The 72,089-nt window shown below is 39.5% G+C and overlaps 1 protein-coding gene and 3 long non-coding RNA genes across 10 annotated transcripts; 2 read left to right on the top strand and 2 right to left on the bottom strand.

The window, feature by feature from the left end:
- The first annotated feature begins 19,749 nt into the window (after window positions 1–19,749).
- Window positions 19,750–24,497, top strand: MYCN (MYCN proto-oncogene, bHLH transcription factor). 6 transcript variants are annotated; one of them, XM_015859478.2, is made up of 3 exons: window positions 19,750–19,796; window positions 20,889–21,717; window positions 22,802–24,497. In XM_015859478.2, the coding sequence occupies exons 2-3, from the start codon at window positions 20,991–20,993 to the stop codon at window positions 23,398–23,400; spliced, it is 1,326 nt and encodes a 441-aa protein (XP_015714964.1). In that variant the 5' UTR covers window positions 19,750–19,796; window positions 20,889–20,990; the 3' UTR covers window positions 23,401–24,497. The 6 variants fall into 6 exon arrangements, with proteins under 6 accessions (XP_015714964.1, XP_015714961.1, XP_015714959.1 ...); XM_015859475.1 differs by lacking the exon at window positions 19,750–19,796 and adding an exon at window positions 19,803–20,003; XM_015859473.1 differs by lacking the exon at window positions 19,750–19,796 and adding an exon at window positions 19,803–19,999.
- Window positions 24,498–25,979: 1,482 nt separating this feature from the next.
- LOC107312231 lies at window positions 25,980–33,624 on the bottom strand. Of its 2 annotated transcripts, none has more exons than XR_004306672.1 (3): window positions 32,788–33,624; window positions 28,566–28,682; window positions 25,980–26,518 (listed from the first exon to the last, which is right to left on the bottom strand). It is a non-coding gene; the product is annotated as an uncharacterized LOC107312231 (long non-coding RNA). The 2 variants fall into 2 exon arrangements; XR_004306673.1 differs by lacking the exon at window positions 32,788–33,624 and adding an exon at window positions 31,971–32,057.
- Window positions 33,625–33,684: 60 nt separating this feature from the next.
- Window positions 33,685–36,573, bottom strand: LOC116653238. Its single transcript, XR_004306781.1, has 3 exons — window positions 36,262–36,573; window positions 34,655–34,750; window positions 33,685–34,414 (listed from the first exon to the last, which is right to left on the bottom strand). It is a non-coding gene; the product is annotated as an uncharacterized LOC116653238 (long non-coding RNA).
- On the top strand, window positions 35,339–52,640 carry LOC107312187. The gene is made up of 2 exons (XR_004306780.1): window positions 35,339–35,816; window positions 52,514–52,640. It is a non-coding gene; the product is annotated as an uncharacterized LOC107312187 (long non-coding RNA).
- Window positions 52,641–72,089: the final 19,449 nt, after the last annotated feature.

Below are 72,089 nucleotides of genomic sequence, written 5' to 3' on the forward strand. Positions count from 1 at the left end.
ATGCCGAAAAGGCTCCTGATCTTCTCTGGAAAGGGATACCCAAAACCAGCAGTAGAGAAATCCATCACTGTTAGGATTACATTTTTATCTGTTTGTTCCAGAATTCTACATGCAACACCAAATAACAAACCCAGTGTCAGAAAAAGTACATAAAAACCAACCCTAATTTTTCAGTAACATTGAGAATAATGTGGTACTTGGAAAATTTGTTAAAAGGTAAAGAACAGTGGAATGAAACTGAGCCTCAAGTAGACAAGAGGCTAATGTAAAATGATGTACAGCATTTCACTTCAAAATATTTCAAAGAGTTTATAGAACAATTAGAGAGATTTTATTAGTAATAACACAGAATCGCAGAATTGCACAGGTTGGAAGAGACCTCAAGAGATCATCAAGTCTAACCCCACTGCTAAAGCAGGTAACCTACAATAGATTGCACAAGTAGGCGTCCAGATGGGTCTTGAACATCTCCATAGGAGACTCCACAAGATCACCAAGTAACCTGTTCTAGTGCTCCTTCACCTTGTAAAGATGTTTTTCTACATGTTAGTACAGAACTTCCTGTGTAGAAGCTTTAGGCCATTGCTCCATGTCCTATTGCTATGCACCTCTAAGAAGAGCCTGGCCTTATCCATTTGCCTCCCACCTCCCTTTAGGCATTTATAAACACTAATCAGATCCTCCCTCAGTCTTCTTTACCTCAGGCTGAACAAACCAGGTTACTCAGCCTTTCCTCATGAGTGAGGTACTCCAGGCCCAACTAATCCAACTAATCAACTAAATTTGCAGCATGAATAATGCTTGCTATCATATCAGATTGTACAGGAAAATCACTGTTTGTTTGGGCTTTTTTTGGCTAATTATAAACTATCTCAGTCATTTTATTACTCATCACAAAACCTGGCATTTTTGTTTGTTTGTTTTCTGACCATGAGAAGCACAAATACTGGAATCTTAAGTTTACTATATTGTGGACCTTTATGAATTTACCTGCACATCATTTTCAGTTTATTAAGGTTTAGACTTAGACCTAATGATCCCAAAGAAGACAACAGCACTCATTGAATCCTGGTGCGTGAGTACCTTGTATGCTTTCAGAAGCAAGACTTAGAAGCTCACATACGTATTGACTTTTCAAAGACTAACTTCAGAAATCTAAAGCTGACTCGTGATGCTTAAATGTCTAGAAGCAGTAATTGTGATCTGGCAATTACTGTGCCACATTTATATCATATCAAATACATTAACTGGCTTTATTTAGATTCCACATTTGTAACTCATTGGCAATTAACAAGAGGTCTGCTGGTACTAGAGAAAGCCATTCTGATTTTTACAGAATACAGTGTCAAGTGATAGACAAAGCAATCTATATTCAAGGCATTATGTTTTCTGGATGTATTAAACATTTTGGATTAAAGAATACATATAGCAAATAGGGTCGTAAATAGTGAAAATTCTCATGATGAGGGCAATACTTAATTATTTCTACAGGAAATTTTTCTGTTAGAATGTCCTTGGAAAATGGTCTGGATGTGAACATGGGCCTTTAGGAAGTAATTTATCAGCATCCGTATTTAGTACTTTTTGAGCTGTCTTCTATAGAAGAAACATAAACTGAAATATATATGAAAACATATGCATATATATATATATATAAACTTTGCCAAAACAGATTTCACTGTACATGAATTTCCTTAGTGTAGAATTTCAGATCCCAAAGATAGTCATAAGCCATTTTAGAGAACGTAAAAACTCTATCACAGAACACTGTTTATCACGTTATTATGAAATCTATGGAGTTTAGTGATGCTTTGTAATCTGCTTAAAATTAATGCTTCTGATAACTTCTGGCTGTTTGAAAATTTCAGCATCAGTTTCTTGATCTCAATGGAAAACTCAAAGTGCAACTTTCTAATCAGTAAGCAAATAAAGTCCAAATACTTTAGGATACTTCAGGACTTTGCTGTGACTTGGCTCATATTTAAATGTCTGGCACTTCCAACAGTGACATTCCTTTACATGGCAGTTAAGATAATTGCTTTTATTTCCATTCAACTTTCCTAATCCAACGGTAAAGCACAATGGCATTCTTCCACATCTGGCATCTGGAAGCCTCATTGTTGGGACATACACCACTCAAAGAATTCTTCATTTTCCAAATCAAATGCTTCTTCTAAAGATTCAGAAGCTGCATTATTAATTTCCTGCTTTCTTTTTACTGAGCTCATAAAGAAAAGCCTCTATATGTCTACAAGTACTGATACAGGAAGAGGCCCTGAAACATGATAATGATAGCTAATAAAATATGGAAGCAAAGCTTTGCTTTGCTGTTGCTTTGCGTAGACAGTAATAAAACTGCTTCTCTGGTAGGATATAAAGTGAACATCTCTTTCCAAATTGCTTCATCACTTATCCTCACAAATGTCATAGTACTAAGCCTAAAGGAACATAAACATTTTATGGCCTAGTACACACTTAGTATAGAAATACTGTGCACTGTTAAAGAGAGAGGCTCACTTTTGAAGACAGTGGTTTCTACTTGACCGATGAGGGAGATGACAGTAAGTATGGTCACATACAAAAGGCAGGACTGATAAGTCTATGGGACTCACTCTTAAACCTTAGGAGAAAGAAAAAAAGAACAGAGCAATACTGAAATGCAAAAGGCGAGAAGCAGTTGGCTTTAAATCAATACCTGTTTAAATGGTACAGATGGAAATAGGCCAACTTTTAAAGCAATTCAGGGGAATCCTACTTTTACCATATCACTAATTACTGAACTTCATGAATTAGTTCTATACTTTTTAAAACTCCTTTTTAAAACTAGTCACATCTACTTAAAAGAAAGAAGTAACCATGCATTAGTTTTTCAACACAGCAAATCATACTACAGCTGTGTTTCAGGCTGGGGTGTCGTCATTATGAAGCTTATAAGCTAGAAAGCTCTACAAGGTACTTGTGAAAAAGAGCAACTGCTCTAAGAGAAGAGGAATTTAAATTTGAATGCACTAAGAGTGCAACTCAGCAAGAGTGCTGTTAATTATTACAGAATCTCCACATAGCACTGGAACTGTATTCCCTCTTTAAGTGCCTTTCTCAGCCCTCCTCTTCGAGGAAGGAGAAGGGTGGGTGTGAGTTGCATAGGATGCATAATAACATCCACACTAAACAAGTTCTAAATCAGTTTCCACTTTTAGCTGCAAACTATGCAAGGGGGTGCTAGTGCTAAGCAACTCACAAATCCTGCATGGTCCTCTAGGAAACGAAACAACTATTCAGATGGATATCACTGATATTTTCCACATTTGCGCTCCTTTGCTTGGGAAAATCAGAATCTGAATCATGCTGCTTGGCTGTGATGGCTTGCATACATACTGTGCCACCAGAAAACATGCTGGCTTGCCCAAGGTTTGCATGCATTTTCTATATTTGAAGCCACAGTTCTTCAACAGAAAAGTTAATGCAATTTAGCCCAAACCCCAAATAATTCCTATTTATTTAAACTTCAGCACTTCTTAGAAATTCCACCTGATATCAGCATCATACTGTGCCATGCACTTCACAGACACATCTGAGTCTATTAGCTGAGTACAGGGAAACTGAGACACAGAAGCAGTGAGCAAGTTGATCAAGGCTGTAGAACAAAGCTATAGCAAACTTTACAGGAGAAGGTAGAAGTCTTAATGTGATGCTTTAAATATTAGATCATGAACTATTATAAACACTTTTATTTATTTATTTATTTTTAAAAAAGGAAATGAAACCCACAAAACTTTCAGGCACAATAATTAAGGAACAAATATTCTTTTCAGAATAAAAGATTAAGTGTTTTCTTTTCCTGTGACAGAACCCAGAATCCTTTTAACTAATTTGTTGAGGAAATATGCCACAGTGGAATTTAGTATGACTGATTAAACTATGTTAATACATTTTCCAGCTTTGGGTCCCAAGTCCCATTGCCCTATCTATGACCTTTCTAACTCAGGAATTATGTTACTTGTTCTACTAACAAGCATCCATCCATGCCACAGGATATCATGGTTGAACAGAAATTATTTGAAGTGCAAGCACAAAACAAAGACTATAAGACACATGAAGCATAAGTGTGTGTGTATTTGCTAGACAGACTCTGATGGTATTAGTCACAATACAAAGTCACTACCGAAAGTGATTTTTAGATTGATTCCTCTCTTTTTGGCTAATTATAACCTGTAAATCAGCCCTGTGCACACAACAATCCCAGTGTCTTTTTGAGCTAGGCAATCCCATGCAAGGTGTTGGGTGTGGGAAAACAGCAGCTGAGAAAACCATTTGCTTTTATGAGTTACTTTCATGGAAAACTCAGTACTTCTCACCTTTGTTACTTCTCACATCTATCTCACTACCACAAAACCACACATGCATGACAAACATAACGTACATACATTCTGCTTGGTGAGTTTTTTCATGACTCCTTGGAACTGTTACTAACGGTCTGACCAAGCTTCAGTTCATCTGTTTGTCGGAGGATACCAAGCTGAACATTTGATCTTGAAAGCACTGGTGATCACCCATGCCTTTCTTCCCAGGTTGACACTCATAAGCTCTGATTTAAGTCTACTGCACAGAAGTGCATTGACAGGGCAGAAAATTAGGCAAGGAAACTACATCCTGAATCTTTTTTCCAGATTCATGCCTTAGGTACCAATCCAGCAAAACAGGTAAGAAGATAAAGTAGTGAAACCTATGAGTGACAGTGGGACAAAGCAATCTTAATACTAATCAGCAATACTGACAATACAGTTCAGGGTGTTTAAGTCTAATTCCCACTGAAGTCTGTTCATTCTTGTTGGTTGTACATAGCTTTCCTATAAATGAATGCTGAGAAACACATTTTTCTCTTCACAGCGTCCTGTTAACCCTTTCTCATTCCTTGAGCACTTGTCTTCCATTCACAAAACCCTGCAGAGCTGCACCACCTCTGCAGCACCACCCCAGCTGCCTGGGTATCTCACACAGCCAGACAAACAGAGCTAACCACCAACTCTTGATTCCCCCATGGGATTAATTACCAAAACTTGGAGGAAATTATTCTCATTCTCACTTCTTGTAAGGCCCTTTCAAGACTCCAGCAGTGTGAGTTGGCTCAGGCTAAGTACAGCTTAATACATTTAATGCAGCTGAGACCTGATGATGCCTGATGTCTGGCTCGTGTAAGGAAGTTTTGCTTGCTCTTTCAGTACTATTTCTACTGCAGTCTTTTTTTACTTCCTTCCTGTGGCTAAGGCAATTTTTGCAATTTATTGATAACTCATGCTGCCTTATCCTGGACCAGGAAGGAAGGTACATGAAAGATCTGCTGCCCCATCCATTCTTGTGCTTATTACTACAGGCAAGTTATTCTGAATGGGGAAAAAACACCTTCCACTTTTCTTTTTAACTACGTTTTTTATGTATTACATCAGACAAACTGTTCTGATAAAAGGGTAAAATTCCTACTGTAAAGTGTCTGTGGTAACAAGAGGCTTTTCCACTCGAAATGTAAATGCTAGTAGTATCAACATCTGGAGGACTGTAGCCTTAGGCACCATTACAAGAAGCAAGAGATCTGGACAGGATACATTCAATCTTACTTTATGGTATGATGTTCTGCCAAGATAAACTTCTAAGCTTTGACATATTTTATTTTGAAAAATGTTATCATCAGGTGTAAAGGAAATTCTTCTTCACTGAGGATAGTTTTGTAGCAGAGTATTTGATGACATAATTACTGTGTGACTATATATTTAATGAACAACTTTCCTGACCTGAGTAAACAAGAAGCACCATTTTTTTTTCCTCTGATGACATTCTTATGCATCAGAAGATTTAAGTAACAACAAAAGGACTCAAAATCTCACAGTTTCTCTCAATTACAGTAAGTCTGATGCTCAAATCCTTCTTACACTGAGCCCCTCTGCCTTCAAACTTACTCAAAATATCATCATGTCCTCACACCATCCTAAAGCCTTCACTTTTGCCAAGCTTTCCTTTCTGGCTAAAACATAGTTACATCCTCCTGCTGAGACTGCTCTGGCTTTATGGATGCTGTCTTTATCTCAAGGAATCTAATTAAACACAGTCTTCTGGACAGTTCAGGGCATCTGCTTGACACTTAGGCTTCTCTGATGGTCTATGTTCACCTGCTTCAGTCCCAGCTGCAATGGGACTCTGGGAAATCTAGAACAAAGATACACTCACAAAGATACCTCACACATATGCAGCACGGGGCTCTAGTGGCAGAATAAAAGGGAAACATATGGGAAAAGTGAACATTTAATATAGCCTTATATGTTTAGTTTCTGAGTCTTTAACCACTGTGCAGACATTTCTATGAATAAATGGGCAAAAAGGAGGATGTAATACTTAGGTAGAAGTATAGGAAGCATGAAAAAATGCCAACATTTCCAAAGGTGCCACAGAATTACAAGGGTGACTGAGGTCCTGCTAAATTCAGTTTGGCAGTGTTTACTTACTGCTCATCCTAAAATTAGAATCTATGTTGCTGAATACTGTTACTTAGGGGTGAACATCTGTGGCTGAATCTGTTTCCAAAGAGACCTGAAATCACTTTTCTTAGGACTTTGGAGCTCTGTCCCAAAGAGTTTACAGTACAGAAGCATACTTCAAAGCGAGTAATACCACAGTGATCGTGGAAAAGGCTGTCAGCTGGTTTAAATCAGGAGAAGTTTACTGAAATCAACCAGCTAAAAGTCAGCGACAAAGATGTGAATTAAAATCTAAGAATCATATTCGAGAAGCAGTGTTTTATAGTTAATCCATCAGAAGCACTAGTAAACTCCCCTTGTTTTGGAATATAGAAACATTTTCATGAAGAAAAATTGAGCTTTCCGCTGATAATCACACCAACACCCCCCCAAAGCTTGATGTACTCGACTGCAGCTGTTCTTGGAATGTCATTCCAAAACCTGTATTTCAGCAACTCAGACACATAGCTTCGACTTTGTTGGGTCATCTCTGCCTCCATGATCCACATGCTCTACAGATGTAAAAAGTTGTATCTTTTATATCTAACTCAATTTGTACTTTCCCACTGTAGCATTAATATAACACAACATGAGTATTTCCCAGGAGAAGTATTTGTCATTATAACACAGGGCTCAATTCATTCACTAAAGCAGAAGTTTGCAGAGCTCCTGGAAGTGGCCAGCTTCAGATAACGAGACCTTCGGATTAAATATAGGTTTAGACTTCTTTTTTTTTAATCTTTCCCTTTATCTCCATCCAAATCCCCTCTCCCTTTTGGCTGCTGTCACTACAGCACTTCAGATTCTGGCACAGAACCAGTAAAGGAGGTATTTCAAAAGATGGTAAATCAACTTATTCAACGCTCTTTCTGGCTTCCTTTCTCAGAGGTCAAATATGTTTTCAAACCAGTAAAAGAAGTGAAAGTTCTTTCAAGTCTCACTTCTCACAAGGCAGGACAAGCAGAGGGGGGTTTTCCAATACTCGCTGCTAACGACATGCAGTTCTCGGAAGAGCTTCTTTTCTTCTACCGATCCATAGGATATGCACAAAAGCTTACTCGTTATCTTTTCATATTTTCTCCAAAATGCCAGAGATCTATCGACTCTAACAATGGGATGAGGAATGCACATATACATCACATTTCATTATCCACCTTTATTTTTAACACAGATTCCCAAGCCAGCTCCAAGAAAAAACACCAACATCATTGCGTATGCGGGAACTCTCTCGGTGATAATTTCATGAGGACAACCTCACGTGAATAAAACCCTGTGAACACATAATTACTCTCTACTGTTGTTATATACATGTAGTATATAATAGCAGCACAGCTCCAAAGAGTTCAATACATATTTCTGTAAATATATTGAAAAATCTTGCATTCCTATGACCGCTAACACAGCAATGACTGCATAATTCACAGAGCTGGCAGAAATACCAGCAGATCTCAGATGGAGGCTTAGAAACAGCATGTATTTTTATAAACCTTGTTTAACAGTGACATATCTTTCTATGCAATTACGCTGACTTCTGATCAGATCCAAAAGTACTGCGTTCAGAGTAATACTGTAAAACATGTATACGACCATCCTGACAGTTGCACAAGCCAGACTAATCTATTTGTCAAAAGACTAATCACCACTTCAGCATTTCACTGCTGCCTGCCAAATTTACCTTTCATTTTTTACAGCAGTTGCTGACCAACACTCAGCACTTCATGTTTTCAAACACAATGATATTCTTTGAGAAGAGGTTTCAGCTACTATTTATATACTTAATTAATTATTTTTGAAGGTTAACATGAAATATGGGCAGGAAGAGAAAGGAAAATAATAGTATCACTGCTAAAAATATTGCATTGTTCGTCCAAGTTAGTATTAAAAAAACAAAAAACTTTATGAAAGTGATGCTTGAGTGAAATAAAAGTACCTGGAACCAGTACAGGGCATCTGGGGGTACTGCTATGGCAGGCCATAAGTTTAAATAACATAATAAATACATTATTCCTAAGGCATTAATGTAATAGCAGACATATAAAGCTTGACCATTTCTCCATTGACTAGAAAGGCAGACTATGATGACTAGCACAGATGTACATGTCTGCACCATGCCTTAAGGTGACATGAATTGTTCTCTGTTTCATTCCAGCATTTAGCCTTACTTTCTACATAGCTGAGCAATCCTACCTCATTGCTGAGTATTGTTCCACCGTGACATAAGTAGAAATACACTACAAACTGAGAACCTGGTAAGTATCTACTGGATTAGTAAGCAACATCCAGTTTACCAGAAGTTCTCAAAGCAGTTGCCAGAGGTGCTAACCATCATTATCCCTCATTTACAAGTGAGGAGAACTGAAAGTTAACATGGAAGTTAACATGACCTTGCTCATGATCTCCTACAGGACAAAAGCAAAACAAATGAAAAAACAGCTTTAAACATTTACTGAAGCCCTGGTTTTAGGCCCTGGTTAGGCCCTGGAACAGGCTGCCCAGGGAGGTTGTGGATGCCCCGTCCTTGGAGGTGTTCAAGGCCAGGTTTGATGGGGCCATGGGCAACCCGATCTAGTAAAGGTGTATGTTTGGTGGCCCTGCCAGGCAGGGGGGTTGGAACTACATGATCCTTGAGGTCCCTTCCAACCCGGGTCATTCTGTGATTCTGTGAAGCGTAAGTTGGAGTATAATAATGCACAGGAACATTTAAACTATATGTGAACATACGCATATAGACACGCCTCCACATGTGAAGGCTGCTCCAAAAGTAATGCCTCTGATTTTATTATGTTGGCCTATAATGTAAGAGGTGGATGTTGGTTATACAGCAGTTGAGGAAGAACCTTCCCACCATTACTCCTTTACATGCTGTTGCCATGTGACAGATGGCAGCAGAAGGGCAGTCTGATAACATGGTGTCTGACATAGAAGTGCAGATGAAGCAAGAGTATGTCACTGAATTCCCTGATGTGGAAAACTTTTGCACCCACTAACATTCATCAACACTTACTGAACGCTTACGGAGACCAAACAGCGGGTGCTGCATTTCAGCAATGGTGACAACAAGATGAAAGACAAGTCATGTTCCAGACGGCCATGCAGACTTTTATGAGCATAGCCTGCAGGCTCTTGTTCATGGCTGGTGAAAATGCACATGGTATAATGGTAGTGACCATATTGAAAAACAGTGTTTTGTATCTGAGAATTTGCTCCATCAAACAGTGTTACTACTTCTGGAGCTGCCTGTGTAAATAAAACACTATTCTTTATATTCACCTATATTCCCTTTGTTGATTTTTGCTGTAAGTACATTTTACTACAAAAGCACAATCTATTCCTAACTACATAAAAAGAATAAAAGAGGAATCTTTTTTTTCCAGAATAGGAAGAAAACTCATGCACCACAATGCGCTGTAAGGAGGATGCCTTCCAACCTTGTATCTGTAGAGCTATTCTGCCAAGAACAAGTCTGTACCAGCAGCCTGAAACATTGGCACACAAAAGTGATTTTTTGCACTCATTAATGCTGATCTAGTGCCTGTACCCAGAATACGAGTCAAAGGAGTGGAAAGCCAGCAGAGTACCAGTGTGTTTAAGGCAGTGATCTTGCCAAAACACCACATATTTAGCACTCATGAACTGATGCAGTGAAAATTGTTGGTAGAACGCTTGAGTAACATCAGGGCAAAAATAAAATATATTTTCACTGTCTGGTTATTTTGTGCCTTTAAAATTACCTTTGTGGATGTGAAGAACATTTCAGTAACTACCATGTTAAACAGAAAACATTCCTAGCAATAGAACTGCCAGTAGAAAACAAAATACATGCATCATTAGCACAGAAAACTGCTTGCTAAACCTCAGCACTGTAATGGTTCATAAATATTAGATAACTGATAAACAAAACATTTAACATGTAATCTATGTCACATAAATATAGCTGTACGCTACCAAACCAGAATTGCAGCTGTGGATATTCTGGCTTACAGTAGAAAAAAGGAAGTCTCTCCTAAACAACTATCAAAAGATAACTTAACAAACAAAAATATGCTGGTTTAATAGCAGAAACAATGATAAATGCATGGGGTTTTGTTTGTTTTCCTCATCTTAAAGATAAATAGCAACATTTTCAAACTATCTCAACTTCTGAGGGTTGCAAGGGCATTCTGTCTTTAATTGCTTCTTTCTGACTTGACAATTCAAATTACCCAAATAAAAGAATTCATTCTGATAAAACAAGTGAGCAGATTTAAGGGAAAATGGATTTATTTTAGTGCTTTATAATAGAATTCAGCCCAAACTGCATGAAACTTCATTTTCTCTCATTAATACTTTCTTCTGATTGGCTGCAAGACTGAAACACAGTCCTTTCTCCTGTCTTTAATTCTCCTTTTTTCTGACTGCACTTGGCTTCCACATACTGTTCAGGTTTTCTCTCCTTTCTCCCTGTCACTTTAGGTACTGAAGATTTAGGCAGCCAAACTGCTTTTATAATTCACGAGAGGCAGGTACAGAAGGAAACTGACAGGCCTACATCTTCTACTGTATGTTCAGATACATCAGTGAAATGTGACGGCATCTTAAGACAAATGAACAACTGAGGAGAAAGTTACAAGCTCTAAAACATTCAAAATGGAACATCCCAAGCAACAGGGATCCAATGTCAGATCTGATCAGTACAATAAGCAGTTCACTATTCACTGAAGAAAAATTGTGAATTCTGTGAAAAAAAAAAATCAAAAAAAAATCAAACCACGTTGGTTACAGCACTTGCTTCTAAAATTCTCTACTTCTGAAATTTTGCAATCTGTCAAACAATTTTACAATAATTATGTTCAGCAATCAGAACAAGACAACATTTTTGTAAAGCCTCTTTTGGCCTCCAATTGATTGTGGCTCACTTCAAAGCAATGACTTAGAGTAACTGTGGTTCACACAAAACCCTCTTGCATTTAGCTGGAAGAACTTACGAATGTGTTAAAAACGTGGATAGATTGTAGGAGTTGCTGAAACAGATCCAAACTTGTGAGTTTTGAGTCTAGTTGCTCACCTCAGCAATTACTTATTTGTTTAAGCAAGTGGTGAACACCTTTTCCAAAGCTCCTGTGTCCATAATTTGGCAAGGGGGATGAACGTTTCAAAGCGATCAATGAGAATTAGCCTCAGTGACATTAAGGATATGCCCATGTCTCTCCTGGAGAGACCATAAACGTGCAGAAGGACGAGGGAATGGTAAAACATCTTTAGACCGTGACATCACTGCTCGTACATTTCTGCTTACAGCCAGAAATTCAGCTTCTGTGACATGTAAATAAACAAAACTTTGACATACTGATTTCCTAAAGTGGGAATAGCAATAATAATAAAACCATCAATACTCCATAAAGGACTTTAACTTGTCTGAAGATATTTTCATTACTGCAATAAGCATTAAGCGTTTCCTTTGCTGTTAACAGATTTTATGGCAAAGCTTTGAAGGATGCCCCACAGGTTATCAGCAACAGCTCTATCTGTTGCATATAAAATAAGAACAAACTAAACATTGCAGACAACTACTTTCAAGTTGTGGCCCTAGACTAAAATTGGAATCATGACAGGACAGATCTTTTGCTGGTATAATCTGGCATAGCTCCAATGGAAGGAAGCCATATCAATTGACACCAGCTGAGAATGTAGTTTGATGCATCCCTTATTCACTCATTTAAGTCTGTACTATCTTTTTCTCCTCTTTTTTTTTTTTAATGTTCTAGTCTCCAACACCATTCTGGCCAGTCACTAATAGCCCTTCTCTAAGAACTAATCTTCCTGTTAGTTTGCTTTTAAATATGAATCTCAGATGCAGGAAATTAAAGCCTTCCTCCTAAACATAAAGCAGATTCCAACTGAAAACTAAATACATGCTTCAAAACACTCTCTGACTATGTCTTTCTTTATGAGTAAAATTTGGAAATGTTTGAAAGGGGGGTAATGAATCCAGGTTAATGTGACTGTTTATAATTTTACTTTCCCAACAGCGCATTTCATATTTGCCTCAGCATATTCTCTGGTAAAGTATTTCATAACAATGAATTATTTCAAAGGGTTTGTGATTAGTGAAATATTTTGAGCTAAAGTTTCAAAACCAGTCAGCAATGTGGGCTTGCATGTTAACATACAAATTGCCAATTGCTCAAAAAGAAGTTAGAACGCTTAAGTACATACAAACATAAGCTCTTTTTATGCTTCAAACAATGAAATGACTGAAAATATGATGACAACGCAAAGAGGAGCAGGTAGAAGGGGAACTGGGTAAGATTCAGGGACAAACCACATAAGCAGCACATTTACACACAGTGTGAGCTATTGCTATAGGCCTACCAGTGTTCACTGCCTGCTCTTTCTTACCGTGGCTTTAACAAAATTTTAAGTGAACTAAGCTCTTCAGAGAATTAAACAGAGATAAACAAGATTTCATTATATGCTGGCATTATGGCATTGCAATGGTCCACCGTGAGGAAACCACCAGCCCTCTTCCCACCTGCATATGACCTGCAACAGGCCAACAGAAGCAGTAAGCCACCGAGCAGTCTCCTACAAAACAAAGGCACAACTACCACCAGCGTGTCCAAATTCATTTCCTAAGGAGTTTTTCTCTAGCTCCAACAGTCAATGGCATGGGTACTGCCTGAATAGGCTAAGTCCCTCAACTTTCATCAAAAGAACAGTGATGAGATTATTTTATAAAGATAGCCAAGAAGCCAACAGCACTTTCTGTGACTGACAGTGTACAGTACAAGTTTGCATAGTTGATATCTCCAGAATTACTAATAGAGTATTAGATTTACAATATTTCTGTAACACAGTAATACTGATTGGTGTCAGACATTAATCACATTTTCCATATTTAAAAAGAGATCCTATTAATATTTCGATCAGGAAGAGTTAATAAGCTCACTCTTTATTAGAAAACCAGAATCCTCATAAAAAAAACAGACCTCAGAAAACAGGCTCTCAAAAAATTTCTTGTTTCTATTACATTTCATGTATTGGTCTTAGCCCTAACTATTTGAAGTTCTTTTTGTTTTGTTTTGCTATAGAATACATCTGTAAGACACCAAATGCTCAGATGTTTATCTAACCATAGAGAGGGTTTGAAAAATCTGTTGCAAGTAGGATGTTTTCCCGAGCAACTGCTATCAGCTTCTGCCAAATCTAAGAAATACATCTCTAGTCCTTCTGGTTTTAATGAATATCTTCCAGTGCTCTCTGAGCAGTCAAAGAAAGCTGAGGGAGAAGACTAACGCACAAATGCTTGCCTGACCAATTGCTTTTGAAGAAACTGAATGACATACAGAAGGAAGAAAGTTATTTTTATTTTTGCTAACCACAGAAAGATGGTAAGGTTTCTGATGTACCCAGAGATGAGGCATTCGGCCACAGTTACCTGGTTAAATCCAGTACCTCCTCCATCAGAATAGGGATGAATTATTCCAATTGTGCCATGTTTTTGCTTAGTACACCTAGGAGAAACCCCTCTTTTCGCTGATTAAGGTAACCCCTTGTAGACACAATGTATTAAGATGAAGTCTTAAAAGTAAACACATTTGGTGGTGAGATGAGACAACTCCACACATACCAAGTAATACTGTTCTATTTCTGTTGACTTTCTGGTGTAGTTGCAGGTCATAAGGGTGAATCAGAGACACATGTTGTCACATATGAAATCTGCCTTACGCAGCTTTCCTTAATGAATCAGTAAAGACAAAAAAGAGAAAATACAGCTGATCAGAACACCAGGAACCTGCCCACAGATTACACCCAGGTGTTTATGATGTCTCAGCCCTCAGCACAATGGATTGCAAACTTGCTAAGCCCAATTAAAGACCACAGGTGCTACATGAATTCTTACCACACTGCAAGCAAAAATATCTTTTAACCCTGTACACACAATTTCTTTCTCTACTTTTCCAATTAGAAAGGGAAAATAAAGCCTGCAGAACAGCGGCCTCACTGAGTCTGTGGAGAACCTTCTAGAAATCTCTAAGAAGTAACACGGTTAGAACAAACTCACTTAGACAACAATGAAGAAAAATACCCACAAAATATGCAGTTAAAGGACGTTTTTGCAAGCTCAGTGTTAGCTCTCAGAACGTTATGATCCCACTTTTCCCTGTTGCATCTGGGAGGTGCTTAGATAGACTTCAAACACTTCTGAGAATAAAGTCAATTTTCTTACAGTGTCTTAAATATCTGCTTCACAACTGGTCTGAACTCAATCTATGACCTTATTGGCACCGTGGAGATTTTGTGAGATGGCTCCCACTGCAGTGCTGGAATGGAAGGACAAGAAGGAGTATCACCCTCTGTGTCAGTGACCAGCTGGGAGCTTCATCTGAGCATGGATCAGTATATGAAGGAATACTTTATGAGTCAGGATTAAGGGAAGTTAGGGACAGGTGACATTATAGTGGGGGGCTGCTACAGACCTCTGAACCAGAAAGACAGAGAGGTTGAGAGTCTTTACAGACTATAGGTGCAGCCTCATGCCATCAGGACTTCAACTGCTGAGGTACCTGTTGGAGGAACAACACAGTATGGCATAAGCAATCTAGGAGGTAACTGCTGATGGTAACTTCCTTCTCTAAGTGATAGAGGAACCAACAAGGAGAGGAACCTTGCTAGACCTTGTTCTCACCAGCAAGGAGGGGCTAGTGGGAAATGTGAAAATCAAAGGCAGCCTTGGTTGTGGTAAACATGAGAAAGTGGAGGTTAGTATCATTGTTTGAGCAAGGAGGGCACACAAGTAAGCTCTTAACCATGGACTTTGAGAAAGCATTCATTGATCTCTTCATGGATCTGCTTGGTCCATGGGATAAAGCCCTGAAGAGAAGAGGGGCCCCAAAAAGTTGCATAATCTTCTCTAAGAACAGGAAATGTACATCCCAACAAAGAAGGATGCCATCTAAAGGAACCTGACAGGGGTCAGAAGTGCGCCTTTGTGAGCCTCATTATGTTCAATGAGGCCATGTGCAATTTCCTGTACATGGGTTAGGGCAATCTCAAGCAAAATACAAGGCTGGGAAGAGAACAGCTTGAGAGTAGACCTGAGAAGAAGGACTTACTTAAAATACTGGTGGATGAAAAACTGAACATGAGCTGTCAGTGTGTGCCTGAAACCCAGAAAGCCAACCATATCCTGGGCCACGTGAAAAGAAGCATGGCCAGCAGGGCGAGGGTGGTGATTGTCCCCCTCTACTCCATTCTCATGAGAGCCCACCCGGAGTACTGAGTTCAGCTCTGCAGCCCCTTGGTACAAGGACATGATGCTCACAAGAATGATCAGAGGGCTGGAGCACCTCTCCTACCAAGACAGGCTGAGAGAGCCTGGAGAAGAGAAGGCTCCAGAAAGACCTGGTTGCAGCCAGTACCTAAAGAAGGCCTACAAGAAAGCTGGAATGGGATGCTTTATCAAGAAGTGTAGAGACAGTATAATGGTTTTAAACTGTAAGAGTTTAGAGTTAGATTAGATAGTATGAAGTTCTTTAAGTCAAGAGAGGTTAAGCACTGGAACAGGTTACCCAATGAATTTGTGCATACCCCATTCCTGAAAGTATTCAAGGCCAGGCTGGATGGGGCTTTGGGCAACTTGATCTAGTGAGAGTTGTCCTTGCATTGGGGTTGGAACTAGATGAGCTTTAATGTCTCTTTCAGCCCAAACCATTCTGTGATTCTATGGTCTTCATTGGGACCCAATACTAAAACACATCTTAACTCCCAGGTTGTTTCAATGACATGAAGTAATTGTAAGCGCACAGTAACCGTAAGTAATTTCAGGTTTCCACTTGCCTAGAGCCTTCCTGATACATGCTATTTCAGAGACAGAAGGGATCAAAGAACCAAAAAAAAAAACAAGAGAAAGAAATCTTGATAAAATAGCCAAGTGTCAACTAAACAAAACCCACATAGATGTGTGCAGTCATTTAAAAGATTTACACAGTGTTTTCACTTCTTTCTTAAATGTTCAAGACAAAGGAAGAGACATAGGTTTTTAGAATTAGTGCTTGTCAACTGCTATGCTTCTCAATGTACTGCTTTTCACTTCCTCTTTTTGTCTGTTTTCCCACAGTGAAAATCAATTTAGAAGTTTTGTCTTGAGCATCGTCTTTCATTAATGATCACATTCAGGTACAAAAGGTATCACACTACACACCACAGTAGACTAAAAGTTGATAGACTGATAGAATGAATTAATTTAAAGGATAGCTAAGACAATCTGATCATAAGAATTACTTTTAAATCAAAAATAGTTATTATATATAAATTGTGGAAAGTGTTCAAACGATGAGCATGAATAAATTGTTTATATGTGGTAAAACTAATGGGCTGCAACCTGTTAAAAGCTACTGAAATGGAAGAAGAAATAAATGAAAAACACCCACACTTTTTTGCCTGACCAAACCACCCAAACAAACTAATAAAGCTCAGTGTTTCCTTAGCATTTTCAGGGTGCTGAGCACCCATTAGCTAATGAATGCAATCAGCCATCTTGAATCCAAAGTGTGGTTTGGGGATGGAGGCCAAACCACCAAATCCAGGCACCCTAAACATCTCAATGGCACACTGCCATGGATCCAGCAGGGTTCCAGCACTGCTCCATTTCATGGTGCACTGCCCCCTTCCATGACTGACTGCAGCCAGCTGTCACCTCCTAGCCAAGATGTAACTCAAGAGTGTATCCAAAGTCATCTACAGCACCCTGTACTTCAACTGCGATCACACTGAGCATGGGTGTCCAATATATCTTGACTTGCCTGAGCTACAGTGGGTGAAGAGAAAATATCTTGGGCTGCATATTAGGGGTCTTCGATTAAACATAACAATGCTATTTGATAGAGACAATTCCAGGCTACAAAGCACTACTTTTGAACATAGTCACCACCATTAGCCACACATTTTCACCAGCCATGAACAAGAGCCTGCATGCCACACTCATAAAGATCTGCACCAGCAGAGGTGAGCCACTTTTCCATAGCTGCTATGATGGTATCATTGCTGAAACTACCATCCATTACAGGCTGCCCAGGGAGGTTGTGGATGCCCCATCCTTGGAGGTGTTCAAGACCAGGTTGGACGGGGCTCTGGGCAACCTGATCTAGTAAAGGTGTATGTTTGGTGCCCCTGCTAGGCAGGGGGGTTGGAACTACATGATCCTTGAGGTCCCTTCCAACCTGGGTCATTCTGTGATTCTGTGATCTGTGATCCATTGCCTTACTGTGCTCAAATCCAATGTTTGGTCTCCATGAATGTTCAGCAAACAGCAATGAATGTCAGTGGGCACCATTTTTTTCTGCATTAAGGAATTACAGGGAGACACTTTTACTTCACCTGCACTTCTATGTCAGATTCCATTCTGTCAGGCTGCCCCTCTGCTGCCATCTGTCACATGACAACAAAATGGAATGGAGTATTGGTGGGAAAGTTCAACTTTTACTGCCATAGCACCAACATCCGCCTCTGACATCATGAGCTGATATAATAAAACAGAAATCATTACTTTTGGAGCAGCCCTCATAGAATTTATGATGAAGTCACAAAATCACAGAATTATCAAGGTTGGAAAAGACCTAGAAGATCATCTAGTCCAACCATTACCAATACTTCCCAGCTAAATCATATTCCTCAACACCACATCCAAACGTTTCTTGAACACTCCCGTGGTCGGTGACTCCACCGAGTCAATGCATATAAGCAACTTATAAACAAAATAATAACAGTATTTTTCATTAAAACACAGAAAAGAGAGCCACCAGGCCACCTCCATGATGGTGTGAAGAAGGGACTTCATACCGAGGTGGGAGCCCAACAGCTGCCATCTTCCTCCTGTGGCAGTCTGTTGCAGCCAGGCCCAACCAGCACCATCTGCGTGCTTTCAGTTCAGCAGCGGACATCACAGAATCACAGAATTGTAGGGGTTGGAAGGGACCTCTAGAGATCATCGAGTCCAACCCCCCTGCCAAAGCAGGCTCCCTACACCATGTCACACAGGTAGGCGTCCAGACGGGTCTTGAATATCTCCAGAGAAGGAGACTCCACCACCTCCCTGGGCAGCCTGTTCCTAGTGTCCGTCACCCTCACTGTAAAGAATTCTTCTGCACATTCGTGCGGAACTTCCTATGCTGTACTTTCATCCCATTACCCCTAGTCCTGTCCCCACGCACTACTGAAAAGAAGACCAGCTTCACCACTATGGCTCCCACACCTCAGCTATTATAAACCTGATCAAGTCCCTCTCAGCCTTCTTTTCTCAAGGCTAAAACAGACCCAGTTCCCTAAGTCTCTCCTCATAGGGAGATGCTCCAGGCCCTTCACATCTTAGTGGTCCCTCCGCTGGACTCTTTCCAAGAGATCCCTGTCTTTTTTTGTACTGGGGAGCCCAGAACTGGACACAATATTCCAGATGAGGCCTCACCAGGGCAGAGTAGAGAGGGAGGATCACCTCCTTCGACCTGCTGGACACGCTCTTTTTAGCTCCCCCTCAGTGACTCTCACACAGTCCCTCTATCGGAGCTGCCACATTTGAAGCAGCCGGGCTCACTCCGGGCGGCTGCGGGAGGCGACGCCCCGCCCGGCCGCACACAAACAGCCGCCTGCAGCCACCCTGCGAGCTACGCCCACGTCCCCGCCTCAACCTGCAGCCTATGAGCGGGGAGGCGCCTCCCCGAGCGGCCGCCGGACCGAGATCGCACCGTCGATCGGGGTCTCCCCGCCGCTGCCCCGCGCCCGGGGGGAAGGAGGCAGAGCGCTGGGCGTCCGCCACGCCTCCAGCCCTCCGCAAGGTGTCGCCGCGCTCAGCTCAACGCCGGGTCCGGCCGGGAGCTGCTTTGCGGTGCCGGAGGTGTGAGCGGCGAGACGATAACCGCACTACGAGCGTTCATTCCATATAAAGCCCAGAGCGGAGGCGACCCCGCGTTCCAGTCACTCCCTTTATTCCTCTGCCTTTATTATTGTTTTTTCCCCACTCCTCGGTGTTCTCATATCACGCAGCTCCGTGTCCCCCCGTGAGCTCCGCACCCCCAGGCAGCGCCCCGCACCTCGAACCGCGCCGGAGAATAAAGAGCGAATGGGGCTTTTGGCGCCAAGCGGAGGCACCTCCCTGCTCTATGTTAATCAGGGGGTGGGGTTACGCTGCTCTTCCCCCTTTTTTTTAAATGCTCCCCGGGTGTGTCAGCTATTTTTATTATTTTTTTTTCTCTCCCCTCCCTTCCCCCCACCCCGCCACTCCTCCCCCTCGCAACACCCACCGCCGGCAGCGGGGAGGTAAGAGGAGGAGGAAGCGGCAGGGTCTGGGTTGCCGGCAGCGGGGAGGACAAAACCCCTCCATGAAATAAATACAATCCCCACATCCAGCTGGGAGGATGGGACGGGAGCGGCAGCGCTCCGCCGCCCTTCAATGGGGGTTTCATTGAGCGGATCTTTGGGGTCTGCGCTGCGGAGCGGTCGCACCGAGCTCGCCTCACTCCGTAGGTGCCTGTTTTGCTGCTTGCTTCTCATTTTTAACGGTTTCGTGTATTTCGGGAGCAGGAAAGCTCACAATGCTGGAAGGGAGCAGGGGGCGGGGCGGGGGCGAGCAGCTGAGCTGCGTTTCGGTGCGTTTCATCAGAGCGCTTTGCACGGATTTGTTGTGTGTGTGTGTGTGTTGTTTTTTTTTTTTCCTCCCCCTTTTGCTCTCCGTCAGCTGTTCGCAAACCCAGCCACAGCGTTTTCCCTACGCTGGGTCGGGACTAAACAGCTCATTTCGGTTTCAATGCCCGATGAGGAGGAGCATGGGGCTGCGGGTGAGCGGCCGCGGGTAGCGCGGGGGCACCGAGGTAAGGGAGCTGCTCCCCGGGGCTCGTGTTAAACTGCAAAGAAAGGGGGGAAAAAAAAACTTCCTGTAGCGAGTCAGGCTTTGTTGGGGTGTGTTCATGCGTTTGGTGTTTGCTGCTGTTGGATTCCCCTGATGAGGGTGCAAGGCTCGGGGAGCTCCTTTGCATCCTTGTCTCCCCATTATATTGGAAATGACAAAAGGAGTAAACTTCCTTTGCTTGTGGTCGCGTATCAGGAGGGTTTTCTTTTCAGCACAGGGAGGCTGTGCTGCTCTGAGCGTGGAGCTCCGTGCAGGACCGGAGGTGTGTGTGCACCCCGGAGCTGCTCATGGCCGCTGCCCTGCGGCGTCCGAAAAGGTGCGGTGCGTTCCTCCTTAACTTGTACAGGGTCCTGTGTTTTGTTTTTTCTTATTTATTTATTTATTTATTTATTTTCCCCACAATATTGTAAGGAATTACAGGCGCTTTTTATTTATTTTTTTTTTCGTGTTTTAATTGTGTTCGTTTCTTCATTTCCATTTTTTTTTTTTTTTTTTTGCTTTAGTTTCAGGTCCCGGACACACCTCTCCTCTTTTTAGTGGAACTACCGTAAAACCCGCCTCTAACAAGAGCCCTCAGCCCAGGAATCGACACGGAGAGCCCCGCCATGCCGGGAATGATCAGCAAGAACCTAGACCTCGAGTTCGACTCTTTACAACCTTGTTTCTATCCGGACGAAGATGATTTCTATTTATGTGGGCCGGATTCGGCCCCCCCCGGGGAGGACATCTGGAAGAAGTTCGAGCTGCTGCCCACCCCTCCGCTGTCCCCCAGCCGGGCCGGGCTGCAGGAGCACCCCCCGGGGGGGGCTCCATCGCCGTGGGGAGGGGCGGCCCTGGGGAGCTGCCGCCCCGCTGATCCCCTGGACTGGGCGTCCGAGTTGCTTCTCCTGCCCCCTGAGGCCGAGCTATGGGGCAGCGCGGATGGAGCGGATTTCTTCGAAACGGGCCTCGGGGCGAACAACAACCTCAACTCCATCATCATCCAGGACTGTATGTGGAGCGGCTTCTCGGCCCGCGAGAAGCTGGAGCGGGCGGTCAGCGAGAAGCTGCAGGGCAAACCGCCCGCCGCCGCCCCTCCGCCTCCCCCCCCGGTTGTGTCCACTGCCGCTGTGACCGCCGCGAACAACCCCAGCTCCGGTCCCGGCCGCGCGGAGCTGGGTGGCTCCGTGCCCGAGTGCGTGGACCCGGCCGTGGTGTTCCCTTTTCCCGTCAACAAGCGGGAAGCGGCGGTGCCGAGCGGCGCTGAGACCCTGCGGGGTGGCCGCCCGCCTCGTCCCGCCGGGGACAGCCGGGCCAGCAGCAGCTCCGGGGACGACACGCTCAGCGACTCGGGTAAGCACGGCGGGCCTCGACGGGGCGGGTGGTGCGGGGTGCGGGCCGGCCGGCAGGCGGCAGCAGCTGCAACAGGCACTGCGGGGCCCGGGGCTGGGTTCTGTGCGGGGCTGTGGGCCAACAGCAACGGGAACGGTGATGTGTGTGGCTCCTGGGGCTTCCCAATGTCCTCCTGTCCTCCAGGGTTGTGTGCGCCGTTCCGCGGGGCATGTGGTCAGAAGCGAGAGGCAGTGCCATGCTGAGCTACGTTCGGTGGAGGATGTTTATGTGTGGGGAGGATGGAACTGACTGGCAGCCCGCACGGCGGGGTCGTTGTCTGTACTCTGTCAGAGCCTAAAATGCCCTCAGATAGTTCCCATCGGAGAAATCCGGTTCGGTAGTGTAGTAGTTCTGGGTGTCTAAGCGGTCCGTATGATCGTCACCATAAACTTGGCGATCCGTCTCGGCTTGCGGAGCCTGCTGTCCCTTTAATGTCTGGTTTGACAGCTTTGGGTGAGGAAGCACTTCCAACAGCTGTCTTCTTGGCACAGCACCAAGCGCCGGCTTAAAGGGTCCCCGGCGGGAGCAGCTTCACCTTCTGCACTAGAACAAACCCAGCGATTGTTTCGTTTCCCGTCTGCTTTTCCACCAAGCCAGGGCTGTGTTGTGGCTCTGTGTGTGTGCAGTTTGTGCCCCAGGTCTGCAGCTGTAGTAAAAATGAATGCATTTTGTATGAAAACTTTTCACCACTGGGATTAGTTGGGTGGTAGCCCCACTTTTATTTGAAACTAGAAGTGGTTGGACACAGTGCTTATGGATCCCTTCAAACTTGGAATATCCTATGAAAAACAAACCTCATAAAGTTCCCAAACTTGCAGAAATCTTATTTTGTGTTGGTTTTCTTTGTTTTATGTGTGTGATATACATCTCTAGAGCTATATTTAATTATGGACAGTGAGCACACCCTATTCTTTTTTTTTTTTACTATCAGTTATTGATAGTAATCAGTATTGGTGTTTCTACTACACGTATTTTGTCAATAAATATTAGTATTTGTTTTCTGATAGAATAATAATTTCATTTTCCATTTCCTTTGACCAAAAAGATGATGAAGACGAGGAGGAAGAGGATGATGAAGAAGAAATAGATGTTGTGACAGTGGAGAAAAGACGCTCCTCCTCCAACAAGGCTGTTACCACCCTCACGATTACAATGCGTCCTAAAAATACCACTTTTCCATCGGTCAGGACACAGCAGAATGAACTGATTTTAAAGCGTTGTGCACCAATTCACCAGCAGCATAATTATGCCGCTCCTTCTCCATATATGGAGAGTGAAGATGTGCCGCCACAGAAGAAGTTAAAAGCCGAGGTGCCCCGTCCAGTAAAACCCATCATCCAACCAAAGTCAAAGAGTTCAAGTCCTCGAAACTCTGATTCGGAGGATAGCGAACGTCGACGGAACCATAATATCTTGGAGCGTCAGAGGCGTAATGATCTGCGGTCCAGTTTCCTCACGTTAAGGGACCACGTTCCAGAACTTGTTAAAAACGAGAAAGCTGCAAAAGTTGTGATTTTGAAAAAAGCCACTGAATATGTCCATTCCCTTCAGGCAGAGGAGCAGAAGTTATTGCTAGAAAAGGAGAAATTGCAAGCCAGGCAACAACAGTTGCTAAAGAAAATAGAGTATAAGCGGACTTGCTAAACTTATTTCTTCTCTCTGTTTTTTATCCTCTTTTTTTCCTTTTTCTTTTTTTTTCTTTTTTTCTTTTTTTTTTTCTTTTTTTTTTTTTTTTTTTTTTTTTTTTTTTTTTTTGGCTGACCAGGACAGTCATTGCCACTTTGCACATTTTTGATTCTTTAAAAAAACAAAAAAAACAAAAAACAAAAAAAAAAAAGGTGTTTTTTTTGACGTTAAGAATGTTGGTCTTACTTTCAATTCAGTCCCTGAAGTAATTGACAAACTTTTATTATCCGGGTACGGAGCAAATGGATGTTCTTGCAAGAAGTTTATTGCAAGACTCCCAAACAGCGATGGACTGCCTTTGTTTTTCATTCTAAGAACTGTAGATGGTGGATTTTTTAATTCTTTTTTTTTTTTTTTTTTAATTGTTGTGAGCATTTGGAGCTGCTGATGACATCTAGTTGAGTTCAAAACATTCATTCCTAATTTTGATGGTGCTTATGTTCTAACAGATGTTACTTTAGGGGGTTGGCATTTGTAGCCCTCTGGGAATTTTCTGTAAATACCATCTACACACTTGCCTTTTGTACATGTCTTGGGTTATGAGAGGTGGCTTTTGCTGCCAGTATTAGACTGGAAGTTCATACCTAAGTACTGTAATACCTCAATGTTTGAGGAGCATGTTTTTGTATACAAATATATTGTTAATCTCTGTTATGTACTGTACTAATTCTTACATTGCCTGTATACTTTAGTATGATGCTGATACATAACTAAATTTGATACTTATATTTTCGTATGAAAATGAGTTGTGAAAGTTTTGAGTAGATATTACTTTATCACTTTTTTGAACTAAGAAACTTTTGTAAAGAAATTTACTATATATGCCTTTTCCTAGCCTGTTTCTTCCAGTTAATGTATTTGTTAATGTTTGGTGCATAGAACTGGGTAACTGCAAAGTTCTGTGTTTAATTTCTTCCAATGGTGTACATTTAGTGCTGCGTCTTATAGCACTTTGAAATACCTCATGTTTATGAAAATAAATAGCAATTACATGATGTGCCACTTACTATTTTTTCTTCAAAATGAAGCTCCTTGAAATAAAGTCTTTAACTTTGCAATGTCTATGAAATAAAAACCAAAAAACTAGTGCCATATCTAGGGATGTGAACTCTCAAAAGTATAGTTGACATTATACAGAAATTCAGGCAGTCATGACATTGCCTTTTCTGGTTAAAAAGTAATTGCAAGAACAGTTTTCCTATTCTTTCACAGTTCTTACGTCTTTTGTGCTGTCAGAGTCTTTGCAGGGGAGCAGCAGCAAAGACCAACTTCAGTGTCTTGTGAAGAACTTATGGAACATGTGCTACACAGTGAAGTGTGAGGCGGGCTAGTAGACTTGAATTAATGTATATTCTTGTCCAGCCACAAATCCTCTTTTTTTACTACTATGCTGGGTGACTAAAAATGAAGTATGGAGAGCTGCGAAGCATGTGTCATACAGCATGAAGTCTGGAAAAAAATCAGTAGTAGGTCATCTCAAGTGATGCAACGGTGTTTTGTGTGACAGAAGCAAGACTTAGATAACACAGGTCATATTTTGGTCAGTTGCCTGAGACTGGGGTCCTGTTTTATTTTCTAGACTGTACAGGTACTTCTGATGTTCTCTTTGTCAATGTCAAACTTGAAAAAATAAGGTATACATTGGTGAACAAAGGATGAATTGAAAGGGGTTAATCTAGGACATGATTATTATTCATCCCCGATGCAGGTATAGCATACTTGGTGACTGAGCTACGGAACATCTCATTGAGGGTAAGACAAGTAGAGAGCAAAGTCACCACAATAAAGTGTGCCATATGTCCGTGTCCTTCAGTAACTTGGTGTATTATAGTCTGTGTTTGACCCCCAGTCCCAAAAACATAGGGAGCTAAACTTATGTTTCAGTGCAGCAAGTCTGTATCTTCAACTGGAATAAACTGGTGCAGTGCTGTTTGGGTTCAGCTTGGCCTATGTGACTTCTAAAGGTTTCACTTGAATATTTACTCTTAACATGTTACCTTCTCAAATCGGACTTGAGAGCTGCAACAGTTCCATAAACAACCTTTATTCCTTCCCAGTTTTAGAGGACATCAGGTTCATATCCTCCACTCAAAGCAAGAACAAACTACGTGAGAAAAAAGGCGGCTCAGGGTCAAACTTAGCCAAGTTCTGAATGTCTTAAAAGGATGGAGATTGAACAGTCAGAGGACACTTCAATCACGACAATCAAGTTTTCCTGATGTTCCTTCAGAATTTTCTTTACTGTAACCTGAGTCCGTTTCCTCCTGTCTTTTGTGTTTAATCTCAGCCTGGCTCCACCTCTGCAACCTTCCATTGGGTAGCTGAGGACAGCAATTACTGCTCCTTTCTCGAGGATGAACCAAGTTCTGTCCCGTATTGTTGTGTTAGCGAGCACTTGGAGTGTAATAAAGGTGTCAGATACTTTGCTTTGTTTGGAAATCGAGCACAAATTCCCATCCTGAAATCCTTTTCCAATGTGCAATCCTTTTGAATTCAGCGATAAACGCCCAACTGATGTCAATGGAGATAAGATCTGCCCCAATCACTCCAGGGTACTGTAGTGTTTTTTGCTGTTGGGTGAGTTTATCTTCTTTTCCTTCCCTCCCCCAGCTTCTGGGGGTTAATATGTTTGCTTTCATTGTTGATGCAGGAAGCAATTTGTTAATGGCAAATGCTTTTGTAAACAAATTCAGGTGTAGGATGTTATTCAACTGCAATTGTTAAATAGGGAATAGTGGTTTTAGATTCATAAGAAAAAAAAAGGTGTCGGAAGGATAGCTGTTGAAGAGAGATTTACACTAGATTTAATAATTCTTTTCAGTACCTGAAAGAGTACATAGAGAAGTACATTGAGACATAGCAACAACCAGAACAAAAAATCCTGCTTCAAGCATAGCTAGAATTAAGAATTATTAAGGACTATGTCATGTAATGAATGAACTATTCAGTCTGTTGTTTTGTTTGTTTTCAATATACGCACCTACCTTGCATAAAAATGCAGGAAGATGTGGAGAAGCTGTTAGAAAACTTGACAAGTGCCTCATAGCTGGTTATTAAAAGAGGGTATTGCCTATTCCTGAAGGGAAAACTGAGAATAATCGCAATCTTACCTGATTTGCCATAAAAAATGCCCAAGTTTTTATTCAAGATTGAATCTGGTGATAGAATCAGATGGATTCCTCCCAAAATTACATATCACAGAGGACAATCTCCTCTCGCTTTTATCTTTATTTCCTTAAAAGTACTACTAAAAGTACAAGGGACTTCAAACACCAAAATGAAATGATTCCCCCATAAACCAGTATAAGTAAAATACCAGCGGGAGAGCATAAAAAGGTGAAATGTGTTAATGATGTCATTACCACCAGGTCACTTGTTACCATGAGTGTGAAGGAAAGTGCATTTCTCAAACCCCAAGCTGCAGTTATAGCAACTTATCACCAACTCTTGGCAGAACTGCTTGAGTTTTGACGATGTGTAAGATTTGCAGAGGTTACATTAGCTCCCGGTAAATATGCTGATAAACCAAGCAAGAATAAAGTGACTTGAAGTGGATCCTGTTCTTAACCCTGAGTTTTCTGACTTGTGACTGTTTTAAATCAGATTAATTTTATTTAAAGGTTTAAGTTTGGTATAATGAATTTAAGTACTTTTTAATGTACCATACTGTTTATCACACTCTTGGCAAATGCTTCATGATTTATAACTAAGTTCCCTTCTTCTCTTTCACTCTACTTCCACTTTCTTTTTTCCCCTTCACCATTCTACTAGAAACTGCAATTTTTTCTCACTAGCCTAAAGCTGTCAAACTTGAAGGGATTTGAGGTTCAGCCCTGTAAAATAAGCAGGGATTTCAGTAGAAGCATGAGAGACACAAAACTTCAGAAAGCTCACTGCAAAAACAGAGCCATGCTAATTGAAGGGCCAGCACAGCAGTGTTTGCTGGAGTACCAATGAACAGAGCACCAGTTTGCCTCAGCCTGAAGACACCTTGTGCCTAGACAGTCTTTCTCTTCTGCTGGGCTACCTTTCCCATCCTGCCACTGCAAGCTGCTTTTTGCTGCCTGTCTGCTTGTGCTGACCCTCCAAGGAGGCTTGGCTGTAGCAAAATGGGTATTTTGGTGTTCGGATGCATGAGGTGAGAATTTCATCTGGTTGCAGATCTGTAATGCGCATCCAGCTCTGTGCCTCTTCTTTCAATAAGAGCAGTTATGTATGCATTTAACAAGTGACTCGAAGATAGTGTGCAACAAGTTGTTAGCTACTCTTCATCTATGAGCTTAGAAGATCCCCTGTATGTGTGCTTTAGGTATAGACTAACATATATGCTGCATGCACCCAAGGAATTCTCTATGTCAGTTATGAACCCCATTAAATAAAACCTAATCTATATTTTGAGTGAATAAGAACACTTGGGCCTTTGAAGAAAAAGCAAACAGCTGTATTTTGTTTCCCACTGCATGATTGCCGTGTGACACTCCTAAACAACACAGAAACTGAAAAATCAAACGCATCCACAAAGTGCAATTAATGGCCAATATTTTTAAGCGTTCTGGTGAAATGAATGGGTGTGTAGCATGCATCAGACATAAATGAATTAGGCCTATTTACTACTAATCTCTGAAGTGTTGAATTAAAATTAATATGCATAATCATTGTTAGGCTTTGTGTATGCTATTACAGCTGCTCTATTTGTGATCTATATTACCCATGATATAGACCTTCCATCTGATAATGTTTAGGTAAGTGGAAACATTTTCATTTTATGATAAAATAAACTTGTTATTCGTTTTTCACATTATATTCAATCCGATTTCCCAATCTCACTTGTCTGCATTAAGTATTTACTGCTTTCTGTCTTTTATACTGCATTCATTTAGGGAAATTAACTGCATTCTGTTATTTGTCTGAATCAGGTTAGACTGTATTCCTGTGAACTGCTGTAGTAATCATTACTCAAGAATGACAGCTGTCCTGTTGTTCAAAAGAACAGTGTCTAGGAGCTAAATACGGTCTAGTCTTATGCCAGAGGTAGCATAAATCATGGTTTTGACTTCTTAGTTACACATTTCATTCTACGGGCATTACAAATGTGGCACTCTTTGAAGCACCTAGTTTCTTACCTTCCTAATTCTCCTTATGTCACTATTAGAGAGACATAGATTCTTCCCTGAAGACATCTGCATTCAGATGTAGAACATCTCCATAGGATTCTTACTGGGATGGGTCCAAACATTGTTCTGCAGTGTGGAGAAAAAGTGATTATAACGTGAAAGTGGCAGTTATGGGAACTATGTTAATAGCTTTGTTATTGCTGCTAGGTACCATCAGTTACTTGACCTGTATTTGATGTTACTTACAAAATGAAATTTAAAGCAGTGATTTGGATTGGAGGTTAATAATTGTATTTATGGCAATAAAATAGAGAATGGATGCAGGATGGTAAGTATAATTGGCATATTAATTTTAGTTGCAATAAAGTAAAATATTTCAATGGCAGCTGTATCTTTTTGCTTCCAAACACTGTCAAAATAAGTGTGTAGAACTTTGGAATTCCCAGAATTTCCCTTTATATGTAATTAGTATTTCATTATGTAAGTGATGAGGTAGCTATACAATATCATACAGAGGTCAGTAATGACTAGTAACTGGGAAAACTCATAAAACCTTTTTAAACCACTTACACAACTGCTTTCTTTTAAACTCCAAAGAACTTAAATCTTTCTCTAGTTTTTGTGGAAATAAGTAAGAGGCCTTATTTTCAGAGTGACCTATGTATTAACACCTAATTTCAGGTGCCTACAATTACTAGTTGAGTCCAACTAGTCTTCAGCCCATTTTCATTCACTCATGCATATTAAAGGTTGTTTTAATTAATCAAGTTATCTTAAACCTGTCTAGTTAATCTTTTCTACTGCATACATTTCAGATGTTTATATACTGCAAACATTATAAATTAAGTGGAATTATAGTACAACTCACACTCTTTTCAATATAAAAAAACAACACAATGTTTTGAAAATCACAGTTAACTTTCACAGCTTGATCTGTTATATCATAGCTCTAACAATTTCACTGTTTCTATTCAATTGCTTCTTATTGCAGTAGTCATTTTTTGATTTGCAATCTATTTCACCTTTGCTAATACTTATATCTTAATGTAATTTTGTTATTTAAGTAAAAACATAAACAAAACATAGGGTCCCATTCTGTGAGCTGCTGAATACTTGCTAAGGTGAGGGGTTAAGTATGAACTAAAGGAAATTTCTAAAGGAAAACTGTAGATATACCTAAAATGCCTACAAAGTTACAGTGCAGTGTATTTTATACTCTCGCCCTCTTTTGAGTCCCTTATTTCTTACTGGCATTTGTTTTAGAAAGGCCAATTTATTATAATAAAAGCATACAGATAGAACTGAACAAACATTAAAAATTCGCATAAAAATTAATACTGTTTCTTTTTTTATTTCTTCTTTTTTTTTCTTTTTTTCTTTTTTAGCAATAGAAGGCTTTCAAAGACTGGATTTTGTTCTTCCAGAATAATAAAAGGATATGCATTAAATATTAACCTAGAAGCAGTTGGTTTACTCATGAACTCCTTCCCTACAGAACATTACATCTTCCTATCCTGCTTTTGGTGTTGACAATATGCAGTGCTACAGTGTTTCAGTTCTGTAAACACCACTGAAAATAAACAGCAACTAGAAGTGATCAAAACTAAGCCGTCTGCCCTATCAAATTTCATTTTTCTCCTCTCTGTTAATCAATAAAAACGAAAATAAATAAATCTTGGCTGTCTAGTGTTTTTCATATCCGAACTCTAATTTTGAGCCTTCAGGATTCAGTCCAGTAGCAAGCATCAGAGTAAATAAACACTTTTGGTATTGATCCGTGTCATTCTACTGCTTTCTAAGTGCCTACAACTTCAAGAGTGCCCATAATATGAGTGTTACCACTCGTGTTTCTCTCAGCTCTCAATGTTTGAACTTCTAGGAGATTGGTTCTGGAAATATGAACTGAAATTCAGGACATATATTAACAAGCAGAAGGGACACAGGGATTAAACCACCACTAGTAGTTAGAGAAAGGATTAGCAGCTGCCAAGGCCTGATTTAGCACTCATTTGGTCCTATTTAGTGTCCTATGCATGTGATAATGAAGCCTACTTTTGTGAGAAATTTTAGCTAACATTGTCTTAATTAAACCCTAAACTCCGATGAGGGAATAAATTCAGTGCATATTAATATTTTACACTAGAAAAGGGGTTCCTAAACTTATTTCGGACACAGCCATATTACAACAACATCCATCCATACGCATGTTCAAAAGGATATATTCAGCTGACCACCTTACTACGCTGCAGATTGGATGTGAGCACAGCTCCCAGCCAGGAAATCTAAACTTGCTTTAGAAAAAAAGACCTTGATTTTTCTTCTATTGATGGGGAATAATGACTCAAGAAGGAATTTTACTTGTGTATTTGTTCTGGTTGCCCAGAAAACAGAGTAGAGTAACAGCTCGGGAGTCAATGGCATTAGGACAGATTATGCCATCTGAGGAGGCAGAGCTGAAAAAAACTGAGAAACCTGATTACAACTGTGCCATTGTACATGTGGAAAAGTACTGGAAGTCCTTCAGTGTTTTGTTGTGACCACATGTAGATACAATTTTTAATGCCCTAAACCTCCTTAATCAAGATCTTAGTTTTAAAAATTGTTATTAAACATCTTTGCACAAAGTATTTTTATATTTGATATACCACAAATGTTGCCTACATCTCAGCAATTATGCACTATGATTAAAGGGTATAATCTCTCAAGAGAGGTTTATAATCATTTTAATTACCCTGGACTTAATAAAAGGAGTTAAGGGATTTAATAAAAGGGCATTAAGAGATTGCCAAAGGGTTAAATATATATATTTTTATAAGAAAAATCGTAAAGCTTCTGTGGCTTTGAGGTGGGAAGGTGGGAAGGCTTAGTGGGAAAAGAGGAGGAGGTGAGCAAAAGTCAAGATGAGGATTAGTGTCAATTAAGCTTCCCTTTGAACCTCCTAACTTGCATATGTAGAACCTGACACAGCTGAAAATATTTCAAATTTCCTGGGCCACGGTGGACCAGAGAGACTGATGTACAGCTCTCTGACCTAAAGGAAACTGAAGGGAGCAAAGGAAAGACAGAAAAACTGCCAACTTCTAGGTTAGTGCCAGGGTATTTTAGAGCACATCCAAGGGAGAAGATCTGGAACAAATGAGTCAGTAGTTGGCTTTCTTAGGCCTCAAACATTTCATTTTGTTTTCAGTCTACCTTCAAACAAAACTAAACAAGTTTTCTGCCCTATTTCTCATCTTCTGCTCTTAAGTTTCAAGTTAGCATAGAATTTAGTTTATTTCTAGTCTTCTGAAATATAATAGTTGTAATTATAGATAAGGAGATAAAAGTCAACCAACAATCAGTCAGGAAATACAGCTCTTACAAAACAAGCCAACTTCCAATATATACATCATCCTACACATACCTACAACATACCTACAACATTGCCACATTCATCCTTATGCTGAGTCAAACCTGAAGCCACATACAAAGACTGGATATCCAAATGTGGATGCTTGGAATAAGTCGAAGAGAAAATAAATAGAAGTCATCTTGAGGGTTTTGTTGACTGTAAGTAAAATGATTTGTTTTGTTTTCCAGTTTTGATTGATGCTCTTCTAATGTGTTTTCTGTTTCCTAACACTACAGCCCTCCAATGCTGGGCTAAATCCTTTCTCATAGTTGTGGGTGGTTTTGTAAGCCTCAAGGGCAGACATTCTGTACAAGGAGTCATGGAGGAGTGTCTTTGGGTTTACAATGTCAGTTTTCTTCTGTACTGCATCCTAGATAGGCACAATAATGGATAATTTGGATTGGATAATGGGATAATTTTGTACTGGATAATTTTATATGATCATGTATAATATCCACTTCTTATAATCTGTTCCCCTTCCCTGTGTCCCCAGAGACCTCTCTGGTGTGCAGAGAAATCAGGTGCTGAAGTCAGCATTCGGAAATAAAAGTTCAACACAAGAGAAGCAAATCTGTACCCACCTCTTACCATTCAAAATTAACAAAAAACTTTCACAGGGCATCATTTTTTTTTAGCCAAAGCATGATCTTCTCCTCACTTCTTTGTGGTGTGCTAAGAATGCAAAACAATAACCATTTAAACATATGTTTTGAAAGCAGTGATGGGAGGTGGAAAGAAAAAATGGAGCAGCAGCAGAATTTGTATGTTTTATATAACTGTTAAATTTCATCAGAACTTCTTGTTGGGTGTCCAACCCAGAACTTATGCAGTGAGACTTACCTTGTAGAGCTATGTCAGGCTCTGTGAAGCCACCTTCATCAAAGCTATTGATTCAATGCCTATTTCTGGTATAAATGGTAAAATAACACTAGTTATTAGATATTCTGTGTTAATTTTTCAACCATGCTGAAACATAAGACTTGGGGTCTTTACAGGGAATGATAGCACAAGGATTGCAAGCCTTCTAAGGAAGGAAATGTCTTCCCTTTACTACAGACAGAAGTCTGTATATTAAGGCTCTATTGAGTTATTGTCTCTCTCAAAATGTTCACCAGGTCTGTCTACATTGCAAAAACTTATAAAAATCTAACAGCAATGTCTTTACATGGACAGGTGAAAGCAATTGGAGCTTTAGATGGGACTTGTGCATCGTATTACATCTAAACTGACCCAGGGAACCTCACCTGTCTCACTTGCTGCCTGAAGCTGGGGCTACAGCTCAGCATTAGTTGATGCCCATCTAACTGTTGGCTGACGTAGTTCTACCCTCCCTGGCAGGCAATTTAAATTGCTGTGCAACCACAGCTTAAATTATCTAACCTGGGTTAGGTAACCCAATTTAAGAACACACCTTTCTTTGTGGTATGTTTCAGCATGACTTTCATGTTGGTTTTATGTTTCTCACTAAAACAGAGATTGGTACGGAAAATGAAATGTATTCAGAGAAGCACTACTGAGCTCCACCAGAGATTTTGCCTTTGGCTACAACAGGCGCAGCCCTAAGTCCTGAGAAAATTCCATATACTCCCTGTGACTCATTTCTGCATACCTTGCTCAGGCAAAGCTTCCACTTAACTTAATAGCAAATTTTTTAAAAGGGCCAGACTGGCAGTTACATGAGATATAACTGTGTCAGACTGTCATATCAAGAAAAGTTAGTTGCCCTTTTTTGGGGGAGGGGTACAAGGGAACTGTATAGCATAGATGGTACAAAATGCCCCTTTTAGCAATATCAAGTTTATAAAAAATGTGTGTATAAAAATGCTTTTTATTTTTATTTTTATTTTTATTTTCTTCGTCATTTTGGTCCTGTTTCAGCCCATTCTACATGTTCAATACATAAGCAGTACTACGAGAATAGAATAGAATTTTATTTCATTACAGTTAAACACATGCTTAAATGATTTGCTGGACTGAAGCCAGAATGCTTACTGAATCAGTGAAATCCAGCAATGTCTGTTATTCCCTCTTAAACAAACAACCACTAAATGCAATACAATAAAATAACATTCCCAGAGAAATCTATGCCACAGGAAGAACTACTGCTTGTATTAGTAATGTGTCTAATACCCAGTATCTGCACTGTTCACACAAGTGTAATGTAGCAGTAATCGGGTAAGAAGTCAATTTTATCCTCGTGTTTTATTGGACATACTTTTGTGGAGGAAGAAAGCAAAATGAAACGAAGTCTAAAAACAAAAGATGGAAATGTATTTCCAAATTGCTTAATTTAATAAATTATATAATGACATTGCAGTTTACAGTACCAGTGGAACCCTGAAAAACTCTGGATTCACTTCCAGGTCGAGTGTCCAACCCAGGACTTATGCAGTGAGACTTCCCTCATAGAGCTATGTCAGGCTCTGTGAAGCTACCTTCATCAAAGCTATTGATTCAATGCCTATTTCTGGTATAAATGGTAAAATAACACTAGTTATTAGATATTCTGTGTTAATTTTTCAACCATGCTGAAACATAACCCATCTGTTTTCTATTCTAACTAGAGCCAATTCATTATATTCTGATTTTTATTGTATTTTGTTGCTAGGAGCATTACATATATTGACAAGTAAGCCAGTGAAAATGACCAGAAAAACTGTAAAAGAAGGAACAAACGTTGGACAATACCTGAAGTCCTATCAAGTACCTGTGAACTGTGGATATTAAGAGCTAGTGAAATAGCAGGAATCTCTTTTGACTTCATTCAAATCTGAATCAAATCCTGAATCACAGTGTGTTGTTCCTATGGGGAGGGCAGTTTTTACTATTTTTCTTCACCTCAATATGCAATGCAGTGCAGTTTACAAAATGGTTTTCTTTACATGTGCATTGCCATTATCAAACAAAACTGTATTTTTAAGTCTTTAGACCTTCAGTAAATCCATGATGATCCACTGTTTGCATCAGAGTTATGGGTACTCTTCTGTCTTTAGAATTACTTGATATTTCAGAATGCTAAATATTCCACTAAGCTTTCTGCTCTGTTGCCAAGATAGGCAGTTAAGGGGCCTCAACAGAAAGGTCCGCTTTGCACATTTTCCACGATGCAAGATTCTGTTTGTTTTGAACTTCCTAATCCTATTTCTTTCTTCTTTCACTTTGTAATGATGTAATTGTACTATAAGCAACTACAGCTGGGCAAATTAAGAATGTAACTGGAAAAATTAAACAGAGAAAGGCCAACTGATCCTGTCCCAGTTCCCACTGAAACCTACTGAATTAGGTTATCTGTGAGCTAGCTAGTAAGTGAAGGAGGCCTAAGACACAGGTGTTAGCAGTGGGCTGTGACTGTCCCCACTGTTACATCACTATCACACTTCTGGGCAGGGCTTTGCCTCAACCACTGTTTCCCCAGCCATGTTCAGTCACAGCTATGGGTTAGCAGGGGCTAGGGAGCACTCCCAATAAGCAGTTTGTATGTGGCCACCATGTGCTGGAAGTTGCGGGACTTAGTTTTAAGAATGTAAATAGCTAGGCACAGTTGTACATAATGCACCACACCACACCAGTTTGACTTAGGTCCAGAGACAGCCCATTGAAATTACTGTAATAAATACAACTAATAATTTTTCATGCCTGAATGAACAAAGGGTCTTTCAATTTCAGTCTTTCAATTACTTTTATAGCAATTAGACCCACTCAATTTTAGATGTCTTCTAACACAGCTTTTGTTTTTATACCAAGCAACTTAATTAACTGCAGCTCACATTTGTGCATGGTGCCAAGAAGAGTTTTCCCAAGGTCAAAGGATTCCTCCTGCTGTCCTGGCATTTGGCTGTATATAGGTCTCAGCTGACATACAGAGCCAGGTAAGAAATTCAGCCTCCAGCTGTGTCTCTTTGCTTTTTTAATCCAGAACTCTCCTCCTCACTCTTTTAGATTCTTTTATGTAACAGGAATGTGGACACACAAGGCTGTAACATCTCACCTTCTTTCCTCCCTGCTTTCCAGAACTAAGTCTCAGATGCAAAATACACATGTAGTCAATAGATTACTTGCATGTAGTCAATAGGTTACTTGCTGATTGAAAGCTTCCCTGTGATGATATATGTACAGTATCCCATAATTAGCACACTCTTTGTGCACACCATGAACTTTCTTCAGTTCGGAACATTCCTAAAAGCATTACTACATTTTATAAATCATATTCATAATAAATATTAATTGCACATACATATCAAATTCAAAAGCTCTACCCCTCATTTGGACTTTTGTAGGACTGCATATGACATATTACCCATAAAGATGACATACCTGGCATTTAGGAGATTTTTCTTAATTACTTCCTTCTACGCTGTGAGTTAGGGTCTTGTCATCTTGAACACATATACCGGCAAAAAAAGGAAGGCACTTCCATACAATTCTTTTTTATCACTCAGGGACATTTGTCTAGCACAACCTGGCTTGCACAGTTCCTTCAGTGACACGTGGCAAGTCAACATAATTGTATGCAGATACAGATTTCTTCTGGGTAACAGATTCTTAAGAGATTTTGCAGAAAGCAAAACTATTGGACTAGATGATCTTGTAGGTCTTTTCCAACCTTGTGATTCTATGATTATTAGATTACTAGGAGGGGATGCTATTTTTATTTGCACGCAGAGGCTGCTGCAGTATTTTTTCCAACTTTATGACAGTGTCCACTCCTCTTTTTAAAGATGTCCTTTCTTGCACACAGCTACAGAGTTCTTGCAAGTGGGAAAAACTATTCATGCTGCAAGTGCATGAGGGAGCCTGCTTTTGCTTTTCACAGGTTTTATATAATCAAAGAACTATAGAATTGTTTGAGTTGGAAGGGACCCTTAAAAATCATCTAGTCCCACTCCCCTGCAATGAACAGGTGTAACTACAGCTAAATCAGGTGCTCAGAGCCCTGTCCAGCCTTATCTGGATTGTCTCCATGGACACAGTATCCACCACTTCCCTGCGAAACCTGTGCCAGTACTTCACTACTCTTATTGTAAAAAAGCTTCTTCTTATATCCAATCTAAATAGGGGTATTTTAGTTGAAACTACTACCTCTTGCCTTATCACAAGGACAATCCTCTTTATGAGTGGGAAGCTCGAGACTGCCTAGTTACTTATCTTCTTATCAGGAGGGATACGAGGAGTATTAAATGCAGTTCCCCCATGTTTGTTTTTTTATTTCTTAAAAATAAATAAATAAATAAATAAATATAAGTTTCTTCCAGTAGGAAGAAGAGTTACTTTTGAGGGGAAAATTAAGCTGAAAGCTTTAAGTTTGTGCAAAAAAACAAAGTGTTATCTTCAGGTATGCAGCTGTGTCTAGAAGCTCCTCTGCTTCTGTGAATGTTGGGCTAAATACCGTAGTCCGAACTCTTCCAGTCATGTCTAAAATTCATAAGAGACAAAACTCCCTTAGAGCCCAACACCCTAGAAATGGAGCCCCTGTTATTTGAACACTGTGCAATCCAGCCTTTATTCCTACACCTGCTGCTCTGAGAGGCACAACAAAGATGGAGGATGGACGCCCTGCATGTTCAAACACCTGGATCTGGGGGTGGCGTCCCTGAAGACTCTTTATTATTGTTGTTTTTACGGAATATTCTTTATGTGGGGGATCTGGGCGTCGGGCCCTCTCTCTCCATCGGGCTCTCCATGTAGGCCGCCCGCTGAATTTGCGGCCCATTGTTCGGTCGCCGTTGTCGTGGCGACGGGAGCAGCTGCTGGCGGACGGGCCTTGGCGGGCGGCCCTGGGCAGCTCGGCGGTCCCGGCCGGGCCCTGAGCCCCGCCAGCCGCTCACCCTCCCGCTGCTGGCGGTGGCACGCCAGACTGTGCTGGATAATGTTTACTAACATCGGCCACATGGCTCCCTCCGTACCGCTGCTCTGCCCAAAATGTGTCAGTCCTAGTGGATTGCCCAGGCACCCGGCCAACCTGCCTGCAATGTGCCGAGAAATCTGTCAGTGGGGGCCACCACCTGCCATCCCACTGGAGATCCTTCCTCCACAGGGCACTGTGGGTTATATTCATCTATAGACATATATATATATGTGTATGTGTGCATTTTTAGGGTGACAGAGCTGGCCCTGCCTTGGGCTGAGCTTGTGGAGCGCTGCGGTTTCCCTCCCTGCACAAAGGGCTCCTATGAATGTTGTGCTTAAGACTATTGATAATGCCAGTGGGGCTGGAAGAAACAAGTGCTGACAGTCTTATTTCAGATGTATTTTTACCAGCATGTTGTTTCTCTAGCAAATTTACAGCGTGAGATTATTGCTGGAGCTTAACTTTTTTCCTTCAGCCAGGGTAGCAAATGTTGCTGTTTAAATGCTGGGCCTCTGTAGTCTATGTGCTTTAGTTTTTAAGAGTGGTGTAGTACCTAGGGGAAGTCCTTTGTTGCCCAGCTGTGAAACCTGAATACAGGCTTTCCTGTTGGAAGCTTGAGAGGCAGACAATACCAATTAGAACGGATTTATAGGGTATAATTTAGCCTAAATCATGCCACAGAGATAGTATGAATCAGATCCTAAGAAGGAGTAAGTCAATATAGTCCCGAGGAGCAGTGATGCTTACAAAGCCCAGGAGCTGGCAGTATGTAAAATGCAGATGAAGACCATCCAGCAATAGTAGGGAGTAGTTTAAAATATGTGAAATGGCTGGGAAGCTTCATCATAGTTCATAGATCATAATTACTTGCATTAAAATATCCTTATATTATATATATACACAACTACTTTAAGATTTATAAACTTAAAATGGCCAATTCTGTCAGTACAAGGGCATCTAAAGTGAAATGAATATATTAACACAAAGCCACAGAAAAGAGCAGTATTGCTTCATTCTCAGTGGCATATATTGACCCTGGAAAGCCGATGTTTCAGAAGTGTGCAAATGATTAAAAATATAAAATAGGAAGTTAGGGTTAAATACATTATTAGATCTCAGTATTCAGTGAAATGTCATATGAAAAGTGCATATTTGCATTGTTTATGCTAAAGTGATAGAAAATTACCATCTTTTTTTTTATAACTAAAATTAATTATTTTAGTTAGCAAGAAACATTCCAAGAAAAAAAAAGAAAAAAAAAAAAAGAGAAAGAAAAAGCTGGTTGTTACATTTTATTTCATTTTATTTTTAGTGTTTCCATTAAGCACTGATGAAACACATTTGAGATAAGAAAAGAGTGATAGATTATTTGAAAACGGGAGACCTGGACTAATTTTAACTTTCTGCCCTGTGCTTCTCACTCAGCTTCCTCAACTTCTTATTGGTGTAACATTGCCTTCCATTTCAGTTGTGGATATGAATTCAACTAATATTTTGCACGTAGAGTCAACTGTTTATCATCTTAGTTTCATATGCACAGTATTCTCCGATGGCCTAACAAACTGCCAGGCAATATGATCAAATGCAATTTGATCAAATGTAGCAAAAATGTCTGTGTCACTTTTGCGGTTTCAAGTTCCCACTAAAAATTCAAGCTGAGTCTTTTTTTTTTGGCAGTAAAGTGGAATAAAACAGTGTGTCTACATTTTGCTGATGGGGTCCTAAACCTCTAAGAGATAAATGACTTCAGTTTTAGAAGGAGGTTAATTTTCTGTGGTTTCTCCTAAGTGACACAGTAGTAAATTAAAGGAGTTATTTAACTACAACAAATCATCAATCTACAGAACTACCCCAACTGGCTGCTGGGGAGCCAGTACACCAACCAGCAAAAATTAATGCTATGTAAGGATATACCATATATAGCTTGGACTAGAAAACAAAACAGAACAAAACATTTAGGTGCACCATTGGTATCATTCAGATCTGCCTTTTTAGAGCTGTGTATTTAGGTGTTCAGCAGATTAAAACAAAAGCAAAAATAAAACCACCAATGTCATACCCCAAAAGAGTGAACAGTTCAACTATATTCTAGCACTCCAGTCATCAGAACAGCAGGACTGTTGTTGAGTCCAGGGGAGATGTTATACACAGGTTACCAGTGATGCACCAGTATCTTAAGAAACCTCTGTGGCATCTCTAAGAAGCTCTGAGTGACACAGAAGAAAGTAGAGTTGTAAGGAAATGTGGCTTTGGTCTGTGATTTTCTTGTTTTGTTTTGACTGCTTTTTTGTTCCGTTGTTTAATAAACTCTGATCCCAGAAGAAGCTGAACAAATAATGATGGACATATATGTTAAAGGAGCAGCCAGGAACCTCTCAATATAATGTGCATGCCAGGAATATTTTCAAGCCCCCATTGACACAGGCTTTGATTCAGGGCATTTACAACGTAAATAACAAGAGCTGTGTAATTTAACAACTTGAAATGGGTGGTATTGAACTGGTAACATACAAACAAATGAAGATGGTAATAAAATTTCAGTCAGGTAAAGATAATCCCAGAAAAGCTCAGCCTTTCTAGGGAAGTGTTGGGTTTTCATTTTACTTTTTGCTTTCCTGTTTACCTTGTAGTTAAAACCTCCAAATGCTTAAAGATTTAAACAGAAATAAGAAAATTTTGAGTAGACAGTTCAAATGAAATATATATATATATATATTTATATATATATTTAATATAATAAAAAGAATTCCTCCTTTCTCAGTCATCAGCATGTGAATTTTATTACAGACCTGAAACCTATATTATCTGTTTGCTAGCCAAACATCAAGGCAGGTTGGCTGCTGCAACCACAGTGCCATTGGACTATAATCATTCTCTTTAACTGCTACCTTCATATCTTGTCTTACTGTGGTTCTTTGTTTTATACCTGTCCTTATTTTTCCCAGAAGAAAGCTGCATGAAAGTAGATGAAGTTCCTTAAGAAGCAAAGAAGGGCATAGCCATGTGTACTGGGTTATCATGCATAGCCTTGTCAGAGGCAGATGGTGGTATGGCAGTAGAGTGTGTAACTTTGTGACAATATTCCATCAAAACAGCAGTCTGTGGGATGGTTACATGAATTCTTATTGAAGAAGAAGTTCAGGTTGCAGCCCTTAGTGGGCAGAATGATGTGGACGTTCTTAGGATAGGAAAGGGGTGATCCTTCTGGATTTCCTGGAACCCAGACCGTCCATCAGTTCTTGTGACCTTCTGGCTTTGGTCCGTTTGGGCCAGTGAAATGACTGTGTTTCTGGTGTTTTCCCAACAATGACACCATTAGAAGTGGCTCGGAAAGAGTGGATCACCTCTGCTGTTATAGACTTTCATGAGTGGCATGCAGGCTATTGTTCATTGCTGCCAAAAACGCATACCTAATGGCGGTGACCGTGTTGCAAAATGGTGCTTCGTAGATAAAATTTGCTCTGTCAAATAGTGTTGTTGCTCTTTTTGTATATGTTGTAGTTTGATTTAAATTAGCTGTATGGAAATAAATTGGAGGTATTACTTTCGGAGTGATCTATGTATAATTAGAATCTAAAAAGAAGGAACTAAAGCACTAGTATATATGAAAAAAGACTTGATAAGGGAACGAAAGATTTAGTATAACTGAAGATAGAGTTTGGGAGGGAAATGGATTCTCTTTTGTTTGTTTCACCAGGAAAATGAAATAAACACATTTTCTCTATTCATAAGTCTGGCGATTGTACAGAAGCTCATATCACCCTTTTTTACTTAGAGTTTTGTGCTTGGACTGGTCTTTTGACTGAGGATTTGTATTCACTGTGAGTCTGTGGAAGTGTCAATCTTGGAGTAGGGTTTGAGGCCAAGTTTGTCATCCATCTGCATTACTTGTTTGCAAAAACTCCTTCAGTTCAGTTTTGGAACAATCTAGCTAATACTCCTGGCAGGCTAGTTGTCTCCCAGTACTTTGCATCCCATCCTCCTCCCCATGCTTCCTGCTGTTTCTGAGACCATCTGTGATGTGTTGTAGATGTGGCTGCAATGTTTTAGTTTGCTCTGTAAAAGAAGTTTAATAAAGCTTTTACCTTGCACTTTTTGTCTCTCTGGGTAGAGCTTTGAAGCCAAAATGCAGTATGTGGGATTATGGCACATCCTTTCATAACCAAACGGCAATGACCTCTAGTTACACGAGGAAAGTGTGGGCTCTGCCATATTATATCAAATTGGACAAGAAACATAAGTTAAATTCATGGATGTCATGGTTTTACGATTTTTGGTTACTGGTATTCCCCATCATAACATCATGTAAACCGTTGACAAAGGCATGGCTGGAGTGGATCTTGGGGTCATAGGGAAAAGAAGTCATCTTTGGCCTGCTGTCATTCTTCACTTCCCCCCTGCCTGTGATTTTCCTAGCTAGGAACCGGAGTTTCTCTAAAATGCAGAATCCTTCATTGTAAAGCCTGTAGCAACAACTTGCTGTTGGGTTGCTAGAAACTGTGTCACGGTATCCTCTTTGCTACTTGTAAGTGCAGTAGGTAGGCCAAAAACTCAATGCAGTCTATAATTGTGCCTCCTTTATTTTTATATGGCCATAGCCCCCAGGCTTTAGCTCTCTATTCTCTGGACTGTTGACTTCATAGTAACATTCCCATAAGGATCTCTAGGTGTTACAATTAAGAAATAATTTCAGCACCCACCCAAAATGCCCCATGTATTATACCCAGGAAAACTTCTTCAAAATTTGCTTATTTAAACATGAATTAATTTCTATGTTTGACTTGGGAAAGAAGAAAGTTAAATATGTGGTTTAAATGCACTTTAACATGCATTTGGATATTTAAAAAATAACATGCTTTGGCAATGAAATAAGAAGAAATTCACAAATTTTACACAGAATGGTACTGAAAAAAATCCATTTCTGTTTTAATGATGACTATATTATGACATAATATTATGACATAATATTACTCTATAGACCAGTATAATGCATAAAACTGGGAGGCATTGTGTTCTTTGAGATAATAGAAAGAAGCAAGCACAGGGAAAAAAAACGGTGATTTTTGGAAAAGAGGATTGAGTTTACTGTCCCTGAAGCAGAACCTTTTAAAAATCATCTCTTCAATTCTGCTTCTTAGAGCAAACGCTCCTTTCTGGAGTGGAGAAAAAGTAAAATAAAATGCAGAAGATTAGTTCATAATGTTTTTGTTTTGAATGGGGCCAAAACCTGCCTATCTACTTTTAACTGTATCAGAGTAAACACTTCATACATGAAAAACAGGCTTACAATAATTCCAACATGTAGTTGGAGCTAGAACAGTTGATCTATGCAGCTTAGAGGAGTTCAGCAGTAAGGTGAGCCTTTGTAACAGCCATTAGAAAATAAATTGCTTTGGTTCTTTTGTTCTATGCCAGAGAATAAAAATCCCCTCATAATACCTTTTTTTTTTCCCCCTCTGATAGGTGTTTTGCATGTTTTAGATCAGCTTTAGTGCTGTAGGAACAATTCTGTTAGCCTCTGCAAAAAAAATCTTTTTTCTAAGGACTAGAGTGTCATGCAAAAAATTTGGCCTTGAAGAACATAATACAGAGCCTGGCTGCTCTGGGAGCAGAGCAGGCACCAGATGGTGACCCCTGTTTCACATTTTGTTGGTTCTGTGCCCTTGCTCCATGAGGACATAGCTGCAATGGGTTTTTCTGCTGTGGATGAGTTTATGTCCCACAGCTGCACCAGCTCTAGGAGGGAAACTAATTAAGGAGGATGGCAGCCAAAGAGGCTTCTGCTCCATTCCTCTTCTCTGCTACCAAAGTGACAGGTAGAACAGAAATTAATACATGCCTTCTTACGTATGCTCCACTGTTGTGAGTGTGTAATAGAACTTGATAAGCTTTGTTATATTATTTGTGATCACATGACCCAATAACTACTAAAACCCAGGTTAATGCAAGTGATCATAGAATCACAGAATCATAGAATCTTTTGAGATTGAAAGGGATACTTACAAGTCATCTACTACAATTCCCCTGCAGTAAACAGTACGTCTACAGCTAGATCAGGGTGCTCAGAGCCCCATCCAGCCTGACCTTGAGTGTCTCCAGGGATGGAAATTCCAGCACCTCTGGGCAGTCTGATCCACTGTTTCATTACACTCATCATAAAAAACCTCTTCCTTATATCCAGTCTAAATATCCCTTTTAGTTTGAAACCATTTCTCTCGAATGTTTTTTGTGGCTCTCCTCTTGACTCACACCAGCAGGTCCATGTATCTTACTGAGGACCCCACATCTGGATGCAGTGCTCCAGGCGAGGCCTCACCCAACCTGCTGATCATGCTTCTTTTGATGCAGTCCAGGATATGATTAGCCTTCTGGACTGTGAAGGCACTTGCTGGCTCCTGTCCAGCTTACCATCCACTAGTGCCCTCAAGTCCTTTTTGGTAGGTCTACGCTCCCTTCTTACATCCCCCAGCTTGTACTGATAACAGTGGGTTGCCATGACCCAGGTGCAAGACTTTGCACTTGGATTTATTGAACCTCATGAGGTTCACCTGGGCCTACTGCTGGAGCCTGTCTAGGTTGCTGTGGGTGGCTTCCTGTCCCTTGGGCATGTCGATTGCACCACACAGCTTGGTGTCAATTGCAAACTTGCTGAGGGTGCACTCGGCCCCACTGTTAATGTAATTGATGAAGATGTTAAAGAGCACTGGTCCCATTACTGACTCCCGAGGGACATCACTTTGCACTGATTTCCAACCAGACACTGAACCATTAGCCTTACACCAGATGTGCTAAATGGCTTGTTTAGTCCATCCTTTCTCTTCCATTTCCTCTTCCCCATGGCTATCAGTGGTATCTGTTGCTTAATTTACCTGCAAAAAAGAAAAATATACATTTTCTTTCCTTGCCTTCCCCAGAATCCATCCATGTGAAATGAGCAAAAAAGGCTGTCCTTGGCAGTTTCACCAAGGCTGCAAGAAGCCTGGTATGACTGAAATCATGAGTTCACTTTATGAGACTTCAAATTTACCTTTGACATGTGGATGAAGGAGTACTTTGTAATAGCAATAACAAAAACAATAACAGCAATTACCACACATAATATAAAATGATACAACATTATTTTTACTTCAGAAGATAACCAACATACTTCTGCAGAGTGAATTTCCTCCCTCTTCCCTTTACACAGAATTACTAAACCCACCAAATGTGAGATTTATGTTTTTGTTTGTTTGCTTTGGCTTTGTGGGGATATTTGTTGTTTGTTTGTTTGCTTTTATTGCTTCTAGCATAAAATTTACTGCAGAAACTTGTGATGGAATATTTCTTTTTTTGATACAAAGCATTTGGAAGCCTGATGTAAGCCTAACAGGTGAACCAATGCTTGTAAGCCCCGGGTCTTTTAAGAGAAGCTTCTTCATCAGTATTTGAGTCTGGTGAATAGCTCACTGCAGCTCTGTTTATATAGACATATGGTGTGAAGAACACTAATACAGTTGTCTGTGCACAACTGTAACAAACAATCTGCTTATTGTGTATTTTTTTAGGCAACACTTCATGCTGTCTAACAGGTGGCCCCAAGTTACAATAGGCACACTGTCAGGGTAGAACAAACCCCATTTACACAAGAGTCTTGACTGGAGATAGTGACTAAGGCAGCCTGCAAAATCAACCTTAGAATATGATTGTTTAAAACATTTAAATGCCATGATCCTCTGATGAATATGAGTCTTTCCTTTTACATCCTCCTGTTGGCGCTCAATCTATCTCAAGGCCAGTAGAGTTAATTCCTCTCAAAGAATGAATGCCAGGCAACATTTTTAAATCTCCCTTATATTACAAGTTTCAGGTTTGTGGATATAATACTCTATGCTTTATATAAAAATCAAAGCTGTATTTGTTTTAATAAGCCTATCAAGGCTTACTACAGGTTTTCAGTTTCTTAGAACCATAATTTCACCTGTAATCTCAGCTTTTTTAAGTGCATACATAGGAGTATTATTGTAGCATGAAGTTTGTTCTTGTTTACTGCATAAGGGGTAAGGTGAATCATTCAGCTTTGTCTCTAAAGATAAACCTCTGTTACAATCCTAATTTCATTCTCTTTTATGTCCTTTCCCCCAGAAATTCCTTTGCTATTCCCTGTTTTTTCCTCGCTCAAGTTTTCCTCTTGGATATGCAGTCCTGCAGTATTATGTTTTCATTTGTTCTACAGGAAGCAGATTTTTGTAGTGGTGGTTTTTTGTTTGGTTGGTTGGTGTTGTTTTTTTTAGATATATTGAGTGGAATTCCCCTGGCAGAGAAAGTGTTTCTCACAGGATAGACCTTTAAAGTACTTGGAGCTCTATTTTTTTTTCATGAAGTCGTAGAATGGCTTGGGTTGGAAGAGAGCTAGTTCCAACCCCCTGCTGTGGGCAGGGTTGCCACCCAGTAGATGAGTTGCACAGAGCCCCATTCAACCTGGCCTTAAACGCTTTAGTTCTCATTGAGCTTCATTGACTTGGTGGATCAGGTCCCAAATGGTAGGGTGATGGAAATGGACTGTCCTAGCAGGGCTGTAAGGCTGGGACCCACATGATTGTATCTCTTTAGGAAAGTGGACAATTATTTACATAACATGCACAAAAGAACAAATATTCTCAGTCCGTGATCCATCTCAATTAGCTTCAGTTATATATGTATTTTAAGCTAAATCTTCTAGGGTCTCCCTGCAGCCAGTGGTGAGAGATGGGCACCCCCAGAAGGCAGTTCATCTTGTAACACGGCAGGTGTTTAAGACAGCTGTGAGAATCTCTTCAGAGATGCCCATCTCTCCTTTAATGGCAGCAAATTCCAGATGAATAGTACCTAACTTCTGAGTGGCTACAATAAAATGAAATAAATCTCACTCATTTAAAATGGATGTATGAATATAATATTAAGCCTTTTTGTAAACTCATTTGTGGAATGGTGTCTCCCCAGAAAACATTCTTCTTTTAGTTCTGCAAGTTGCTGAGTGCATCTTGAATTACCTCAGTTCAGCAAGACACAACAGTGCTGATTATTTCATGAAAGGAATGAAGTATCTTGATAGCCTTGAATAATCAAAAATTAATAATTCAAGATTTGGATGTGTTTCACCCTTAAGGGTTTTGGGGCAATACTGGCTTTTAACTTAGAATCATCAATTTTAAAGGTTACTTGCCCAGAGAAGTATTCTCATCATTCTCGTTATTTTTCTTCCATTTTTGTTGTTGTTGTTGTTTGGTTTTGTTTGTTTGTTTTGTTGTTGTTGTTTTAATCCCAGGTCCTCCGCCACATCTTTAAATTGAAGGGAGATGGATTTGAAGTGGGGACTATATGATGGATAAGGAATGGGTTGGAAGGTCACAATCAGAGGGCTGTGGTCAATGGTTCAGTGCCCGAGTAGAGGCTGGTAATGAGTGGTGTCCTCCAGGGGTCTGTCTTGGGTCCAGCATTCTTTAACATCTTTGTAAATGGCACAGATAATGGGATTGAGTGCACCCTCAGCGAGTTTGCTGGTAACACCATGCTGAGTGGCGCAGGTAATACAGCAGAAGGGAGGGATGCCATCCAGAAGAACCTTGGTGAACTCAAAAGGTGGGCCTGTGGGAACCTAATGAGGTTCAACAAAGCGAAGTGTAAGGTATTTCCAGACGTGGTAATTCCAGACACATATACAAACTGGGAGAAGAAATCCTTCAGAGTAGCTCTGCTGAGAAGGACTTAGGGGTCCTGGCACTTAAAAACTTAATGTGAGCCACCAGTGTGCACTTACAAACAGGCTTTCTGAACACCTTTAGCCAGTATCAGGTATAGTCTGCTGAATTTCATGTTTTTTCCTACTCTCTAACAGTTTGAGAATGGCTTGCAATACAAAATTAAATGACCTCTGCAATATATTTGTTATCAAAATGTATATATTAATGTGTATATAGGTCTCTATCCATACCAAGTTATCTGAAAGAGTTTTATTCAGTATAGCTATGTATGTTTCAGAATACAGTCTGAGACTACAAAGCTGGCTGGTAGAACATATCACTCATCCTTACATTTGCTTAGGAGTCAACATTAAGGTTAGATACCTCCAGAATCTGATACATAAAGATAATGGAGGTAACTGGGAAGAAAGCAGACCCTTTGGGTTAGATTCTGTGTAGGACATCATGTATTGTGTGTTATTAAAAATGGTAGTTTTAATGAGTGTGGCTTCAGTACCTTGCAAGATGATACTTCTGTAACTACAAGCTACAGAAATTCATCAGATAGATGAAAGCAGAGGTGCAGCAGAACTGTAAGCACTTGAAAATAAACCGAACTGATATTAACCAACAATATAGAACAGTTTTCTAGGAGAAACATCAGAACTTCAGTTCCTGGGTATATCTGCAGATAAACTAAGTGTGAAGTAACATTCTAGTACTCGTTGGATTTCTTTGAGCTTGGATTTTACTGGCACCTTACTTGAACTTGCATTTTTAATGCTTGGTAAATCCAAGTGAGTGGCTAGTTGCCCTGTTATCAGCTGGAGAGAAGCAGATTCCTCTCGAGTCTTCCAAAGGAGACTGTCTAACTACTTTTTTATTAACCTCTACAGCATCATGCTCAGATAACAATGGTGAGTGCTAGTCCATAATGCATACAGTTCTGTGTTCTGTCAAATCACTTCACCCTCTTACTACTGAAAAAAAATAAAATAAAAATGGAAACAGAAATAAAACTCTTCAGTCTTGCTGCAGTTTCTGACAGCTGCATAAAGCAATTGTTACAGGGAGGAGAATGAATATTAAACTCAAAAAAAATTCAGATGGTGTGAGCTCAATGACTCTGCCTTATGTTTGAGGAAGAATGATGCACCTGAGGCACTTCTGAGTCTGGACATCTGCTTTACAGTATGTTACATTTATAATAGCTCAGTCTAGCAGGGGTCACAAGCTCCTCAATTTCTGCTAGTGCCTCAGGGTTGTCATTTGTAAAGTTCTCCAATTAATTTCTTCTTAATACTCACACCAAAACACCTTTTGATAAAGATATATATGTAAATATATACATATGTATATATATATATCCTATGTATATATACACACTTAATGAGTCTAGTGTTTACTATTTAGAAAATGCAATCAAAATACCTTTTATTCCAAAAATAGTGTGAACAACTTTTTTTTTCTTTTTTTTTCTTTTCTTTTTTTTTCCTCTCTGAATAAGAAAGCCAGTGTCAGCAATTACTGTCTCTTCTGCCTTGGGGGGAATTCCCTGTCTTTAAGAATGAACTGAACTGCAATAAAAACTACACTCTCTTGCTTCTCTTGCTTTTACAGGCTTTACACCTGATGTCCTTAAAATTTTGCATTCTAGAATATGTGCTTTAATTTAGTTTCTGGAAGAAGTAATTTTTGCCTGTGCTTAAGACTGAAGTAGTTATTCAAGTTATTGTAGAATAGATGTTGTTAAAGCAGGTGGAATGAATCTATGAATCTCTTTCCTTTTAGTCTAATTGCAAAATACCTTCATTTTCCCCTCACTTGTTGGTCTTTACTGTAATCAACATAGCTGGAATGTTCTAGTGTTTTCAAGACCATGTAGTTTTCCATTGTCAGAAATTACAAAAACCACATGAACGGGTTTGACCTGGACAGTTTTGCTGTGTGGAGGGATGGAAGTAAGAGAAAGATGTGTGGCATGTCTCTGCAGTAGCTCCATCGCTGCAACTGCTGTACCACGTCTTCAGAAAGATCATAAGAAGCATACATTGATAATACAAACCAAACTGAGTCACATTCAAAATACATTAGATCAAGAGTTCTCCTCGTTCCTGCATGAGGGTTCTGGGAGTTGAAATTAAAAGCACTTGTTCACCGTGGGGTTTTAGTTCATAACATATAGGAACATGCTCTTTACTGACTAATGCTGATAGGTATGGGGCTTCCTAGACCCCAGCAAAACTCAGTCCAGTTATGGACTGTCCACCTCAGCTGGCTTTCACACAGATGGGCTGGGTTATACTATTCAAATAGCTGTTTCTGTTCTTTTTTGGGGTGAACCTAATCACTCTTTTCTGGGTATGCATACAATATCATCAGTCTGTGTTCCACTCTGTGTCTCCTTTCACTTCGTCCTTTTTTCTTCCTGCGTGTTTTTATCCATTTTGGGTTTGGGTGTCTTTTTTGTTTGTATGTTTTGTGTAGTATGAGGGGGTTCTTTTTTGTTGTCTTTTTTTGGGTTTGTTTTGTTTTGTTTGTTTGTTTTGAATGTGTATATGCTTCCTTTTATTTGCTTTAACTTTTTGATCACTTGTTATTTTGATATTTTATATTTATTTTCTTCAGAGTCCCCTTTTCCCCCCATCTTTTTCATATTTGTTCTGTGTGCCTTGTTCGCTTTCCATATATTTTTCCTATACTTTTGCTCTTAAAAGGCCACCTAAGGTTGCACTGCCATGGTACAGTTTCCCTGGCTTACTTTGGAACCAGACAATATTTTCCCTGTGCTCTGAGGTCTGTGGTTCAAATACTCTGCCTTTTGCCCACCTAATGGGGTGAGAACTGCTCTATCCCGTAGCAGACTATTTCTCCCTTGAGTATTAGGCTGCTGTGTGATCTTCTGAGAAGTCTAACACTGTATGCAGTCAAAGAGAATGATAGCATTTATTAAAAATGGTTTCAAAGGCAAAAATCATGTACCACGGAAACACGCTGTAAAATGAAACATACAGAAATCATATTAATAAAAAGGCTCTTTTAAGATGTTGTTTGTAGTGCTGGAAACATGGCTATGGAGCAAGATGTTACAATCCATAGGAACACCCATTCTTAGAAATCACAGCTGGCCTGTATCCTCCAGAGTTGGCAGCGTTAGAAAAAGACCAAGAACCAATTCCTGAGTCCTCATCCTTCCAGTTATTTCTTTTTGTAGGAATCATTCTCTCTTTGATTTTATTGTGGCCATACTCATCAATACGATATGCCCTTTTACAGCATCTGGAAGTTTTGTATGCCCTTCACTGATTTCTTGATTTGTGTGGTGTCAGATCTCAGGCGGACACCCCTCCTACCTCTGGGTATTCACAGGTGGATGTTATTAGCCAACATTTCTCCTTTCCACCCATGCTGTGCAGCACCCTGAGCAGCAGTGGTTGATTTAATGGTTCTCCACACCCCAGAGCTGGCTGTGTTCTGATTGCTCTGTGTGTTATCTGATTGTTGAACACCTCAGGATCCCTTATTACCCAGACACTGTATCAATAACCCAGGCTACCTCACTTCAAGCCTCCACCTAAGCACACAGGAGCAAAACAGTAAATGCTCAAGAAGCACAAATTACTAGCAAGGTATCCATTTTTGGTAAAACGGATGGTAAAATCTCAACGTCTCTGTGTAACAGAGTGTATTAATAGCTAGCTATCTTCTGGCAATTTAAATGCAAGTCATCACTATACATTCTCCTCTTTTTCTCCTTGTTTTTGAAAAAAAAAATAGATTTTTTTTTTCTTTTTTTTTTTTTTGTTAAATACCTTGATAGGCTGCTGGTAATCTACCACTAATCCTTTCTCCTCAGTACACACATAAAGAAATAAAAGATGCCAGTTTTGTGGCTTAGCTGCATTCAGGAAAACTTCCGTATTGCTGCCAAGAACTGCCATCTGCCACCTACAAGCGCAGGTGCCAGGGAGTCTCCTCTGAACACAAAGCATAATAATATAACACAAAGGACCAATGTGCACTAATAATTGCTAAACACACAGAAAGAGGGGCCAGAACATTTTTATAAAAGTTTACTTAGTCTGTGGAGAATTTGCATACAGATGGCTAGGTCAGGGTGCTGTGTATGCTGCCTGGGCCACTGTGGGGTAGGGCTGCCTTCAAGCAGCCTTTATAAGCACACACGGCTTTTACTATAGCATAGTGTTGTGGAGAGACCTCATTCTGCACACACTGAATAGTCATTCAAGTAGCTTGCTTTGAAATGAGAAAAGACCTTGGATAGGGGGAAAAAAAGCAAATTCTTTTCTTTGTGAGACAGAGGAGGAGTGTTGGGAAAGAGGCCAGAGGACTTAAAGAATGTGGGTTAGCAACCAGGAATTAGAGGAAAGTTTCTGTGGAGACACACAATTAGATATGTGGCATTCACCCCTCTCCTTCTAGTGGGCAACAAGAGCAAGCACATTTCAAAGGGTTCATCATCTGCATGAAACAAGGATAGGGGGAAGAAAAAGCACCCTAATTTTTAAAGTATAAAGAAAAGTGTAACTGTCTTAAAATAAAACAAACCCAAAGGTTAAGCAGCAAGAAATTTCCCTTCAGCTAAGGCTGCGAAGACACAAACCCTGAATTTACTTGATTTGCTCTGTGTGTGTATGGATATGAAAATGTACACGTGTGCATCCGTATCCATGCGTAGGTGCCTGCTTAATACATTGTTTTAAATATGAAAACGTTTCTATAAGACTTTGTCATGAGTTTATGGAACACCTTCTTTTTCTTGGAGAATGTCTGTGACCACAGAATAACCCAGAACGATGCTGCCTGATGCAGAATACTTATGGCGAGTGTCAATAGTTAGTTACAATATAGGGAGCTTTGGAAAAATTCCTATGAAAAAGAGGGTGATCTTGAAAGATGCTCACCTTTATCAGCTTTCAACTATGCTTAACTGTCATTACTGCCTCTGAAATAGTTTGTGGCCTAGGAGCGTGGTTCAGTTTGGTTTTTTTCTTTGCAGTTTGCACCCAGCTGCTTTCATCAATAGCTGCACATCAGTTCCTGATTCTGAGAGAAGAATTGGCTGTCCATGCCTTTCACCTGGCTCACAGAAAACAGTAATAACAATAATAAAATTAATCTGTTGATTCCCTTCCTGCTCCTTATCAGAGGCTCTTCAAGTGTAACTGTTTTACCCACATGATCTTACTGAATTTCTTCGTGATTTTTATCGATCCTTTTAAGAAACTAGTAATATAGCTCCAAAAGATACGTAAGGAGCATAAAATCACACAAACCTGCAGTTTCAAAACTCTGTATAATTCTAATTCATGAATTAGAGAACTTGTGTACCTTGTGATCAAAGGATTCCAATTCCCTGAAAAAAAAATCCTACGAGGTAAAAATATATAAAACATGATTTAGAGGAAAAGAGCAAGAGATAGGGGTTTGCCCAAGGTCACAGAGGAAGTGTAGGAGAGGTAGGAATTGAATCGCAGTCCCCTGAGTACCCAGGCAATTCTGTACCCATTATCATTCATCCTACTTTGAGAGTGCTAATTGATTTTGACTGCTTAGCATGAGCTCTTTAAAGGGGCCTAGTTTTCAGGGCTGTTTGTCTCCTGCAGAATGTGGAGCTGAGGTCTGGGGCAGGATGAATAGGGCAGGAGCTGAGAAGCTTTTCAAGGGCTGTGGTTACTGGAGGGGTGGGTGCTTCCTTCCTGATTGCTCTTGCCTCACCTTATGGCCACGTAAAGTGGGTTCCTTTATCTTTAACACTTTATCAGGCTCTCCTGGGGCAAAGTACAGAGACGGATAGAATGATCATTTCCTCCGCTTCTCTCTTGGGAGTAAGGGGTCTGAGATGCCACTGCTATCCCTATTGCTGGGTTTCTCACGGTACTTGTTTCCTTCAGGCCTCCAAATAATACGTGGGACTGAAGAGAGTAGAGCAATCTCTGATTCTGTAAGCAATGTCCCAGATTCCCTAAGACTACGCTTGGTTACTGTTTTAATGTGCCCATCCTTTGGAATCAATAAATCATCCATCACTTATATAAAACTGCAACTTTGAAAGTTGAAAAAAACCTGAAATATTTACATGCGCCAACACCTCCAATACTTTTATTTCCTTATTTGCATGTTATAGAGGCTTTCCATTTGAGCAGCATCTCATGACACCATACTTTCTTAAGCCACTGTGGCTGCACAGCAAGTCCTTTTGCTAGCTAACCTCCACCTCTCACCTCTCAGCACTGGAATTCCCCTTTCATAACACTTCATGTACAATTAGGGTGTAGAGGTAGACAGGGAGGAACCAAGTGGGAGGTCTCCAATAACTCGCAACAGTCTGCAGCTGCTCACCAGGTATGTTCCAGCAGCTGATTCAGGACCTAACACGGTGAATGCAAAACTGGAGCCTGATTTACGCCTTTAACTTGATTTTTTTCTTTGAAATCCTGACTAGAACAAGGATGGGTGGAATTGCAGTGATCTTCTGGGGAGTCATATACCTGAAGGGCAGCATGACTATGGGAGAACACAATAGCAGCTCCCTTTTTTAGATGTAGGATCTATAATGCATTTCATGAGCCTTCTGGGCAAATTAGGAAAAAAAAAAATAAGCTAGCAATGGATGAAATCCAGGTTTCTAAATACCAAACACTGCAAAAATTCCATATAAATTATCCCTTCAGGAGCTGGGTTTTGCTTTGAATGCCTTCTTGGTCTATGAGGTCTGAAATTATGCCAGTCTGAGGGAGTTCCAGATATTTTCCATAAAGGCTGCTTTCCAAAATCTTTCAAAGCAATCACAGGATCTTCAAGAATGTCCTAACCATGTCCTCCTGGGCACGCCCCCATAATGGTATCATCTGAGCTACTTTGATCCCACTGCACTGTCTGTAGCAAATATCACAGACCTAAAGTGCAAATTATTAAAAGCAAATTTTTATCATGACAGATTAGATGCCATAAAAATGTAAGACTCAGCTCTCCCCCTCAAATTTTATATCACTGGTAATATCAATAGAATGAGTAGCTAAACTTAAAGCTTGGAACTTAAATGACTGAAATTGAAATAAACTTGAAGTTTCTGCTCAGTGTCTCCAAGTGAAACCTTGGCGACACATAAAACAGTAAGGACACTGCCTGATACAGCTTTAGAATTTCTCCTTCTGTGCTTTGTTCTCTTTCTCTAAAGCAAAAACAGCTTTCTTACTTTGGTATAGGTGCATTAGCATTTAATAAATTATCATATAGGGCTCTGGTCTCTACTGGCTTCATTGGAATAAAATGGTTTGATGTAGAATGCCTGGAGTAATTCTTAATGTATATTCACACTTCCCAGTTCAGAGCATCTTTTGGAGCCATCTGATACTTTGTTCTAATTCTCCAACAGAATTGTATTGTAAAACTTGCCTTTCTCAAGAGATGTCTTGCACAAAGCATCCTAGAATTCATAAAGACATGTAAAAGTATGCATGCCTGCTTCTTAAAATGGAATTAATTAATTAAGAAGTGTTTACCAAATACAGGAGGAAGCTTTATTATCTCACTTTTCTTATATTTTGATACAGATGATGCAGATAAATAGTTTTCTTGAACAGAGTGCAGCACATAGCTAAATGTTGGAGGCAAGATTTATTACATTTTCACTTCCTCTGCATTTCATAGCTTTCCCACAAATTTCTATTTTCATCTCAAATCATTTCGGAATTGTTAATTTGAAAGATGTCCTTATAAATATAATAGAAATGTAAAAGAAATATAATAGAAATATAATAGAAATATAATATGTCATCCCATCCAACAATAAAGATTTTTATTTAGAAGATGTTCCTAATGAAGTAATCCTGAAAAAAACGTATCTCATGGATGCATGGCTGCTAATGGTCAGCACTTGTGTGTGAGCATGTATATAAATCTGAAAGCTGTGAAGCAGTAGAATGGATCGTTCTTTTAAACTGAATGTCTTGACTACCACCGAACAGCAGCCACCTCTAGGTGAAAGACAAAGTTATGTTGGGGTTCTAAGTGCCAGGTCACGGGGAATCCAAATGTTTTATTACTGTCTGATAAATTATACTCCTTTTCTCATATCTGAAAAACAACTTTCTTGCTAGCAGAAGGCAAGCACAGGTGCAGTTGTCTACAAAATATTCACAAAACGTATGCTGAACACCTGGGAGATAGGAAGATACAGACCTCGTGAATTTGGCAGAATATTTTTTCAGCTGTCTTAAAGATACTGAAATGAATATGTCAGCTGGATGATAGCAAAAACATGTTAAATATGTTTATGGTTTTGAGATTTCCCTATCAAAGAGCTGTTTTAAAATGAAAAAGCAATGGACCAAGAACCAACTCCTATGGGCCTTGATCTTTTGAGGGACAGCAGCTCAGTTGGGGCTGTAGAGAGGATAAGGTTCTAGGTCATTTGGGGAAATAAGAAATGAGCTTTCAGACATAAATTGCCAGAACAAAAGGCGACAATGAAGGAGGGACTGCAGAGCTCTCAGTTTTTTCTGAAGTTGTAGCTGGGATTTTTGCAACTGAATCTGCTCCATCAGTTCCTGGAGAACTTTTTCTAACTTGAAACAGCTTCCAAACAACCCAGAAAGCGATGCAGCACTCAGAATTAACACAGCATTTTAAAATGATTTCCCTTAGCTCTTCTCATTTCTAGAAGCTGTCAGAGTGAGACGGAGAACTGAAGCACACAGGGCAATTCCTCATGTATGGTTATTAAAACAACTCTGAAGAGGCAGAGTAGCATGGAAAAATTTGGTGACCATAGACATTTCATTTAGGGCCTCATTTTTAAATGTGTCTGCCTAAATGTGAAGTTCCTAATTCTAGTAAGCGAAGTTTTTAATTCTGCCATCTTCCTCTTGCAAAAAAGAGCAGACCAGAAAGCGGGTTCACATCTCATATCTCAGAAATAAAATGGAACATAGAATTATGAAGTACTGATATTGTGGGACACCACATTTATTTGTGAAAGTGTTGCCTTTTTAGCACTATTCTCTTCTACTATGGCACCATATTTGGAGCGAAAGCAGTGACTTTACTTTCTCATACATTTTAAATATTATGGAATAAGGCAGTAAAAGAGTCCTAATTACTCAATAAACTTGTGATGTCTTTTAATATCTGAGACAGACCTCTGTGAGGCCATTAAGCAGCTTTCCCATTGCCTGCAATAGATAATTGATCAAACATTTATATTATAGAAGGAATTAATATCACCCTTAAGAAAACACATTCCACGGATTCATTTTCCTGTTGTAGATGTACCTTCTCTTCTCAAATTACAAAGGGCTTGTCATGAATTAGTTCTTCTGCTTCATACAGAGAACTTCTACCTGCAAAGGTAACTGAAAGAATAACCATGGAGACACCAATTTTATGGTAATTAAAAAAAGAAAAAAGAAAAAAAAAAGAAAGCAACTTTGCTAATCAGCAAACCCTTTGATCTGGTTAACCCTAAAGGTCAAAATACCCTGACCCCATCAATGTTCTTGCTCTAATGTTGCCCTGCTTGGGTCATTTCTTCCATTGTTTTATTCATCCCACATTAACTTCAAAACGAAGCTGGAGTGTTCCTGTGTACCTAGCAAATCTTCCTGATTTTACAATTAGGTGAAGGCCCATTGTTTCACTCCAAATCAGTTCCCATTGTGTCCATTCAGCAAAATCGTTCATTTCCCCAGACTAATGACTACATCCTATTCGAGGCTGTAAGCATTTTGTCATTCTGACCGCAGAGGCTATTTAAGCCCTTTGATCTTACCTGTTATTGCCCCACTCTTCAGCTGCTGAGCTGACAAAATGGGCACTGTTTGAGCTACAAGGGTAAGTGACTGCATTCCCATTTGGAATGCGTGTACATGAATGGAAGAATATGAGAATGTTGAAAGAAACATTACAAATCTTTAATTTTACAGTAATGCGTGTGGCTTGTGAAGAGGTTCAGTTTTAAACATGCTGCATATTAGCCCTTGCTGAAGAGGTTACTGTTTTGCCTGTGTGTCAGTGAGAGTTCTAGCTCTCATTTCAGTGGGATCAGAACTGAACCAAATCCCTCATTTCTTGCAGAATGTGCATCCTCATTTTATAAACACCCTTATGAGAGTTCATGCCTTTTAAACAGTGTTTTGCAGTGGGAGAAAAGGAGGTGAGCCAGTAGCATCCCCAGCATACTCCAGAAACCATACAGCTGGGGGTAGAGGTGGGCAGCTCTGGTCCCCTCCCCTCTGCCTTTTGCAGCCTCCACAAGATAATTGGAAGAAAAGTGATTGCTTAGAGGAGTCTATTCCTGTGGTAGTGGATTAAAACGAGAAATCACGAGCTAGTGATTTGAATGGATGAGTTGGAGAAAAATGTGATAAAGAACAATTCAAATCAATGCCATAATCTGCCTATAGCCTGGCAATTAATTAGTAAAATAATGCCAGTAATTATGAATATTAGAAAATGACTATAAGATGGTTTAAATTGCTGTTTGTTGTTGATGGAATGGGAAATGGTTTTCTGAGTAATAGTGCTTAAAATGTTTCTTTTTTTTTCCTATGGTTAATTTCTCCCAAGCCAGATTTTCATTCCCTCCTTGGCTGCAGTAGATTTCTAAGGTCTTTGTATCACCCAATTTCGTATAGACCTTTTCCAAAGGCATTAATTCAGATCAACATATGGTAGCCTGAGGAAGTATAAATGAGATCCTAGTAGAAAAGAAGATTCCCTGCCTCAAGCCAAACATGTTCTGACTTTTTCTCCTTGTTGCATTGTGTCCTGTTTTGAAAAACTCTTCTTTCAGGTCAGACTGTGAAAGTTCTCCTAGAGAATGTGCCATTTTTCTGCTGGGTATTTTCTTCCTGAAGTCTAAAGAAGAAGAATGAATTTTAAAACTACTAGTCTAAGAACTAGTCAGCACATTATAGAATTAACTAACACATTTGGTTCATAACACAGCAGAACCTGTGGATCAGAATGAAAACATTTTTACTTCAGTAAGTGAAATAAATAATGTGTGCATCTAGATCAAATCCTATTTTTTCCCATAGGGCAGGATAATATTTTAAAAGAAAACAAACAAACAAACAAAAAACATACCCTTTATTTTTGTCAAATAAAGAATCAACTGCTAAACTTAATGTTCATGAGGCAGTGGGCCACCTTGGCCAGAAAGGTAATCAAGCTAAAGAGCATGATTCAGGAAGTTGGCTATGGACTTAAGGGAGAAGGAATTACAGTTTCTGTGAAGCTCTATCATTACAAAAATTGATAAATAAATACTGACTCAATGAAAATTATATATAAATTTCAGTATTTTCAGCTGATAAATCATATATTTGAACAAAATATAGCAAGAAATGATGAATCAACTTCTGCAAATTATAGAACCGTAGACGTCTTTGAGTTGGAAGGGACTTTTAAAAATTATTGAGTACAACTCCCCTGCAATAGACAGCAATACTGACAGCTAGATCACAGTGCTCAGAGCCCCATTCAGCCTGACACTGAGTGTCTCTAAGGATGGGGCACCCACCACATCTCTGGGCAGCCTGTTCCAGTGCTTCATCACACTCATCGTAAAAAAGTTTTTTCTCATATCCTATCTAAATCTCCCTTCTTTTAGTTTGAAACCATTTCCCCTTGTTCTATCACAACAGAGCCTGCTAAAGACTGTTCCTTTCTCTCTTATTACCCTTTAGATATTGAAAGGCAGCTCTCGGGTCTCCCAGGAGCCTTCTCTTCTCCAGGCTGAACAGCCCCAGCTCTGTCCTCAGCCCGTCCTCATAGGAGAGGTGTTCCATCCCTCGAGTCATTTTTGTGGCCCTCTTGACTCACACCAACAGTTCCATGTCTCTCTTATATTGAGAACTCCACATTTGGATGCAGTGGTCCAGGTGAGGCCTCACCAGCACAGAGGAGAGGGTCAGGAGCTCCTCCCTCAACCTGCTGACCATGCTTCTTTTGATGCAGCCCAGGATATGATTAGCCTTCTGGACTGTAAAGGCACTTGTTGGCTCCTGTCCAGCTTACCATCCACTAGTGCCCTCAAGTCCTTTTTGGTAGGGCTACGCTCCCTTCTTACATCCCCCAGCTTGCACTGGTAACAGTGGGTTGCCATGACCCAGGTGCAAGACTTTGCATTTGGATTTACTGAACCTCGTCAGGTTCACCTGGGCCTACAGCTGGAGCCTGTCTAGGTTGCTGTGGGTGGCATCCTGTCCCTTGGGCATGTTGACTGCACCACACAGCTTGGTGTCATTTGCAAACTTGCTGAGGGTACACTTGGCCCCTCTGTTGATGTTATTGATGAAGATGTTAAAGAGCACCGGTCCCATTACTGACTCCCGAGGGACATCACTTTGCACTGATCTCCATCTGGACATTTTGTCCTTGAGCAGCACTAACTGCTTATACTCTCTCAAATAGTTCCTTACCCATTGAACAGTCCACTGATCAAATCCATATCTTTCCACTTTAGAGTTATGGATGTTTTGGGGTACCTTGTCAAAGGTCTTACTGAAGTCCAGATAGAAAACATGATCACATGAGTGGCCCTTCCTTTTTCTACTGATGCAGCTTTCTTTTTTTTCTTGTCAGAAGAAAGCTCCAGAAATTAACAGTATAACAGCAACTCATCAGGATTTTTAAAAAGTACTTCTTTATTTCAGATCAAGTTATCTTCAAATACACTAAGTTCCACAGGAAAGAGCTTTGCGTTATTACTATACTTCTGAGAGAAAAAGTTTTACAGTCAATATAATTTGCATTATAAGGGAAAACTAATGTGATCTTTTTGTTTGTTAGACAGTTAAATAATTCATGGTTTTAATTGGCCCCAGAAAATATTGCCAACACTGTCAGTCTAATCTACATCGCTGTTGTGACTGAGATATCAGAATGTGGTAGGTAATCAAATCAGTGTTTTGTGACTAAAATTGCTTTAATTCATATGTGCCTTTATAAGAAGTGATTAATTTACAGAAATGGATTTTGAAAGGTCATTTTTAAGTTTCATTGCTTTTGAGAATTGTATGTTTGCAGTGGGGGGAGAGGCAACCTGAAAACCTGTGGGTCTTAAGTCTGTTTATATTAAATGAAGGAAAAAGTATATATATATGTATGTATATATATATATACACATACATATACATATATATATACATATATATATATATACTTTATATATATATATATATACTTTTTCCTTGCTTAGTACAACAGCTGTAATGTCAGCGCCTTAAATATATATATTATATTATATTATATTATATTATATTATATTATATTATATTATATTATATTATATTATATTATATTATATTATATTATATTATATTATATTATATTATATTATATTATATATATTATATATATATATATTATTAAATTTAAATTATATTAAATATATATATATATTTAAAGGGCTGACGTTACAGCTGTTGTACTAAGCAAAATCTGAAGTAAAAGAGTAGATAGAGACAGAAATTATGCAGCTAGATCAATTTCTTTGAAATAAGTGAGAAGTGTGAGAAAATGTGAACAAACTGAGGAAGATCTCTGAGCACATGCCTAGATATGTAATAAATAATAAAACCATCCACAATCTCATCTGGGCATGGCAAAGTCCTTGCCTATACAGCTAAACTCTCATACCTTTCCAAAACACATTGGCTGTATTGAAGTTCTGTACTGGGAGTGGTCCCTGGGCCATGCTGACTCCTCAGTTATGCCTCAGCATTGACTGGGAGAGTCCAGCTGGCACAGCCAAAACTAGAAACAATGCTGTGGTTGTAATACAGACCACTGTAGATCCATTCCCTCATCTTTCAGGATTCACTAGTGCATGCATGGATAGTGAGCAAATTCAGAGGGCAAGAGAAAATTTAGGATAGTCCTCAAGGGCTGCTGGCCACAAAATGAAATGTGTCAGGGGGTTTGTTGTTTGATTTCTTGGTGTTCAAGGAAAGAATGCTTTGCACATCAGTACTAACAAGCAGGATGACGTTAAAGAAATGCTTCATTGCGCACCCTATTTCCTTTTGTTAGTGAAAAACCCAACAGACCTCAACTTTTCATTAGTTATGGTGGGAGGAAGGTATAATACAGAGCTGTGTGCAGGTTGGATAGGAGCCATCTGAAGCTGTTATATTTCGTGATCACACGTTTGTGTATGCAGTGTCAAACTGCAGTGTTTTCATGACTTCTTTGTATTGAAATTTTGCATATAGTTGCTGTTTGCTATCTTGTTGACTGTGTTGTTTTTCCACATTTTTCTTCCGGCTGAATATTTTTCATTTCTGATTCTTTTCCCAGAGAAATGCTAACATGCATTTATCAAAGCCATTCATTTTTGTTATTCTCTGTAGGTATTGTGCATCTTTCCTCTATGCTAGCGTGTACCTCCTAATGTGAAATCAATCATGAATTTATCAACATGCTGTTTTCATTTTGCTTAAGAGCAACAATGAAGATTTTTAATGACACCATAGCTAACATAGTCCTTGCCAGATGTTTCTAGAAGGCTTTCTCCAATTGACTGTCATCATTTATCATTTTCTCTTTAGTTGCACAGATTGATTATCTTGTATGTTGCATGATTTTGTTTCAAATGCACTACAGAAAATTTATTTCATATTTATTTTATATTACATATTCCTTTTATTTTAATTTCTTTCTCCTGCACAGGTTTGTTCTTAGCAAAAGTACCATTGAAAGGCTGTTTTTCCTATCTTGAAAACTAAATCGCAATGGTACAAGACTGTATTCATTACAAAAAAGATTTGTAACACCCTTTCTTAATATGTATGCCTTCATACGCTTTAATGCATATGCATTCAAGTCAGTTGTCAAATTTTAGTTTTGAATAGTACTGGTCAAAATCTTTTTGAATATATTCTCGTCTTTCACTTAAAAATACTACCGTAGGCCAGAAGACGAGCAAAACAAATCACTGATCTACTATGATGTAGCTTGTTTGTAGTTTCCAGAATAGATGCTCTGAGCAAAGCATAAAACTGGACCAGATTCTGCTGCTGTTTTGTGCATTGAACTGAACCTAAACCTGGATCCATCTGGTTTCCCTGAAGATAGATTTACAGTGATCTGTTTGGGTCACATAAAAATGGTGGAAGTCAGTTCATTCAAATTTAAGCAGAACTGACTGAACTATGCAGATCAGACTTAAAATGAACTGCACAGGTAAACCTCCATCTCTGGATGCTGGGACACAGATGTGAATACTGACAAATCCTCTGCACATACAATACTGTAAAAACCATTTGGAAATGCTTGTCAAACTGTCCCATTGGGGTATTTGCTGTTTGTATTTTCATCTACAAAAGATGTATGTTAGTAGGGCACTACATTCAAGTTGTTAATGGCCAGGCTCAGAACAAGATACATTACTGCAGTATGCTGAGAAGCATTCACTCCACAACTGAGCAAAAGTGCCCCTTCCTCCCTGAGACTGCTTCCCAGCACTGTGTTTAGCCTCACTCTCCTTTTCTAGCATGGGTGATAGCTTCAAGATGGAGTTTGGCCTCTCCTCCCACATAAATAGTGATAGGTCTAGAGGGAATTGCCTCAACTTGCGGCAGGGGAGATTCAGGTTGGATATTAGGAAAAAAATTATTCTCCAAGACAGTGGTCAGGTGCTGGAATGTGCTGCCGAGGGTGGTGGTGGAGTCAGCATCCCTGGAAGTATTCAAGAAATATTTCAGTGTTGTACTAAGGGACATGATCTATGGGGTCAATATTGGTGGTAGGTGGACAGTTCAATTAGATGATTTTGGAGGTCTTTTCCAACTCTGGTGGTTTTATGATTCTGTGTTTCCATGACTGAGATTTGGGACTTCTTGTGTGTCACCTGGAGTGAATTCAGCATGAAGTACAAGTACAGCTCACACTGCATGACTGCACCAGTTCACTCAAAATAGACCTTGTTATATAGGAAGGATACAGACAGAATGCAAAGGTAGAGGAAAGAAGCCACATTCAGAATGGCACATACTGATGTAACTAACTTTCATCTTGCCAGACTAAAAATTTACTACAATAGTTAAGAATGTGAAAAATCCCACTGATGTTATTAAGACTTTTATAGAGGGCCAGGCCCGAAGCCCATTCAAGACTGTTAAGATATTATTGCTGATTTACCACTTTTAATTTGCAGATGGCAGGACACTACTCTGTGAAGATGCGTGGAAGGATCCAGCTTTATTATCATCTTTAAATTTCCATCTAAAAGCTGTAAGAAGAATGGTTCTAAAATATGCTAGTGTCAGCAACTTGCCTTCCCAGCTAATAGCACAGAAATAGTCAGGTAGGCACCCTTTATACATGTTTATGATTAAACCATCTATGAATATTTGTCCAAATGCTTTTCTTGTTATTTAAAATATTTTTATACCACAAAAACTGTATTAAAATTTTACATGCAAGCTTGGCTAAGTCTTTTTTCCCCTTTGAACATGTGTGAAACAAACATTGACGTGTTTCATTAATGATGTAGTATTACAGTGTTCATTTATTGAGAATACTGAGTTAATTCATGAATTTCCTCATCTGCCATTCAGAAATAGAAGTGAATGAAGCCCCTTCCTTCTTTCCTCCCTTCCTGCTTTCCTGCCTTCCTCCCTCCTTCTCTCTCTTCCTCCCTTGTCACCCTTCCTGCCTTCTTTCCTTCCTCTCTGTCTGCCTCCCTCTCTTCCTCCCTTCCTTCCTCTCTTTTCTCCCTCTCATTCTTTATACTTTTAATCATCTCTTTCTTTTTTATAATCATTTGCTTTAAAGTTGTTTGATCTTTTTGTTTTGTTTTGTTTAATATGAATACCCATGCTACCACCTAAAAACATGTTAATGAATTAAAGCATGTAACACCATTGTGTATCTTTTTAATCTTATACTTGGTCAGACTGACTGCAAGGAAAACTCCTACTGCAGCATTTCTGACATTAGCATCACAGCATAGTATTAGCATTACCTTCAGGAACTTTTGATAGTGAAAGTGACATTTCAGTAAGGAGAAAGTGTTGCAAAAATTTCATGCTTTAATGGTCAATTATAGACGAAGGATCACTTACCTCCAGAGATGTGAGTCATGCTGTAAAGCTCACAGGTAGCAAGCCTTGTCACTAATTACCATTTCACTATTTTACATAATTGCACTGAACACTATACACTGGATCTACCAGAAATAATGTAATGGCTCAGTATCCTCTGGCATAATTAATGTCATAGATACTCATTTCCTCGGTGCTTGTGGGCAGAACACTGTCTAGTGTAGCTGACGTAGTAGGAAAGTTTGGTAATTTCTATAAGCTACACACCGTGCTAAGGTATTTACTCGTGGTTTTGTGAATAGGATGTGGGTATTTTGTATTGCATGCATAGTTTAAAACTTCTCCAGTTGTCATTCTGAGGCTTCTATGATTGCACATTGTATAGTCTCTTGATTTCAGATATGCTTAATTCACAATCTGGTTAATGCAAGGTCTTACATCACTGACATTTGATGGACCTAAAAGGTGTACAACATTCTTCATTTAGTCAGACCCTAAAGGAAATGGAGATAGTGATCATAACTGTAACCTTTGAAGAAGAGATGGTTTTGTCTGCTTTAGAATTACAAAATTAATTCATTTATTGCAGATAGTTCAATGAAGCTGCTGGGAGGCAAGAAAATAAGGTCTTCTGAAGACTATTCAAAGGAGATGCAAACTTTCTTATGAACCGCATTAGAACTGCCTCATTTTGGTTGTTGGAACATCTAGTTCTTGTTTTGAAAAGCAAACAGTAGAAAATTTCAGTTTGACTTTCTACATCTACTGTCTGCTGACAGGCCTCATTCATCTTCCCTGCTTAATTTTCTTCTTTTCAGGTTAAAGGGCTCTAGCCTATTTAATCATTCTTCTATTTACCCATCTTGTTTACTATGCCAACACATTTCTTTGTGTGTACTTTGTTCCTTGTTATGTACAGTGATTTTAATCCTTTTTTCATTTCTGTATAAGAGTATCATTTATGCTGAAGTAGGATCACATAATGTACAAAAGATCATTTCATAATATTAAATAGCAGATAGCTGTATCACTGTGAACAGCTTTATTTGACCAGTACTGTATTAATTCAGTAACATAATGTGAGTGTAATACTTATGCTATATCAGTAACAGCGAAAGCAAATGGAACTTTAGCGGTGTGACTCTCAATTACTGATGTGATATAGCAGAGCTTTAAGTAGCTGCTTAGCCTCAGCTGCTGGACTGCTGGCTTTTCTAGTTGTACAGCACTGAAAACCAAAAGGGAAGTAGGCTCTTTTCATCCCAAGATTTCCAGAGATTCCTTTTGTAAGGTGACTCGAGTACTCCCTGACTAATTCAGACATTCTTTAGCAAGCCATTCACAAGACTTGAATATATCTTATTTTTTTCACACTAGGCTTTTTGGGAAGAGACTGGTTGGAGCAGCGCTGAGACAAGCCTTGTCAAAAAGTATATTATAGAGGAACATCTCTCTTTTTTTTAACTCTGGAGAAAACCTTTTACTCAGAAGGAACAGCCTCACTGGTTGTATTTGGAGCTACCATCAAGATTCTCCTGGTCATATAATCTCTTACTGGACAGAAAATGGTTGTCTTTCACGTTCCATGAAAGGCTTCAGAACTCCTAGTTAACCCTCTGCCACACCTATGGTGTTGGTATTAATCCTAGGCATACAATTTGTTGCATAATGGTAGCAGATTACTTGCCTCTCTACTGCACAGCATGAGTGCATGTAATTTCCAGTCAGTGAAAGAAATCCTCAGTTGTGTTAGCATTTTGGTCTTGTAGTGTGTCTACCTGTGTTTGAAAAACAGTGTAGACTGAACTGTTTCACTTAATTTTCAGTTTCTGGAAGGGTAGCATTTCAGGTTGGATATTAAGAAAACCTTCTCAAGAAAGAGTGATAATGCACTGGAGTGGGCTGTCCAGGGAGGTGGTGGAGTCCCTATCCCTGGAGGTGTTCAAGAAATGTGGAGAAAGAAATGGATCAGGGATGTGGTTTGTGGGCATGGTGGGGATGGCTGACAGTTAGACTAGGTGATCTTAGAGACTTTTTCCAACCTTAATGATTCTGTGATTCATTCCATAACTAATCACATCTGAATTTTCTTCTTAGCAGTGGAGTACAGTCCATGGAATTGATAATCATCCTATCAGATATATGTGCATCTGATTTCTGTTGAACGTAGTAACAGTGTATATACACTACATGAACTTTAATGATTAGCCCTCCACTGACTATAAAAGGAACCTGGACGTAATAGTTTTCAGATATATTGTACATCCCCACATTTAGTAAGAAGCATTAGATTTTTCAAGTATTGGTACCATTCTGCCTTACCTAATTCCTCCATAAGGGACACTGGTATGTCAAACATTCTGTGTAAGCACTGTGGGAAAGAGTCTGATCCTTCCCAGTGTCCAGTTCTGAGCAATAAAATGGCTTTGTCTCTCAATTTTGGTTCTAGGTGATAAAGATCTATATTTTGACTTGATTTTGCCAGTCTTTATTCTATAAGGTACAAATAAAGAACTACTTTAATTCACAGGTGCATTATGGTAATCAGATAAAAGTCATTCAAGATCATCCTAATGCAATGCTATGAGCACTTAGGAAAATTGGAAAATTCTTATTTGAAGCAGTGTGAATATCTCAGAAAATACACTTTAAATAAGGTATCCGTCCAAATCCTGATTATTTAATTCACAAATTTGAAAGAGAAACTTTTATCTGTTTTCCAAGATAGATTGATAGAGTCATCACTGTTAATACTACAATGAAATTTCATTTAGAAAGTAGGTTTCTAGAAGATTTCCATGATTTTTCAGTGTCTGGGATTTGGATCTGTAATTATTCATTATATGAATGAATGAAGGAGTAACTGTGGTTCTTTCTCCTTATGGAGTGAATATAACATCTAAGCCTAAACTGTAAAAAAATCTTTCATTTAAAAATTTAATTTCTTTAAATTCTTGATAATGTTGCCACTTAAGACACTCATTTGCATATTCATAGAAATAAAGCACAAAATATGCATGAGCTCATTGAAAGTCAGTGTCTTTAAACTTTGAATGAATTTTAAAAGAAATGCTTTGCAATATTTGCTTTGAACTAAAATTCTTGATATTAAGAAATTTAAATGACTTAACACCTATATACTTAAATTTAGGAACTGTCAGGAAGACCTCGTATGATTTTATCATAAATGAAAACTAAACATTATAATTTATTTAAGTTCTTCTCTGGAAATGTGGTAATACCATTTTTATGCTGATTTCTGAGTATCAGATGAATCCTTTAAAATGATTTGTCATTTTCAAAGCAAGGAAACCTGTATTGCTTGTAGTCCTACAAAACAGTGGATTTGTAGTGTAGATTTAGCCAAACATTGGCTTGGCTTAGCATCTAGCATTGTTAAATGACCTTAAGGCATGGCAAAAGGGCCAGGAAAGGCTGAATTGAATGTTAATGTGGTGATGAGAATGCTTAGTTTTTTAGTATGGCATTTCAAGTTTTAGAATGAAAGCATAAGCCATCTCTTAATTGATGTGGCAGGTCTCTGAAGTGGGAATTAGCCTGTGCTGCTTCATCTGTGTTGGTGTATTCATGTGAATTGTTACATGTATTAACAGTAAACAAAGGAGTTTTCATGGTGAAGTCTTGGCATTGAACTTCAGCCTTCCTACTTCAGTTCATTTTTCTTTCCAATAGATACACTAATATAAGAAAAGTGAAAATTTACCTGCAGTGGTAGGATGTGTTTATCAGCTATGTATTTTTTTTTTCTAGTGGATTCTCTTGGTGTTTTCAGAACAAGCTAGGACGGCTATTCGTTACCTTGGTCTATTGCTGTTGGGTACTTTGAGACTGAACATTATATTCTGTGATGGAATAAATGGTGAGAAGTTTTGATTTGATTAAATGTGAGAGCTGATAGACTAATTCATGTTATAACTGAGAGCTGGGCTAGTCATTGTACTACTAAGATTAATAGGATATTTTAACAAATGCCGGAGGCCACGTTCTTTCAGTTACACATTTGTTTTATCTAGATCCATAGTGCTACAACAAATGAATTATAGTTTTCAACTAGTTTGGTCAATCCAATGTGAAAGGATTTTCTTTAAATTCTTTTTGTTTAGGCTAAGGTTACAGTGCTTTAATCTAAATCAATTTGGAACAGGGCTAAACCAAGCCAGAATAAGGAATTTTTGAACCAAGTATCCAAAGGCATGATTTTAATTGGACCAGCTTAACAAAACTGAGGACTGAGTTTGAGCAAAAATGGGACACAGGTCCACTTCACTTATCCCCTTCCCATCTCATTTTCACTTTGGTCTCCATGGAAGTGTTAATGCCCTGAGCTACAGCTGAGGAAAATGATACAATCATAGAGTATCTTGAGCTGGAAGGGACCTCAAATATCATCTACTTCCAATCCTTGCTGTGGGCAGGGTTGGCAAAATGTGTGAAACAATTTTATCTCTTCCCTGCAAATAGCAGCATCATCATTTTAGGTATATTTGGACTCAAATATCAGAAAACCACTTAATCATTGCAAGTTTTTTGTTCTAGGATTTAAGAAGTATTTTATGTTGCCATGTATTTCCATAGAAATGCTGTTAATCATTAATGAAAACAGAGTACCTGGCAAGATGAACTTTTGCTTTGACATGACATGGCCACTCTTGAGTTCTGAATGTAGAAGTCAACCTCTGTGCTTCACTTCCAAGTCCATAGGATAATGTGCAGAAGCTTATTTTTCTTGAAGCGAACCATTCCTTTACAAAAATTCTCTTAAGCTTGGGTCAAACATAGGTGGGAAGGAAGCACTGAGAAATGGAGTTGCTGAAGAGCATCAGAGGCAATTTCATAGGATCATAGAATCATAAACTGGCTTAGGTTAGAAGGGACCTTAAAGATCACCCAGTTCCAATCCCCTTCTGTGGGCTGCTTGCCCCACCAACTCAGGCTGCCCAGGGCCCATCTAAGCTGGCCTTGTGAACTTCCAGGGATGGAGCATTCACAGCCTCACCATCCTCTGAGTAAAGAATTTCTTCCTAACATCTAATGTAAATCTCCCATCTTTTAGTTTATAGCCATTCTCCCCTACACCCAAGTATTCTGCAGATGGAAACGTCAGCTGAGGCCAAATTGAAGCCTAGTGAGCATCTTGTCCCAAAAATGTTACTAGGAGAAAGAGGAGGACTTGGAAGCTTCTCAGCAAGGCTTCTTCCAGCTTTTTGTTGGAGAGCTTTAAGGCTACCAGTGCTTCTCCAGAAACATATGGCCTTATGAACAGCCAGTGAAGCTCCAGAGCTCAGGACCCTCACACTTATTTTTGAACCATTTGTGAGTTCACCTGTATGTAGTACACACAACACCTCCCTTCTATACCTGCCTGTGGAGAGAGTCTGTGGCCTGTAAGTTACAGGCTGCTGTATCAGAAAAGGAGTCTATTTGTTTGATTATTAGAGGATGATGATGAACCACAAAAAGAAAAACAAAAGAAAGATAATATGTACCACTAAATGAAAAACATTTTGTATCCCTACACTGCCAAAATTCAGAGCTTTCTGAAGCTTCTTTTTTTTTTCTTTTTTATTTTTCTAGAGAACATGCTTGTTCCCTGATGGTTGGAGGAACACAAATAATTAGACATTATTAATATCCAAGCATCTTTTAATTTTGGAATGTCTTAAGATATCTGCCAGTTTTGAGATCTTTTTCTTGCAGGGCACATAGATGCATAGAAGCTAAGTCTTTTGGATGTCGGGGGGAAGTTCTTTACAGAGCGAGTGGTGAAGGTGCTGGAACAGGCAGTCCCAGAGAGGTTGTGGATGCCCCATTACTGGAAGTGTTCAAGTCCAGGTTGGATGGGGCCCTGGACAGTCTGGTCTAGTACTAGATCTGGTAGTTGGTGGCTCTGCCTGTGCTAGGGGGGTTGGGACATGATGATCCTTAGGGACCCTTCCAACCCTATGCCACGATTCTATGATTCTACTGTAGCAAATTGAAGAGTGACAGTGCCCAGAATCTCAGACTTGTTAATCTGTGCTGTCAAATCAGCTGAATAGTTGCTGGCACAGGCACAAACCTGGAGAATAGTCTGGGAGTCAGCAGAGGCCAGGAGTCACTGATTCTGCAACACTGATTGAAGGAAGCAACACTACACTACTCTCTAAAGCTCCAGTCCTGTGCTCCAGTCCTCCCCCATGCTGCAATCCACATCACCTGAGAATATGAGAATGTCTGCAACTGTCTTTTCTAAGTAGCAACTCTACAGCACACTTAAGCGTAGCTTCAATTTACATTTCTAATTAGAGGTAGGATTAACTTAAGCAAGCATTCCATTGAACTGGAACATCAATGCGGCTAAATTCCTGCTTCCTCTCAACAGCTTGCTTCCTAGAAGAAACCGCATACACAACTAGACCAAAATACCCAAAGCAATAGAGAAGAAACTAGTGGCTTTTCCTTGCATGTTAAAATGTGACGGTATTAGAAAAATCTTTTCCAATGTATGAATATATTATTGCAATTTTAAAACGGTATTTAAAATATTGCACCCTGTTCAAATGATGTATTATGAATTATGCTTCAAGCATCTTCAACTTTCACAGTCAAATACCTATTCCTTTTAATATGCCTCAAAAATTATAAACACTTACAGAAAAATCCCAACAACCCAGCTCAAAAAGGTGTGACAGTTGCATATGCGTAAAGCCAGGATTGTAATGCATTTCTGTTTTGTACACATCACTGGGTTTTGTTGCTCTGTTCTTTCTCTCAGTTTTGGTGTTGTTGGAACAAGCACATATTCTGTTTGTGTACAATCCAGAGTGTCTTTCTGCCCAGATGTTTGTGTGACACTGTTCACAGAGCAACGTTATATCTGTGGTTAAATAGCTAGAATACCAATGGGTGAGCAGAGGAGTTATTGTGGAATTTATTCTAGGTTCTGGCTTGTGGCTTCACCCATTTTTAAGTTTAGCTCCAGTTATCCATCTGATGCAAATGGCTCTGAGTTATCTGTTCTGTAAATGCCAACTGCTGTCATCTGAACTCAAACCTTTGCTTATTGCTGTAAAGATAGCTGTATTTTACCAGCTTCTGTTATTTAAATGAGCTGAACATGTTTTGCTGATCACTTGACTGAAACTAAAGCATTGTGAGTATGTGTGCTTTGTTGTCAGCTGCTAGTGAAAGATCAAAGGGATGGCACTGAATACTGTCACAGATTCTAATTAATTGGCACTTATTTGCTTACATCTCAAGTTAGCCCATGAGCAGTCCCCTAAATCTGAAGTAATTGGTGACTTGTTACATATATATTTTTAAAATGGTGTCGTATTTTATTTTCTACTTTGTACATGCATGTTGTTATAGTTTTAAGGAATATTTAATCTAAATCTTCTAAATATATAAAGAATATTTCTTATCTTGAAGAACACCCTGAAAATGGGACATAAACATGCCCATTCATAGTAACTTCCCTTAAAAAGAAGGTTCCCCCACTAGCTCTTCATTTAGACATTA

Source organism: Coturnix japonica, chromosome 3, assembly GCF_001577835.2.
Source record: "Coturnix japonica isolate 7356 chromosome 3, Coturnix japonica 2.1, whole genome shotgun sequence".
Classification (NCBI taxonomy): domain Eukaryota; kingdom Metazoa; phylum Chordata; class Aves; order Galliformes; family Phasianidae; genus Coturnix; species Coturnix japonica.

Coding starts and splice junctions, on each gene's coding strand:
- MYCN (XM_015859478.2), top strand. CDS start 20,991: ATGCCGGGAATGATCAGCAAGAACCTAGACCTCGAGTTCGACTCTTTA. Junction 21,718..22,801: donor CGACACGCTCAGCGACTCGG/GTAAGCACGGCG, acceptor TTGACCAAAAAG/ATGATGAAGACGAGGAGGAA.